Raw genomic sequence first — 72,089 nt, forward strand, 5'->3', positions numbered from 1 at the left:
GGCAGAGGCAGTCTCAAGGCATGGGAATAACTGTCTCACCCAAGTCCCCTAATAGGCAGATCCTTCCTCACCTCCCCAGTCACCACCTCATCAGTTTCCAGCATCCCATTCCTCTTGCTTAGGGGGACCTGGGGAAGTGGGGTAGGCAGGCAGATGGAACACCCTTGATGGTGACTGGCACATTTTTCCTACCCTCCTTATGTGTCAGATCTGTCCGACTGTTACAGAGCAGGGGGTCCACTACTTCTTTGAGGTTATCTCCCCGACACCCCTCCCTGTGTCCCGCCAGTGACTCACTGCAGCAGTCAGTCTTCTACTCACACTCCCTGATGGCTCTCAATCTCTCCACCTCCTCCTTGAGCTCAAACCTCACACAGGTGAAATCCTGGCCACTCTCCCCCAGCAGCAGCAGGCTTACATACTCTCTGCAGCCAAAGGCCTGAACTACCACATTTCTAGGCAGGCCCTCTGTCTGAGACGACACAGCCTTCCTGTAGAAGCCCACTGTCAGGTGGAGACTATGGTTAAACATACAGTCGCAGTCACTACCAAGAGAGCTGGTCACCTGAGCAAAGGGAGGCAGCACTTGTACACCCTGCCACTCATCCCACATCCCACACCTGCTGCTGCAGTACTGTACGGTTATTGTGTGCTATCCTCATACTCTGATTTCCCCACCCTGTTGCCAGTGGGCAGCAACAACCTTTTTTCACTTGATGTGCTATGTAAGTCCCTAAAGCCAAGGGTCAAGGTCAAGAGACAAAGAATGGGCAGTGCCAGCTCCACCTCTGCTAGCTAAGGAGCCTGCCCACAAGCTGCCAGCCTTGGCACAGGAACAGTGCTTTGCTGGCTTTAAAAAAAAAAAAAGCTGTAAAGAGAGGATTTTTTATTTTTATTTTTATTTTAGATCCCTTATCCAGTGCAGTCTTACCTGCCTTGAAGCTGGTCTCTGCAGCAGTGAGGGCAACTGAAGTGGAACAATGCCAGAGTTGCTTTTAGAATCATAGAATCCTTAGAGTTAGAAGGGACATCTGTGGGCCAACTATTCCAACTTCCCTGCAATGAACAGGGACACCACAGCTAAATCAGGTTACCCAGGGCCTTATCCAGCTTCCCCTTGAAAGTCTCCAGGGACAGAGCATCAACAACAACACTAGGTAACCTGTTCCAGTGCCTCACCACCCTCCCTGTAAAAGATTTTTTCCTTATATATAACCTAAATCTACCCTCCCTGAGCTTGAAGCCATTTCCTCTTGTTCTGTTGCCACTGATCTGCTAAAGAGTCTTTCCCCTTCTTTCCTTTAGATACTGAAGGGCCACTATCAAGTCACCTTGCAGCTTTCTATTCTCCAGGTTGAACAGCCCCAGCTCTCTCAGACTGTCCTCATAGGAGAAGTGTTCCATTCCATGGATCATTTTTGTTGCTTTTCTCTGGACACACTCCAACAGGTCTATGTCTCTCCTGTATTGAGGACAACATGTGGACACAATATATGTGATTTTTGGTTTCACTTGCCTGTTTATTTTAAACTGGTAGATAGAGGACAGATATAACTAACAATTTTGAGACTGATCCAAGATTTAAAAGCCAGTATTGCAATTCGATAAAAATCTAAAAAGAAAATTACCTGCCAGCAGATCCTAGGCTGCTTAGTTCAATCTGGAAAGTATAAGAGAGAAAAAATATTTTGGTACTTCGAGCATCACAAAGAATCCAAGATGTTAGAGAAAACAAGGCAGAAACACTGCCAGAGTCCAGTGAAAACAATCACATACCTGCATGCAATATCTAGTAGAGAGACAAATCAAACAAAATCAGAAGTATCAAAGAGTCTGAATGTACACCAAGGAAAAAGATTAAGTGTAATGGGTATCAATACAGGAGCATAAAAGTCTACAAATAATAAGAGCAATTACTGATAGCATCCCTGTCTTATCTTATTTCACCATAAACTAAATAATTAACAAATATTTGGATAATCTTTCAGAAAAACAAACAAGCAAGCAAAACAAAACAAACAAACAAACAAAAACCCACCAAAAAGCACACCAACAAACAACCCAACAGAGCTAAATGTATACACCTGACAAAGGTGCAATACATTGAGACAGAAAAGAAACAGTGTGTGAAAGGGATAAAAGTTGCAAAAACAGTCTGAGTGATAGTGGGAGTATGATATTGGTCTAAAAATCACTTATTCCAGATATTTTGCAATTTATTGTAACATACTTTCTTTTTGTGCTATGATAGAGTCTGGATTGGGTCATTTACTGCTTGGCCTGGTCTATATGAATGTCAGAAAAAAATGATTGAATTCTTTGCTTATAAAGAAACTAGAGTAATCAAACATGTAAAAAGGGAATATCTGGCACTTCGTAACAGAGAAGAATCTTTACAGAAATGTCAAATCGTGTTTCTTAAGTTTAATGATATTTTTATAGGTACTCTTGGAAAAAAACATCTGTGAGCATTCCATATATCTCCAGGGAGACTGTTTCTTCAGACAGACATCTGGGTTTTGTTCAGCCTCCAGAGTATTTAACAGGAAAACAGAAGACCTTTAGAGTGTATAGAGTGCTGCATGCTAAGAATAAGTAGGAAAAGAAAAAAAATGTTGGGGAGGGGAAAGAAAAGAAAGTTTCTAAATGTAAATCAATAAATCTTGTAGCATGGCTCAGTTAAAGCAGAAAAAAAAATAATAGCAAAATCTATGTTATAGGAGTAATATGGTTCAGAGAAAAAAATGACAGAAAATCTTGTGCAGCTTAAGAAGTATTTTGTAAATAGCCCTAAGGAAAAAAAAAGTAATCTTAACAAACTGAAGAAACTAATTCTTGAAGTCCTTATCTTGAGACAATGTGACATTAAACCTAATTGTCTATGGCTGTCTCCAAGGAGCATATTACTCCTGAACTCCTATAAATCTATGTGGGAAAGGTCAGATTCCTATTTTGAACACTGATGGAATTGACAAAAATAAAAAATTAAAAAAAAAGGCTAAAATTCTTATCATTCATTTGCACTGAAGTAAAATAAGGAATTCTGGTATTTTTCTAAATGAATATAGTACTTTAAGTTGAGGTAAATATGCACCTAGAAATGTCTATTGACTACACAGGGTGTCTAAGTTTACTAACTCCAAGCAGACACCTACATTTTAGGAAAAAACAGGCATGTATCAGAGTGACTACATACAGTAGGATAATTTGCTTTATAAAGAATAGATAACATTTTTCCTAATTGTATTAATTTTTAGTAATTTACAGTGATCACATTAACTAAAAAAGCATAGAAAGAAGACCAAACTTTTTAAACATTGAGGATTTATGACAATGATCTAGTATAATTCTGTATCATAAGGGATTTTGGAAAGAAAAGTGAGGATGATGGAGCACTGAAGCAGGCTGCCCAGCATGCTTCAGAGTCTCCTTCGCTGGAGATGTTCAAGACCCACCTGGATGCCTACTTGTGCAACCTGGTCTACGGAGCTGCTTTGGCAGAGGGGTTGGACTAGATGATCTCTAGAGGTCCCTTCCAACTCCTACAATTCTGTGATTCTGTGAGAAAAATAGATGTAGGTATGTCATTTAGATATTTAACAGTATCTATGTTTTGTTATTTCAGCACATTGATAGTCACAAAATTCTTCCAGATTTATGCTTCAGAGTTGTACACAAGTTGCTCTGAAAGTAATGTCTCCTATTTATTTCCATGGAAGCAACAACTGATACAAAGAGCAGAATAACCTTGTTTGAAAGAGCAAATTCTCAGCTACAAAACACTTTGTCCACACAGTCACTACCATTAGCTGTGCGTTTTCACCAGCAATGAACACAAGCCTGCTTTCCACGTTTGTATAAATCTAGACTGGAGGTGACCCACTACTGTCACTGATGAAACAGACCACCCACCACCTCACTATGCTCACACCCACTATTTGGACTCCATAAAAATTCAGCAAGTGTCAGTGAATGTCAATGGGTGCAATTTTTAATTTGTGGAGGAATTCAATGTCACATCTTCTGCTTCACGTAAATTTCCACATCAGATGCCAATTTGTCAGACTGCCTCTTTGCTGCCATCTGTTGCAAAGTAAAATAATTTAACAGAATATTGGCAGGCAGGTTCAGCCTCAACTGCAATACCATGAACATTTATGATGGGCCAGCATAATAAAATAGGAGTCATTACTTTCAGAGCAGCCATCATAATTTTCACATTTTACTATAATGAATGTATTGGAGACTCCAAATTATGGGTTCCTTTATTTAAAATAATATCCTATTTTTTCATATTCTGCAGTTAGCATCAAATAACTTCTGGTATTTTCTTTAACTTGTTTGTTTTTCTTCTGTTCTAACGTGCCTGATAACATTCATATTTCCTTTTAGCAACTGTTACCTTAGAGGGCAATCTTGAAGAATGAGTATGACCACAAATATAACAGATGTCTCATAAAATTAACTTCAATTGTTTCTATATGACCTCTGCTGAGGAAGTAAAACTTAAATTGAAGTCAGGAAGAGCAGCTGTAGATTCTGCTATTAGATAACAGTGACCTGCTTTCCCAAGGGTAGTGCCCATGAATAAGAGAATTGTGGACTTGCAAACAATAAATGTGATTAATGCCAAAATAACTTAGCAAGCACAGCTTCAGACACATAGTGATGTGACATCTTGGGTCAGAAAGAATAGATTCAATAGCAACAATTAAAACATATCCACTAGGTAAGCAAATTTCAGCTCGACTCAGGAGGGAAACATATACTGAGATTAATTCTGTCATGGTTTTACCGATTTTTTTTTTATTTATTTCACTTACACTTCTTACATTCTTTTTTATCTCCTTTTTCTATGTAAATATAGTTTATAAGAATCCATGAGTTTAAATAGCACATATATATCTATAGATGTCTCAGTTTAGGTATCTAAATAATCTAAAATTTTAAAAGTGTGAGAACAGCTCTCACTTTTTTTTTTCTCATTCACAGAGTTGAACTTAGATAACACAGTGGCATATACAATGGAAATCACTACATAGTATGTTAATAAATATAACTTCAGCAAAATAGATCTAATTAGGTTAATTATTTATTCACTTGTTTGGGCAAACTTTGTATCTCTCAAGGTCTTTATTTTTGTCATTACATAACTGAATATACTTGCATATTAGTTAAGGTGACTGAATAGTAGAAATGCTTAACCTTTTGATCTTATAAGATAATTATAAGTATAGAAGGATCATCCTAAGATAACACTCAGATTTATTTGAAGTGATATATCAAGACTGCTACCAGTTGGCTGATCACTATTTTTTGGGATGTGAGGAAGCCAGACACACTTTGCACTTGTCTCAATGACTGTATTGTATCACAACACTAGATTTTGTGCTAAAACATATTTTAGCTGCAGCACAAACCTGAACTGTTTCATCCACACACTGAATTGTGTTTCCTTTTTCATAATGAGTTCAAGTCCTAGAAATATAGATTTCATTAACACCAATACTTTTTATGTAAAATCATCTATTTGTTGTCAGCTATTAAACAGTTTCAAAAACTACACAAAATTCAAATTTCATTAGTAAGTATGGTTGCAGTTAATAACAAAAGCACTGTTGTTTGTATTTTAATTTAGCATTTCATCACATTTTATTGGCGACCTGATTTTTTTTGTCTTTCTTAGGAACAGAAAAGAATATGGGAGGTCTTGAATGTCTCCAGAGAAGGAGAGTCCACAACCTCTCTGGGCAACCTGTTCCAATGCTGTCACCCTCACTGTGAAGAAGCTCCTACGCACATTTGTGCAGAACATCCTATGCTTCAGTTTGTGGCCATTTCTCCTTGTCCTATCACCACACACTGTAGAAAAGAACCCAGCCTTGTCCCTTTGCCTCCCACTCCTCAGATATTTATAGACGTTATTCAGATCCCCTCTGAGTCTTCTTTTTACCAGGATGGACAGACCCAGGTCTCTAAGCCTTTCCTCATAAGGGAGGTGTTCCCCACCCCTTATCAACTTTTAGCCCTCTCCTGGACTCTTATAAAGGAGATCCCTGTCTTTTTTTTTTTGTACCGGGGAGCCCAGAACTGGACAAAATACTCATGGCCAGCCTGTCATTCACCTCTAGGTCCCTCTCCTCAGAGCTCATCAGGTCATGTCCCAGCCTGTAGCAGTGCATGTAGTCATTCATACCTAGGAAGAAGACTACACTTGCTCTTGTTAAACCTCATCTGGTTCCTTTCTGCCCAACTCTCCAGCCTGTCCAAGTCTCACTGAATGGGCAGCACAGCCTTCTGTCATGTCAGCCATTCCTCCCAGCTTTGTGTCATCAGCAAACTTGCTTTGGGGTAACTTTCTCAGTGTGCTCTGAGAGGAAATATCAGATTTGTTCTTCACTGCTCGAGCTTCAGTATTAAACCAGACCTAGTCCACAACCTCCGCTGTATGAGTCTAATGCAGATTCTTCACCAACGTTATGAATTAAAGTATTTGCTCCTATGTATTCATTCAAATAATATTTCCATCTATTTCTTCATATACTGGGCAACTAATTCATTCTTACTGTTGTTGTTGTTTATTCTACCCTATTTCAAGCAAGATTTGAATAAATCATTACAAATTGATGGATAAAAAACATTTTAAAATCATGTCTGGTGTATGTATATGTATGTCTGTGATTTCTACTATGCTGTATTTTGAATGAAACTATCTTACTATACGTTCCATGAATTCTTTCAGAAGAGTTCTGAAGCAAGCTGGAAAAATATTTCTTTTTCAATAAATGAAATAAAATTCTTAGATCAACTTCCAAGATGTTCTATATAATTACCTATTCATTAAGATCTCCTGGAGGAGTTGAGGCTTAACTCAGCATGCAGCCAAACATCACTAAACTGTTTGCTTACTCCTCCCAAGTGGGAAGAATGAGGGAACTGGAAACAAAATAGAAGTTGTGGATCAAGATAAGCATTATTACTAACACAGAAATGGAAATAAAAATACAACTATAGCAATATACAAGACATGCTCCAGAAGTAATGCCTCGTTTTATTATGTTGGTCCATAATGTCAGAAGAGGCTCATGGGGTTTGCAGCAATAGAGGTTGAACCTTCCTGCCAATATTGTTACATTTTTTTGTGTGTGACAGATGGCAGCAGAAGGGCAGTCTCACAAAATGGCATCTGACATGGAAGTGTGTACAAAGAAAAGATGTGTGGAACTGAATTCCTCCAAGCAGAAAAAAAATTGCACCCATTGAAAGTCATTGACAATTGGTGAATATTTATGGAAAACAACAAGTGTGAGCACAGTGAGGCAGTAGTGATGCCATTTATGGAATATTTCCTTGCCGAATTCAGGCCAGCTGTCATGGCTCTGCCTTGACCCGTTTTGTCACACAAATAAGGTAGCATCTCCTCTCCATTACATGGTCTATCCCTGTTCTAGCTTAGCCTGGAGATGGTTCCGTCACTCGACAATAACCAAAGCTGGTGTGTTGTTAGAACTGTCTTGGCTGAATGTGGAACAGAAATGTGCAGATTGCATAAAAATACATCCTCAAATGTGAAGTAGCTAAGAGTGAATCATTTTCAAGTACAGATTTATTGTGAGTAGCTATCGTGAAGTAGGTTTGTGCTTAAACAAGAATATTTATTTTTCCTAACAACTTCAAAAGTCACAGTCTAGGATGTTTGTTCAGAGGAATGTAATGATTACAACACTAAGTATTTTATGTGCTTTAACTTCATAAATTTATGTTAATTTCTGAATAAGATTCCAGTTTTCAATCATTAAACATTCTAGCTTTTGTTTAGACTACTCAAGATCTTGCTGATCTTGATGTTGAAAAGATTTGTTCATTATTCAATTACTAGCAGGAGTGTATCATTTTTGTGGTTTTTAGGAAGTTGATGTGATATGCCTTGCCCCTTTCAATGAAAATATAGAACCATAGAACTGCTTGGAATATTGCTTTGATGAACACTAAATTTCTCTTTGAGTTTGAAAAGCCTGAAAATATGCAGTCTACACTAACAAAACAAACAAACAAACAAAAAAACTCCAACTTTTAAAAACATCTGTTTTAAACTTTAAACCTGATTCTAAAGATATTAAGTTTCCTTTAAGGTTACTAAGGCAATTTGGTATCAGTTTCTTTCCTACCTTACTAATAAATCTGTTAGTGCAATATAGTAAAGCTCTTTCATATAATTTTAAATTAAGTTAGAATATTGTTCTGCAGGCATTAAACCAGGAAAATGTCTTTCTTCTCTATGATCTTAGATCTTTCTTTTTTATACTTTAAACATATCACTCAAGAATAGTTGTTATAAACGTTTGTATAATTTTCATAAATTTTTGTATAATTTTCATCACTGAAATTAAAATATTGGTGTAAGAACAGCTTTTTGTAGTACATGAACTATTTATTTTATTTTATTTTATTTTATTTTATTTTATTTTATTTTATTTTATTTTATTTTATTTTATTTTATTTTATTTTATTTTATTTTATTTTATTTTATTTTATTTTATTTCCTATGGTAGAAGAAAATTGATCTTACTTGACAATGGATTAATATTATTGATTGATGTGATATTAAAAGCAAATTATCACACATAGAAGGATTAATTATAAACATTTTAGATGTTTACCACACTCCTCATTGAGACATGTGAAATGTGTTTGCATGTTAAGAAATAGAACATATAAGTAACATCAGTTATAAGAAATAGAATCATAGAATGGTTTGGGTTGGGAGGGACATTTAAGATCATATAGTTCCAATCCCCCTGTTATAGGCAGGGACATCTCCCTCTGGACCATGTAACTCAAAGCCCCATCCATCCTGTCCTTGGATGCCTCCAGGGCAGGAGCATTCACAGCCTCATTGGGCATATCTATTTTCACTGCTCATCTTACATTTCAGTGTAATGTTAATTGTCTCTCAAGTGTAGAGAGAACTGATCTAAATCTCTGCTCCTTTGGTTTAAAACTATTCCTCTTGTTCTGTCTCCATCTACCCACGCAAAAAAAATTATTTCCCGTATAGATCCTGTTTATGATCTCCTTTTAAATACTGGAAGGATGCAAGTAGATGACAGATAAACACAAATGTTTTATATTGAAATTATGCTATGGCTTTATGCATCCAAAATACTGTGTAAAAAGAATGTCATATTCTGTGAGGACCTGTAAGTGAACATCTGCTGATTTCAGAAATTAAAGCATGCAGTAAATTGTGTCTTCAAAGATATTTGATTTGTATGTATGCTCACTAAACTTAAGAATTTGGGAATAAATATAGTAGAATATATAATTTCAAACACTTTTTCTGTATTAAGTAACATCAATCATAACTGTAGAATATAACCAGTTATTTTAACTGTTATCTCCCCATTGCAAGTGTCTGAGAAGTGGTGGCTGTTTTTTATATTTTATTTTATTTTATTTTATTTTATTTTATTTTATTTTATTTTATTTTATTTTATTCTATTTTATTTTATTTTATTTTATTTTATTTTATTTTATTTTATTTTATTTTATTTTATTTTATTTTATTTTATTTTATTTTATTTTATTCTTTTTACATATTTAAATGTTTTATTTGAGATAAAACTGTAACAATACCAAATGAAAATTGTTGTAATATTGCTTTTCAAAGTCAGTGTGTTTCTATAATTTCTTATAACCTTAAAAAGTATAGTTTATCCTAGCTTACAGAAGATAATAATGGCAATGTAATATTAGGTATGAATTCTGACACCAAATACAATTAAATAAATTTAGTAAATGGTTGAACACTAATATTTTTCAAACTATTATGATGGAAATTGGCTTACAACGGAAGAATCTGTAAAATTATGAATAATCTCTTGCAAAAAAAAAAAAAAAAGGCTTGTTAGCATTCTAGATTATTTGAAATGTAGTCAGTACTATTTTTTTAGTTGGATAATTTACTTGGCAAAAAAATTATTTTAGTCACTTTGATACTCAGGTCAACTTTAGAACGCCATTCTCCCAAATGAATTATCTCCAGTTAGACTCTTGAAGTTAAAAATAAGCAAATATAAAAAGTAATTTTTCAATTTCTTCAATGTCTTCAACAAGATATTTTCATGTGTTCTCGTAAGGTATTTAATTAGTCTTTCCTAGTCATGGAAACAATACAATACTCTGTAAGAATCTTCATGTCAAATTGGGTTACATAGTAATGATACATGATGATCTGGCTTAGCCTTCATCTCCAAAATAACTGAACTCTTTGGTTACTATAATTAGCTTCTGAGATATCAGATCAGGAGGACACTTTGGAATACAAGAATTCTATGCCAAGCATGTTCTTTTCTTCTTTCCTAAATAGAAAGCACATTTGCTACTGTTTGAGAAAGGTAGTGTTGTTAGATGCTTTTTGAAACATTTCATAACCAACAGCTATTAAAATACAATCTTGTCATGGTTTTGGCTGGTATAAAATGACATTTTTATTTATTATTTTTTTTTCGACAGCAGTTTTACTTGTTACAGAGGAATAGTTACACAGAATCGACGACTTTACTGCTTTTTATGCTTCCCTGCAAATAAGGAGACAAGGGATATGCAAGAAACTGGGAGGGGACACAGTCAGAATGGCTAACTCAGACTGACTGAAGGTGTATTCTATACCATATGGCATCATTCTCAGCAAGAAAAGCAGGGCAAAAGAGTGAAGATGGTGAGACATTTGAAGTGATGTGTTTAACTCAAGAAACTTATGCATGACGAGCTCTGCTTTTCTGGGAATGGCTAAACATCTGCCTTCTGATAAGAGTAGCTAATGGATTTCTTGTTTTGTTTTGCTTGCACAAATGGCATTTGCTGTACCTAGTTAGCTGTGTTTATGACAGCCCTTGAGTTCTTGAACTTTTACCTTTCCAGTTTTCTCTTCCATCTCACCTGAGGAGAATGAACAAGTGACTGTGTGCTTCTAAACTGTCTACTGGGGTTAAACCACAATAAATCTGTAGAAAGTATAAAGACATCATTTCTGCAAAATCTAAAAAAGGGCATTAAAATATATTTGAGTACATATTTTATAAATCTCAATATTAGCACAGAAATATAGACGGGGAAGGAAGTTTTAATTCTCCTTACCAGATGTACTCTTTTTAAAACAAAACAAAAACAAAAACAAAAAAAAAGTGTATCATTAAAATTACTATGGAATTCCTATTTTAATTTCCCTTCTGTCTTCAATGAAAAAATACATATTGAGTTAGGAAAAAATACTATTATTAACAAAACTTATTAATTTAATTATAACTTTTGGAATAATAAATTGTTGTTTTTTAGTTAAAAAAAGAAAGTTTAAAATAACTTATAGGTTTTAGTTCAATCATACAGATTTAAAAAGACTTCATTATTTCTCACATTTTCACATTGTCCTAATTTTGCACTTTTCTTTTGAATCTCCTAGCTGTATTACAGTGTTTGGAGAAAATTCCTACAAGGGGATGCAAGATGAGTAAGAGTTTATACTTGTGAATACTAGTGTATAAGTGTGAGTGAGAAAACAAAAATCAATAATTTGCACACTGATATGCTTTTTACAGGTTTTAGTTTCTCTAGAATTGATTATTTGGACAAATAATGGGAGTAGTTTAGTGAGGAAAAATCGAAATATATTCTTTTTCTAATCCTAGTACTCATCAACTAAGGTTGGACAACAAACTTTACATAGAACTGTTAACTCTAAAAATCAAGATCTTTATTTGAAGAATATAAAAAAAATTAAATTAAATTAATGAAATATAACATTCAATACTGTATTTTAATCTTTAAGACTGCTAAACACCACACATCCATTCAGTCACTCCCCACTCACTATGTGCCCTGCAGTGGGATGGCTGACAAATTTGTGATGAAAAGTGCAAGATCTCATGTGTTGTAATAAGTACAACTTAAGAAAGAAGGAAAAAAGAAAGAAGAAAAACAATAACAGTGAAATAAATAGATGTCCTGGTTTCATCTGGAACAGAGTTTATTATTTTTATTTTTTTTTTCCCCTTCAGAGTGCCTGGTATGATTCATGTTTTGGCTAAAGGAGTAAAACAATGTTTATAACACAGATATTTCAGTTGTTACTAAGAAGTGGTTTCACAGTCAGGAACATTTAAACTTCTTGTACTCCTGGTGAGATGAGCAAAGTGAGCACAAGAATCTGTGAGGGAGACAACTGACCTAAACTGGCCAAAGTGAAATTCCACAGCGTTTGACATCATGCAGTGTGTGTGGTGGAGGTGGGGGTGGGAAGAAGTGGGGGAGGTATTTAAATTGTGGGGAGGGGCCAGGGAGCAACTGCTGCTTGGGCATCAGTTGGTGGGTGGTGAGAAATCACTTCTGTGTCACACGCGTTGTAAATATATATTCTCATCGTTACTATTATTATTCACTTTATCTCTTCCTTTTGGTCTCAGGGAATGGTTTTTACCTCAAACCATAATTTATACTTTGTTGTGTTGTTTCTGTTTTTTCTTGCAGTTTTAACCCTCTGCCCCCTTCCCCAAAGCCCACTGAGCTGGAGGAGTGAGAGACTGACTATGTAGTACAGAGCTGCCTGCTGGGTTAAAACACAATAGACAGCATAATTTTTTAAAGTGTTGCATAGCTTGTATGTGAGTTCATAGCCTGATATTTTGAAAATAGCAGTTTTCTCCTTGCTCCTAGAATTGAAGGAGTTAATCAAGAAAGGGCTTTACCAGTAAGGTGTTGTTTTGTGTTTTTTGTTTGTTTAACTGAAGTAGTGAAGATCCAGTTTATCATTTTTCAGTTCTGCTTTCATATTTACAGTGAAAGAAGACCTTCTTTTCTGTTTTCTATCTTTTTTGTCCTCTTCTCAGAAGTGTACCATCAAATTTTCCCAAGGCAAACACTTCACCATTTACCCTGAGCAAATTCAGTAAATGTAATTGCCTGTTATGATAACAATGTTTGAAGAGAATCAGAATCCAAAGATGAATGAGGGCTGGATTTTTCTGGGGTATTCCGTTTCTATCAAAGTTTTTATTTTAAGTAAGTCCTTACACTTTACACTTAACAGTTTTGAAACCTCTCATTCATATGCCAATAATTCACTATGTAGCTGAACCCTTGATAGAAGAGTTTTCTAAAGATTCCCAAATAAATCTATACTTGCTGAATAATATTATCCAAGGCTGTATCTAAGTTATAAGTTATCACACTTAATGCTGTGATATTTAACTTTTGTCTCATGTTTCCTTTCTTCTGTATACATGCTTCCTATGCGGTCATGGGAACAGTTCAGTACGCTAGAAGAAAATCTCACTGAAAAAATTCTAAACTGGGTTACAATTTAGGCAAACAATACTAAGGGAAGTGGCTGTGTGGAGGTACTCAGAATTCTTTTTCTTTGGCAATTACACTTTAATCCAAAACACTGTTCATTATTAAATTTCAGAATCTATAAAGAAAGAAAATAGATATTGCATTTGTTCCATATCGCATATATCACCACTGGATACAAAGGAATGAAATACGAAGTCAGGGAAAGATTAGTATTTATCAAAATTTGTATACATATGTGTGAACCATCCTTTTCTTTCTTTTCTTTTTTTCTTTCTTTTTTTTTTTTTTTTTTTTTGGGTGGGGGGAAGGCACAAAGCGCACTTACTGAGGTATTTCTTGAAATAAAACTCTGACTTGTCTAAGAGGCAAAATATATTTAAATAAATAACATATTTGTCCACTTTTTAATTTGAGTATAGACCCCAAGAAGGAAAGAACTTACATTCTGCAAAGATCCAAAAAGCACTGTATTTGACATTTATAACTGCCTAATCAACTGACTTGTATGCTAACTGTTTATACTTTAAAGGATACCACTTACCTAACAAATAATAAGAATATTGAAATAAAATTAGTGGAAATTTTGCAAATATTTCAGAAGTCAGTAAAATATGGAAAAAAATTATTTCAAACAAACATATTTTAAAGAAATCTTGGAATCTACTCTAAATGTTGAACATCTGAATGAATAATAACAGATACAACTTTAGTTATATTGTAGTTGCGTTTATCTCAAATCTATTAATGTTACTGTAATATCTTAATTTATTTTATAGGATTTAAATTATAAAACTTCCAAAATGTTCCCCTTTAATGTATATTTAGCAGTCCATCATGTATGTTTTTATGGTTTTGTTTTTTTTTCTATCTAGAAGTGAGGTAAAATCAGAGCTCGTAAAACTGAACAAATTCTGACACACTGAGTGTTGCAGCTGTACTTACTAAATGATTACAAATGTATGAAGAAGCAGTGAATCTTGTCACTGGAATAAAAATAAGTTGTGTTAAAGAATCTATTTTAGTGATTCAGAAAGCGATATTGAAACCTGCTGATAAATAGTAATGATCAAAACAGCATTCAGTTATCCTGAAGATCTAAAAGCAATACAATATTTCAAGATAAGATGATGGACTAGATCTGACAAAGGGTTAAATAAAAAGCAAAGTTATAAGTATGGAAAACTTATAACAGTTTGGAAACCAAGTGATGTAGGCATGAATTGTCATAAATTATAAGCCTCCATATCTATAAACAGTTATGCTTGATCAGTATAATTTCCTGAATTCTGTAGAAATGAAGTGGAAAACACCTGGAGATATCTGCAGTCTTATAGAATGTAACTCTAAATGTCCCTCTATCCATTGATACTGCAGAGAATTATCATGGGCAATAGAGGGCGGTTCTTTCAACAAGAGAGGTTAAATGCATTGGAAATTTTTGCATGAAAGAGAGTACCTACATTCATAGATCAGAAAGTCCTTAAGACCCAAGTCCTTCTCTGCAGGGCTTTTTACCATACTGAATTTAAATCAGCAATGTTCACAAGAAACACAGACAATTTGCCAATATGTTAAACACCAAAATTTCAGTTTTTATACTTCAAAATTATTGTATTTTTTTAGAATCCTCAGATGTGTTATATCTTCATATAAAATACAAATGAATCTAGCAAAATATATTTTGCCTCGAGAATAGGTGAAGTTTCACACTACTCAGAGTCTACTCAGGCTTCTGAAAGGCACTTTGAACTAAATGAAACTCAGACAATGTTTCACATGATTAAAGGGATGAGCATAGTCATTAACAAAACTGACTAATGGACTAGAGGGTTCTAAAACTCCCAAATGCCATCATGATGAAATGAAGCAATTTTCTTATTAATTTTCCTGCATAGATCTTAACTGGAGAACCAAAAATCTGTTATTAGTTTGAAACTTCACAGACAATGTAGGTGTCATGGCTGTAGAGTGATAATGATCATCCTTTCACTAAAAGCACTGCCTTCTGCATTCTAGCTATAATATAAAAGATTACCTCTGTTTCTTATTTCACAAGTTAAAATGCAAATATGAAGTTAGATTTATTGATGGTGCTGCAGGATAATCCCACTACTTCCAATTAGGAGTTTCTGAATAGCTTAAGTTCTGTCTCAATCCAAATTCCAATGGACAAAATAGAAAGGATGCAGATGCATACTACCTCGATGAACTTTTCCTCCTTTATGTGTTGAAAGATGCTGCTGTTTAATTAGACTTAATTTATCACTTCTCTATATAATGTTCTTTAGAATATTTCTGTCCATATATTTTCTGGTATGAAAACTCTCCAAAATCTAGGCAAAATAGATTGAAAACTGGGTTAACATTATAAGAAACAGGCTATCATAAAATATTTAATTAAGAGTATGTATGTGTGTTTTAGAATATTTTTATCTATTTTGAGGGCGCATTCTTTTGGTTATTAAAGGAAAAAGTATGAGTTATCAAACCAATAGTTACATAAAACGAGGAGAAAAACTACTTAAATATCATGAGGGTTTTTTTTTTCTTTTTTATCTCTGAACTGAATATTTATTTTCAGGAGTGAAAACTAGGAAGTTTATTCCCATTTACCTAATCTATTTTCCTACTACATAAAATAAAAAAAAAAGGCTGTAGATATAAACTTCTCCTGAATATTGTTCCTAAATCAATGAAGCTAGGTATGATATGATTTGTATTAACAAAGACATTACTACCTCTGCAAACAAGTCACACGATTTTATTTGTAATACTTCATATATAGAGCCACAGAGTTCACAGTGGGGAAAGGTAGACCTTCAAAAACATGGCAACTGTGATAGATTTGTGTTGGTAATCTGATAGAAATTCCATAATTGCCTTGCAGTTTCAACATTATTATCAAATACAGACATTTCATATATAAGCCAAGTAGGCTTACACTGGTCAGACTCTGGAAAGGACTGCCCACAGAGGTATTAGAATTACCTAGGAGATGTTCAAGAAGCACTGAATATTAGGAAAAATTTATTCTATGAAGGAGTGTTCATGCTGCCCAGACTACCCAGGGAAGTGGTAGAATCACCATTACAGGAGTTATACAGGAATTGTGTAGAAATGGCACTTAGGGAATTGGTTTAGAGGACATGGTGGTTTGGGTTGTCTGTTGGATTAGATGATATTAGAAACCTTTTCCAACCTCAGTGATTCTATGGTTCTATGCAGAATATTTTAAGAGGTATGCAATGCAGACTACAGCAGTAATTTGGGTTTGCTATCATTAAATCATTATATATTATTATATATTATGTCTTATATCATTATAAGACAATGTCTTATATGAGGACAGTTTCAGTGCTTTAACTTATAGGTTTTATCACCTATAGTTCCTTTTTGTTGATTTGTTGGACCATTTCAATGCCATTTTTGCCCCAGTCACAAGTAGGTAGCAATCCCGAACACTTTTCTGTTTTCTTTTCACTTTTCTTTTCTATGTGATCTGAAGAGGAAGTTTGATCTGGAAGTGCGTATATCACATGTCCATTACTTAAGCTTTTCAACTCTTGTGTCAAGGAAGAAACAGGCTGGAACTCCAATTTTGGTCATGTTTCCTTAAGAACAACGTTTCCTTAAGAACAACTAAGGTATAGAATAACTTGGAGTATCTGGGGTCATTGATACAGGACTGTATCGAGACTTTGAGTACCACTGGCTGATTAATTTTATACATCTTTTATATCAGTCAATGCATTAAGTCATACAAAAGAGACTCTGTCAACACCTCATTATCTATCTGGAAAACTACTTTTTACAAAACACCACCACTGGCATATCAAATCAGTCTGAAATCAGGGAATTGCATGGGCATTGAATAATAAATGACTTATTTGCCTACAGTTTTCTGAGAAATGGATGCTGCATACTATAAAAATTTGACTTATCACTAGAAAGGAAGATTCACCTTGGCTACTGCTCTCAAGGCAACAAAATTGTTCTGTCCTTTCAAGCAAATGAGCAAACAGCTGGATAAAGCTCTTAAAGTTCAAAATGGGGAGGTAAGGAATAAAACAATAATAATAAGTAACCTATGACAAGAAAATAGTGAGACTAACCCACCGTCAAAACTCAAACAATAATGGAGAGTGACATAGAGATAGAGAGGAGAGGGGAAAGAATAAGAACTCACTTTTACACCAAAAACACATTTACAAGAAACTGTGTGGAGTTTGCCACAACCCAGGAAGTCATGACAAATTTCTGGACTGAAGAAAATGACCTCTCCTGCCAAGACCAGCATGGTGAGTAATAGAGGAATGTCTTCCTGAGCAACGTGTTTTATGATCTTGTACCAAGTTTCTTCATTAGGAAAACTTATATATTTTTTTCTTGCGTTCAAATAAAACTTAGCTTTAAAGATGAAATGTTATTTCAGGATATTTTAAAGTGCTCTCAGCAAGAAAATATTGTGGGCTCATCTACCTCAGGATTTCCTTATAATATACAATAAATAAACATTAAAATCTGTATGAAGATAATGTGAGAAGAGAGAAACACGATATATCTTTTTTCATGAGTTAACTGCAGTGAAATATTGAAGACAGTCTAGTGCTAAGAATCACAGTATATACTTAGCAGATATGAAAAAAAGTTTTAAATAAAATGCAAACCAAGCAAAGTATGCAGGAATGTCATCAGTACTTTAAAAAATGTTTTAACCTGACACTTTTCCATCCATGACAGCTAATTTTTTTTCATTATTCAAATATGTGATTGGTCTATTCAGAAATATGGTGGAATGTAAGTTCAGAAATACAGCTGAAAGGAACTTTGAAATTTTATATAACAATGCACTCGTATATAAATAATGTTTGCTTCAGTAAAAAACAGAAAAAAAAAAGAAACCCACAAAGCAAATTACTTTCTGTGCATCTTTAATTTTAATTAATTAATTAAAATATGTAGAAGAATTTTTTTTTTTCACAGAGAAAGAAACTGTACACACTAATGGTATCTATCCCCACAGAAGAGTAAACATTTCATATTTCACATAGCTTTTTGCTACATTTGGTACAGTAATCTCTATCAAGAGGCAAACTGACTTTCCTTTTACAGATCATTAGCAGCTGTAATCCAGCCAATAGAGTTTGCATGGACTGGTTCTAGATTGTCTCGAAGTTCAGATGAGTTCATTCAGCACTTTAAAGAACACTAAATAAAAATAAATCTTTCTTTGAACTGTGAACAGCTTTTTGCTTGTATCTGTAATAAATTAGTTTCTGTATTATTTCTGCATCATTTAAACACTTCATTTGCAAAGGATTTCTGTTTTCAAATACATAAACCATGTACAGTGAAGCAATATCTCATTAAAATGAGTAGATTCTCAGGACAAACAAGAACATAATCCACTTTATCCACATATCCACATTCTTGTGAGCATCTTCCCAAATATTCACTTGATTTTGAAGAAGCACAAGTCTGACTTTTGAATTAGCTAGACAAGAGACAGTGGACAGTACACTTTTTCTGTCTTAAGACAAAATGATTCAGGTAAGCTCTTGGGAATTCTCTAAAATACTTAATGTGGATAGATGTGGATTTCTAAACACAAATCCTCAGCCAGAATGCAGTCTCTGGTACGATACCGTTTGCCTTGTGTATGACAGCCATTTTGTACTTTCCTTTAAATATTTTTTTCACCTGATAGCAAGTTCTTGAATGCTATTTCTGCCAGCACATAGCCACTGCAGCATAGTTAGCTGGCACTTAACATATGTAAAGTACACTTACCTCACAAATTTGCTGTCTCTTTCTTGAGGACTTGTCTCTAGACGTATAAGCAAAAAAAGAGGAACACAAACACCAGTTGGCTAGCCTCAATAAAAGTTGAGAGGTAGGAAGGGCTTGTGTCATTTTCATCTTCATAAATCATAGAAACATTGAAACTGTAGGGGAGATCATCTGGTCCAACAAAAGCAAATCACACTGCTTATCAAATCAAGGTTTGAAACTATCCATTGTCTCCTTGGACAATCTGTTATACTGCATACACCATGTTTCCTAAAATCTAATTTGGACTCATCTCTCTTCTCATCATTTTCCAAGACATCTGCACTTAGAGAAAAGTTTCAGGAAAGAAGACCAGTGGCAGTAAATGGCGATCACATCAAGGATGACTTCAGGCAGCTCAACTCTCCAGAGATCCAACATGCTGCCCAACATGCAGCCCAACATGCTGCATCCAAGCCTTATGGGAAAAGAAATTCCCAGCGTTATTAGACAGAGATCTTTGAAAAGTTGTTCAGTCTGGGAAAGGGTTATACTAAATAAATAAAAAAAAAAGGTCAACCATACAAGTCAATTAATCTAATTGCGTTTCCCAAACAAGTCATTGACTAAGATCATTTAGAACATGTTTTTGGCACATGAAAAAGAAGATATGTATTACATCTAGCAGTAAAGATTACCATTTTGTTCTGTACTTTGTAAGAGAACTAAACAGAAATAACTTTTAACAAGGAGTAACAATAGAAAGAAACAGATAACATATTGAACAATTTTAACAGAACCTTCTCCTGAGTCTCTAAATCAACATATTTCAGTCATAATCAATTGGAGTTTAAAATGAATGACAATAATTGTGCTTCTGGAAAGTTTTTCTAAAACATTGCTAAAACATTGCATAACTTGATTGTTAATTGTTTTCCTCTGAAATTTTGCATTAAGTAGATTTGAAAAGAAATGTTAGTTTCAAATACTGCATAAAAAAATCTTATTTGTATAGTTATTCAATCCTTCATCACAGTAGAGGAAGATTTTTAACAATGAAGTTTATTTTTGATTATATGAAATAGATTGATTTTCAGGCCTAGCTTAAGGAAAATAAATTTTTTTTAGTACCTTCTGGATATTTAAATATTCTGATGAAGTCAGAATGATTAATCATAAATAGTGTACAAGTGGAAAAGAGTTTAGAATTCAGTGTAGCATAAGCACCTGTACTAGGAAAATAACACAGAGGAAGAATGGAATAAATTACACTTGATAATAAAATTAGTTCAATTGTTTAACATTTTCTTTTAGCTGAAAACTTGTTCTGATTTCATTCCCACATTCTGGGGAGAAAAACATGAATGTATGTCATCATTATGGAACAACAACCACAAAAACTGAGTTATTTTCAAGTGTCTGTCTCCCATACAGAAATACAGAAATAGTAAGGTGGAACTCACAGCAGTCATCTAACTCAACCATAAAGTACTGTATATTATCCTAAGCTTCATCATGACAAGTCATCAACTTTAACATGTTTTTCTTTTGTTTGTTTTTCTTTTTTTAACAGCAAGCATATAGCAGTTCTGTGTCTCTATGTTTCTGTGTTTACCTGTATCACTCACATGAGTCTACCAGTTAACAGATAACAAGTTTTCTTTGGATGGGAAGCTCTGAAATTTGGTTATGGCTGTTTGATTTTAAAACGTTCTAAAAATGCAGGAATGTAGGCATGGTGTACTTAAAAACTGCTGATTCAATGAACATTTTGAAGAAAAGTGTTATTGGTCTTGTAGACTCTAAAATACAATATAAAAAACATCTAATATAAAATCTGTAGAAATGAAATTATTTAACTAGACTAATGAGAATATGCTAATATGGAAGCAAATGAACAAATCAAAACAAACAAATAATCAAAAAAAAAAAAAAAAGAAAAAAAGAAAAAAAGAGGTATTTTAACATTGAGCCTAAAATAATATGATTACAGAATAATAGAATCACCAAGGTTGAAAAAGGCCTACAAGATCATCCAGTTCAACCATCCACATATCAACAATAGTTCTCACTAAACCATGTCCCTCAACACAATGCCTAAATGTTCCTTGAACACCTCTAGTGTCAGTGACTCCACTACTTCCCTGGACAGCCATTCAGTGCCTGACCACTCTTTTGGAAAGTAGTATTTCCTAACATCCAGTCTGAATCTCCCCTGGTGCAATTTGAAGCCATTCCTTCTCATCCTATCACTGGTGACAAGAGGGAAGAGGCTGGCCCCCAGACCACTATGACCACCTTTCAGCTAGTTATAGAGTGATACAAGGCTCCCTTGAGCCTTCTCTTCTCCAGTGGAGCAATCCCAGCTCCCTCAGCCATTCCTCTTCAGGCCTGTGCTCCAGACCCCTCACCAGCTTTGTTGCCCTTCTTTGAACACGATCCACAGCCTCGATGTCTTTCATGCAGTGAGGGGCCCAAAACTGAACACATTACTTGAGGTGCAGCCTCACAAGTGCTGAGTGCAGAGGGACAATTGCTCCTGCTGGCAACACTATATCTGATACAAGCCAAGATACCACTGGCCTCACCTGGACTCACTGTTGGCTCATGTTCAGCCTAGCATCTACCAATACTCCTTGTACATTTTTTCTACACTTTTCCATTTCTTTTACATTTTATAGACAAAATAACTTACATGTTTCAAGATGTTATAATTATTATGAGACTTTTCTGAAACTAATATTTTCTGGAAGTCAGTTCAAGGAGGCTTCACTCATTAAGAGTTTAAAGTAGCTTCAGGCTTTTTTTTCACCCTCGATTGCTGTTTTCACATTAAAAATATGTTACAAGGTCTAGTAATCTCCTGGGAAGTGCAAATCAGTGAGATACACCAAGGACTTGCCTAAGTTCTCAAAGTTCTACAAATCTTCTTCATAGGAGTTATTAAATTGTAAGTGTTCAATAATCTATCACTTTTGAGATCCATGACCTGCACTTCACAATAAGAGTGAACTGTATTATAATTGAACTGTATTATAATTGATCTCAGAGTAACTGTATTATAATTGACTGTTATTGATTAAAAAAAAAAAAAAAAAAGTAAAAGTGTCCCAAGAGTATGCCTCAAACAAAACATTTTTTATGAGTTTTAAACTGAAATATCTGACTGGTCTCATTTCATTATTACTACACAGCTGAAGCTTGGAAAAAGTGATATGAAACATTGCCATGTTCAATCAGTTTGATTTATTATAGTTATGTATCTTTACTAAACAATCACCATTCTCCTTCTATTAATTTACTTAATAATTTGTTAATTTATGTTTTATTATTTGGACTTTTACTGAGCATTTCATGGAGAAAATGAATCATTAGTGAAATATAACAAATATTGAAATAATTTCCTCTCCTCTCCTCTCCTCTCCTCTCCTCTCCTCTCCTCTCCTCTCCTCTCCTCTCCTCTCCTCTCCTCTCCTCTCCTCTCCTCTCCTCTCCTCTCCTCTCCTCTCCTCTCCTCTCCTCTCCTCTCCTCTCCTCTCCTCTCCTCTCCTCTCCTCTCCTCTCCTCTCCTCTCCTCTCCTCTCCTCTCCTCTCCTCTCCTCTCCTCTCCTCTCCTCTCCTGTCCCTCTCCTCTCCTCTCCTCTCCTCTCCTCTCCTCTCCTCTCCTCTCCTCTCCTCTCCTCTCCTCTCCTCTCCTCTCCTCTCCTCTCCTCTCCTCTCCTCTCCTCTCCTCTCCTCTCCTCTCCTCTCCTCTCCTCTCCTCTCCTCTCCTCTCCTCTCCTCTCCTCTCCTCTCCTCTCCTCTCCTCTCCTCTCCTCTCCTCTCCTCTCCTCTCCTCTCCTCTCCTCTCCTCTCCTCTCCTCTCCTCTCCTCTCCTCTCCTCTCCTCTCCTCTCCTCTCCTCTCCTCTCCTCTCCTCTCCTCTCCTCTGATTTTTGTTATTGCATGAGTATAGCACATTCTGGCTTTTTTTTTTTTTTGACCTAACATTTCAACATAATAATATCAACTTTTATAGTATCCATGGGAAAGAATGAATTAATCATTTTAAGAATTATTTTACAGCTTTATATATATATGTGTGTGTGTGTGTATGTATGTATGTATATATAAACTCCCTTCACATTTGTAAAACACGTCTTTTTAAATACAAATGCAGTGCCACAGTTTCCTAAGTCTACTCAAGCAACAGACGTGATTAGATGTTGGCTTTCCCAGTGCCAAACTCTTGACAAGCTGATTATCCCCTCTGAGCTTGCAGCGGTCACAGCCTGTAATAAATAAGAGGCTGTAAATTCTAGGGGCCACTCTTTTCCCATTTCACTGTCTGCAAGAGCTACATCAAACCCTTCTATTCTGCCCTTTTGCGTCTGTTAAAATAATAGCCAAATTTACTTTTTCTCCTAGCAGAATATAATTGAGATGTAGGTGATGGTGCCAGGGAAGTGAGATCATTTAATCAAAGGTCAAATTAGTTTCTCTCTCCATATACCCATCTAATCAAAAACTCTTTTTTGTTACCTACATAGAAAATTCTAAGATTGCCTTGCCTTCTACTAGTGTTGATCAGACATTTCCCTATAGTGTTCTGTCACAAGGAATCCATTTGCAGAAGTGCTCCTATGACATTTCTGTTTTATTTTTCTTTGTTCAAGGGCATAGGCTCTGGGGAGAAAAATCCAAAACACAGTGTTATTTTTCTTGGTGATGTTCAATCACTTCACATTACTGTAGTATTATATAATAACATGTTTTTAAATGATAGAAAAATTGCGATTAAAAAAGCCCTTTTTTTTAGTTGTTGACTTATCATAACAATGTTTCACTTCCTACACATGATAATCAGGCCAAAAGAATAGTTCCTCTGGGATAGAAAGGATATGTTAGTGAAAGTACATTAGAATAGCTATTTGTCAAGGGCAGGCTGTCTGCTTTACAATCTCTGACACACTACCATTCAGCACTCTTTTCAATGCTACTTTTCTTTAGAATTATTCTGTTAAATTGTTTACATCAAACTTCTTCTTGTATAAATACTTTCAATGTCAGTGAGCAATAATAATACACTGTATGACTACCTTGTTGGTAATCACAATTTCTACATATTTGGAGAAATTGTTTAAAATTTTGTACATACCTCTGCTTCTCATGACAGGATTTTGTACTTTCATTCACTGTCCTTTTTTAGGGAACATATTTTTGTAATTAGTTCTTCTCTTTCTAACACATGAATACATGCCCAACATGCTTTAAATACACGATTAATCAATCTTTTTGTGAGATCCTTTGGGGCCAAATGAAAGGATAGTCTGCCAAACAGAACAAATTCACATCAAAAAGTGATTGAAGCTCTCTACATTAAAGATTTTGCATCCACAGACAGACATCCTTTGATGTAGAGGAGATACAAAATAAAAAATCCATAATAACAAGAGAAATTTCGTGAAGAGGACTGAGTCAAAATAGTATAATTGGCTACATATCAAAGTGCCACACCAGCAGAACAAATATTGTAATATTCTAATCAGTTGGCTTAATTTTTTATCGTCTCCAAGGAAGATAAAAAATAGAAAAGCATCTTTTCTGTATGAAATAAAGAATATTTGAATAAAGAACATAGATTGACATAGTGGGAAAACAAAAAAGCACACGTTGTTCTGAGGAATTTAACTTATAACATTTTCACCACAGTCATACTAATATATCTGAAAAGAATAATCACACAGAATTAATAATGCACACACAAGCAGAATTTCTGATTTCATGATTCAAAGCTGTAAGATTGATTTTTAACAGCAGAACTTGAACATCTGAAGGATTTACTCCTCACAGCTTTTTAAAGAATGGAAGTCCTAAGCATAAGCTGCTACTACTGTACTTGTCTGGAGCCCACATATTGAAAGGGGCTCTATAATTGGTGTACAAAATGTTCTGTTTCATAAGTCAAAATCCTCAGACTTACTGCATACACAATTCAGTCACAATAAGACTGATTTTTTACTGTATTAAGACTGTATCTGTTCATTTATACTCACTACACTGTAACCTTGCAAGTATTCTTGCACTGTGCTCCTTCTCAGAACCACTCTGAGACTAAGAACAAAAGCCATGAAACACATTCACTTGCCTAAATATCTCTGTGCAGATGCCATGGAGTAACTAAGACATCTACATGGGGCTGGAATGCACAGCATAAATTCCATGAAAGACAGGGATCCCCCAGAAAGCCAGCTGAAGGCTGAACAAGATGTATTGGAGAATTTAATTCCATTAGATATTGTTCAAATAAATAGAATCAACTGAATCACTCTCAGATAAAATATTATGATAATTATGCTATATTATTTTAATATATTACAAATGAACTCCAAACTAAGTTTACTTGCAGTGTGAAACTTCCTGTTATTCCATAAGATCAATGAAAAACTAAATGGCTTACAATTTAAGTTTTGTTTTCTCTTTCTTTAAACTATGTTGGCCAAGAAATACATTCTATGTACAGCAAAAGGCATAAAATTATTATATATTTAACTGCTAGGTTTCCCTTTGCTTAAGTGACAAATCCAGAACTTATTTGATTGATGAAAAAAATTTTAAGACCAGTCTACAAATATGTTAGATTCTCACTCTTATGAAATAAAAGTCTTTTTTGAGTTTTAAGAAAAAAAAGGATTCCATAAAACAACAACAACAGCAACAACAACAACAAAAGACTATATAGAAAGACTTATGTTTAAATTAAGCTGCATGTTTAAATTTAATTTTTGATATACATAAACTAGGTAAATCATGATTTTTCGGTATTTGTAGATGAAATCTTGGATTTTTACCTTTCTGAATGCTGCATTTTTTTAGTCGCACCATGATAAACTGATTGTAGAAAGAATTCATTTTCTAATGATATTATTTTCAGTGAAATTCTTCCTGTTTCTGTCCTTATCATCTTTTCGAACACATTAGCATAACTATGTTGATTCTTACATATGATACTGATTATAAACTCACTGTAAACTGGTTTAATTTTGTAGAAGTTTAGGGTGTTAAAATATTTTGATTTATTCATTTGAAAATTGGAAAGCCTACATGGGTTCATTTATTTCTGTTTTATAGCTTGTTCACTAGAATAAAAATAGATTAAACAATTGAGATAACACCTTTCTCTCACATTTCTGAATTTATTTCACATACCATTATGTTTCACACCTTCTGTTTAAATATGATTTATGTCTTTGTCCTTTTAAGTCTTATCTCTTTCACATATATTTTTAGTTATTTATCAGGTTTTTTAGGGCATTTTGTATGTACATCATCTGAGTAATTCACTTTGCTTTATTAATATTTTATTAGTAATTAAGTGATATAGGAGGGGAGACATGACAGTCAGATTCTCAATTAGAGGCATTTCACTTGGATTTCCAACCAATGACAGACTTCCAGTTGCAGTCATTTTATCCTCATCTCTTACCAATTCCTATTCCTATTATTTTTTTTCTCATACTTTACCTTTTATTCTTCTCCTCATTGCTGACTTTCAAAAAAATTACAAGGTAGATCAAATAAGAGATATGAATGAGTACAAGAATGTTATCTAAAATTTTAAGGCCTTTAATGTTAGGACACTTGCTTAGTAGAAAAGTGTGACATCTGAGAGCATGAAAACTTCTGGAAAATCAATCTGAACTGCAACTTATAAATTCTGTTTCTCAAATGAAAAACATATGAAAACATCCTTACGATTGATTATTGGCGATCACATATCACCTTCCTCACTAATTCAAATACTGAAAAGGTTCTCTGGGCACTTAATTTGAATTTAAGAAAAATAAAATATCTTTATCCTATTGTAAAACAGCTGAAACTTGTCCACTCATCATTGGAATGTCAGGCTGTATTATGAGATGCCTAGACTTTTGCTGTCAATTTTGAGAGTTCTTCTGTTAAATATTTTAAACTTGACATGCAAAATTGTTGTCTGAATAGAATTCTTTCTGAAGATAATTCTGTTCATGCATGCATGCATTCATCTACCTATTATTTTCTGAAACATTTACCACTAATTTAAGACTGTAATTTTGCTCATCCTATTTTTAGTGCAACTACAGAAACTTCATAAGATTTTTTTTCCTTCTTTTACAAAAAGAAATCTATGCTACACTACACTACATCATGCTACATTACACTGTACTGTACTGTACTATTGCTATACTGCAAAGTTGAATTTAGAATTAATTCTCGATATAAGAATTAATAACAAGATCAATAAGATTCCCTATCTGAGCTCGCTGTGTAATCAGTACAGTCCACTTACTCCAAGTGGCATCAGTAGTATAATGGGTAGAGGGAACATTTCCTTTAAACATCCAGTCCAGCAGTGGCAGTCGAGGTGCCAGAAGGAGCTGTGTTTCAGTACTGATTACTTTGGAAGCAGCCCAAATCCCCTTGTAAGTGGCTAAAATCTCCCTCTCAGTTGGAGTGTACCACTCTTCTGACCCCTGTATGCTCTACTACAAAATCACAGGGTTCAGCCTCGGGTCTCTCCAGAGACTCTTTGCTACAGAGTCCAAGTGGGACCTTTCTCTCCAGCAGCAGTGTAGAGAATGTTCTTTACATCTTGTCCCATCTGTACTGACCCAAGGGTCACAGTACAGGCTATCTCCTTGATTTGCTAAAAAACTTGCTGCTGTTCAAGACCCCACACAAAGTTACTCTTCTTCCATGTCACTTGATAGAGGAGGCTTACTATGAGGCTATAGTTTGGAACATGCATTCTCCAAAAACCTACTACACCCAGTAAACACCTCCCTCTAGACCAGGTTGCTCAAATCCCCGTGCAGCCTGGCCTTGACTGCTTCCAGGGAGAGGGCATTCACAATCTCAGTGAGCAACCTGTTCCAGTGTCACACCACCCTCACAATAAAGACTTTCTTCCTTATATCTAGTCTAAATCTACACTCTTCCAGTTTAAAGACATTTCGTCTTGTCTTTTTCACTACATACCCTTATAAAAAGTCCCTACTCAGCTTTTCTGGAGACTCCATTCAGGTATTGACTGGAAAGATTCTTGGGAGCCTTCTTTTCTCCAGGCTGCAGAGCCCCAGATCTCCCAGCCTGGACTTCAAGAATTTCGACTGATGGTCACTGAATTTATTCAAAAGGTATGCCATACAATATTCATGATAACAATTAGCTTTCTTGTTTGTTTGTTTGCATTCTTTAATTTCTGTTTCTCACATAGGCAGGGACTTCACAACAAATGTAAATATTTGCATTCAGTCTCCATACATGAATGCACACAACTTTTTTCACATTAAAAAAGACATGTAAGTAAATGTGTTAAAGCTCAAATTGGAAAACAAATACATACATAAAATAAAATAAAATAAAATAAAATAAAATAAAATAAAATAAAATAAAATAAAATAAAATAAAATAAAATAAAATAAAATAAAATAAAATAAAATAAAGATACTGTGCAAATAATATTTAATGGAGAGAAAATATATTTTTTGCAAAACATCTGCTCAGTGCATCAAAAACTAGTTTGTGACTCTCTACAGCACTCTCTCAACAGCAGGACATTGTGGATTTGCAATATACAGACAGCACTGAGCAAATATTTCTTTAATTTATTTCCCTTTGTGTATATTTCCTGTAAGTTTCTTAGTTGCCCTAAGAAGGCAGAGTAATAAGGATTTCTCTTGTTTTCAAGAGCACTCATGTTTAGACAGATGCTAAACTTTTAGAGGAATATGAAATGCGTTCCAGTGAAAAGTCTGATAGATCTTAAGCACTTAGCTTGGACCTCCACACAGAAAAACTCTTTCTTCGTCATCACAGAACATCAAAAGAATTCTTAATAGAACTTGTAATTCCATTCAGCAAGGTAGCTTCTGTGGTTAACATCTAAGAGCAGCTGGAATTACTTTGCTTATACTTAACCAAGCTGCCCAGAAAGGTTATGCAGTCTCCTTTTCTTGAGTTATTCAAAACCCTCTTGGATATTTTCATCTGCAATCTACTGTAGGAAATCTGCTTTAGAAGGTGGGGTGGCCTACATGATCTCCAGAGGTCCCTTCCAACCCCTACAATTCTCTGATTCTATAATATTTATGTGAAATATACATTTATTTTGCCTTCTTAATCTCCCATAAGTCAAGTCTAATACATACCTCATTGGAGGACTTGTGGGTCCGATATGAAAATGCACTGGGTCTTGTTGGTATGAAGTTATTCTTCTTTATAGCATCTCATGTGCTGATGTGCTTTAGAGTTGCAACCAAAACAGTGTTGACTGTACACTGATGTCTAATTATTTCTGAGCAATGTTTAGATGCCCTAGCTTTTTCCATTTCTTATTCTGCCCCAAAGAATGTAGATGGGCTAGACAGGAGGCTGGGAGGTAATGCAGCTGGGACACCTGGCTTAAGTTGACCAAAAAGATATTCAATTATTTCATATGACAACACGCTCATCAATTAAACTTGGGAGAAGCTGTTGCTTGGGTAAATAGCTGGGTATTGCTTTATTGCTTTCATGGTGGTGGGGGATTGCTTTTGCATTGCTTGTTTGAATGTGATACTTTTTGTTCTGGTTCTGTGTTGCTTTTTATTATTATTTATCTATTTGTTTGTTTGTTTGTTTGTATCATTGCTTATTTATTTAGTTGGTTGCTTCATTTGTTTTTCATTTTACTTATTAAGCTCAACCTTCTTTTATCCTTTCTTTTCTTCCATTTCTTTCTCCAATTCCACAGAAGAGGAATGACTGAATGGTTTTATGTTGCTCAGATTTCTGCTGGGGTTAATCAACAACAGAGATGCACATTTTTATTCTGAAACAGGGTAGAATGATGATGTACACACAGATCTAGTCTTGCACATGAATAGATTTTTTCTTGGTCAGACATCTCCACACAGGAATTACAAATACTGAAGAAAAGAATACTCATCCAGATATGTTGACATCTTCTGTGTCATCTTTCCCTTAACTTTTGAATACCAGAATGTGTAAACTTCTTCCAGCACTATAACGGCAGGGATAAAATAGCATTTTTTTTTCTTTTTAACCTCCAAACATTCAGGCTGTTTATTCAACATCAAGTAAAAGAATGTCCTTGTATACTCAGCTCTATCATCTAAAAAAATAGACGACTTGTTTCTGACTATTAGAGACAGCAAACACAGAACAAAAAGAAAAAATTGAGAAGGAAAAATGAAGGGCAGACATGCCCTCTGTCTTTGTCAGATAAAAATCAAAATGTTGTTTTGTTGAAACATTACTTTGTTCTGGCATACCAACGAACAATTTTCAGTGAAGTGTAAAAAAAAAAGACAAAACAATATGCATATTTTTTCAACAATAATATGAATATAATACAACATTGTAGTCTTTATTACATATAGCTTTTAAAAAGTAGTCAAAAATTAAAAATTTTAAAAAATAACCCTAAAACCAAAACTGTTTTTATTTATGGCAGATGATTTCTCAAAGATTTTAAGGAAAAAATAAATTAAAATATAAATTCTTATATAAATTCTTCAGCAAAAAAAAAAAATGTATACATCACAGAATCACATAAACACAGAATTTTAGGGGCTGGAAAAGACCTCTAGAGATCATCTAATCCAACGCCCCTGCCAAAGCAGGCTTACTAGACCAAGTTGCATATGTAGGCATCCAGGCAGATCTTGAATGTCTCCAGAGAAGAAGACTCCACAACCTCACTGGGTAATGTTTTAGTGTTCCATCACCCTTACTGTGAAGGGAACATAAATACAGCACATTTGTGCAGAATTTCCTGTGCTTCAGTTTGTGGCCATTTCTGCTTGTCCTATCACTATGCACCACTGAAAAGAGAATGGCCTCATCCCTTTGCTTCCTATCCTTAGATATGTATAGACATGGATCAGATCCCTCTCAGTCTTCCTTTCTCAAGGATTAACAGACCCAGGTCTCTCAGCTCTTCCTCATAAGGGAGGTGTTCCAGGCCCCTTATCATCTTTGTGGCCCTCCACTGGACTCTTTCCAGAAGATCCCTGTCTGTGATTTTTTGTACCAGGAAGCCCAGATCTGGACACAGTACCCAGGTGAGGCATCACCAGGGCAGAGTATAGGGAAGCATTGCCTACCTGGGCCTGCTAGCCATGCTTCCAGGATACCATTGGCCTTCTTGGCCACCAGGACACACTGCTGGCTCATGGCCAGTTATCCACCAGAACCCCAAGGTCCCTCTCCTCAGAGCTCCTCTCCAGCAGGTCATCCCACAACCTGTACCACTGCATGCAGTAATTCATCCCTTGGAATAAGACTCTACACTTGCTCTTGTTAAACTGCATCCTGTTCCTCTCTGCCAAACTCTCCAGCCTGTTCAAGTCTCACTGAATGGCAGCACAGCCTTCTGGTGTGTCAGCCATTCCTCCCAGTTTTGTATCATCAGCAAACTTGCTGAGAATGGACTCTATCTCCTTATCCAGGTCACTGGTGAATACGTTGAACAAGACTGGACTCCAACTGGACTCTGTGCCACTGATCACCACCCTCTGAGCTCTGCCAGTCAACCAGTTCTCAACCCACCTTGCTGTCCACTCATCTATTCCACATCTCCTCAGCTTTGTTATAAGGATGCTGTGGGAGACAGTGTTGTATGTCTTGCTGAAATTAAGGTAGACTGTATCCATTGATGTTTCCTCATCCACCCAGCCAATGATGACATCATAAAAGACCACCAGGTTGGTGGAGCCTGGCTTCCCCCTGATGAACTCATGCTAACTACTCCTGATAACCTTCTTTTCTTCCAACTGCCCGGAGATGGCATGCAGAACAAGCTTTTCTTTAACCTTTCCAGGGATTGAGGGGAAGCTGATTGGACTGTAGTTTCCTGGATCCTCCTTCTTACCCTTTTTGAAGACTGAAGTAATGTTGGCTATCCTCCTGTCTTCAGACACCTCTCCCATTCTCCAAGTCCTCACAAAGATGATAAAGAATTTTTCAGCAATTACCTCTGCCAACTCCCTCAGCACACATGGATGCATCCCATCGGGGCCCGTGGATTTATGTACACTGATGTAGCATAGATGCTCTCAGTTTATCTCTTCACTCACCAAAGGGAAGCCTTCCATTCCCTAGTCTCTCCAGTTCCCTCCAGGGTCCAGGATTCCGAAGTTGTACTCTTAGCAGTGAAGAACGAAGCAAAGAAGTTGTTCAGTATTCTCTGCATCCCTCATTACCAGAATATCCTCCTTATTCATTAATTGACCCACATTTTCCCTAGTCTTTCTTTTACTGTTGACTTTCTAAAAAAGGCCTTTCTTATTTCTCTCCATCTCTTTTGCCGGCTCTAATTACAGTTAGGTTTTAGCCTTCCTTGTCACATCCATGCAGACCCTGACAACATTCCTATATTCTTCACAAGTGGTCTGACCCTTTTTCCATGTTTCATAGACCATTTTCTTCCCTTTGAGTTCATGAGTTCCTTGCTCATCCACACAGGTCTCCTGCCACCCGTGCCTGATTTCTTGCTCACAGGGATGCATCAGTGCTGAGCTTGGAAGAAGTGCTGTTCAAATGAATCGCCCTCACAGACCCCTTTACCTTCAAGCACCCTAGCCCACAGGATAGCTTTGAGTAGGTCCTGGAAGAAATCCTACTTTTTGATTTCAAAAGTTCAAGATCTTGAACTCCATCATGGATTTTATTTATTTATTTATTTTATATTTAGGCTCTTAGTACAAAAAAGCAGAAACTAAATAGGATTAGCTCTAAGACAAAGAGTAAAGATCTTTTTGATCTAGTATTTCCACTTTTTCTAACTAAAAGTTAGAAAGTTACAGGGTAACAGTTGTAGTATGATAAGAAATAAATGTAGTATGAAGAGCAAGATGCATATAAACAAACACTAGAAGGAAGCTTTCTACTGTAGGGAGTACTGTTTTACCTCAGTATTAATGATTTCTCTGAAGAATTTGGAAACTGTTGTCATGAATGACATTGTTACAGTCAGAAATATTTAGTTGTTAGAGAAAAGAGGATTTTCTTTCCTAGTCTGTGCCTGCCCCATTCTCTAAATTATTTTAGACTTCAAGTTATGCTTACAATATCATTATTGATATTGTGTGAGTACAACCCAGCAAACAAGTATCAATCTTCTCAAGTCATTCATAGTTCACTCAACAAAATCAATACAAAATTACAAGACCCTATACACACTAATTTGTGTTCATCTATATATAAAAAACTGCATTTGTTATTAAAAACAAAGGTTTTCATTACAGCTATATGAGGTACAAATACAACATCTGAGTGAGAAAAGATTTTAGCCAATAAAGTTGTAGCATTTTCTAAAGTTGAATTAGTGAGGTACTCTCTATATGTAATTGGGCTAATTCTTACCTTAATCAGCTGGAATTTCCACCTATTTTGACTCACTATGTGTTGATTGTTTCTTATCTGAGCCCTTGGGATTGGAAGATATTTATTCATTATCTAGGAATAAATTATTCAAGATCAGCAATTGAGATAATGAATTAATAGGAAAATGTTAACCTCTATTAACCTGTGTTTTACACTTCCTATTCCTTATTCAGATTGATTTGATCTTTTGGTGATGTTTTATGAAAATCTTTTTTGACAAAAATATTTTTCAAATAGGGAAAATGATAATTATTAGTTTCTTGCTTTCAACATCCTATATAATGAAGGAAGTATAGATGATATTTTACAAGATCAAGCCCCAAAATCTTCTTTTTTAGTCAAACACTATTATTAAACATTATGAATATTAATCACCCATAATGAAAATAAATTAATAAAGTCCATCTGAATTACATTAATGCAGTACAGAATCTATCAGGCAAAAGTAAAATGTGAGTGTTTTCATTCTAAACTTCAGAATTCAAAAAAAAATCATGGAACCTATGATTTTGTGTAATCTTAGAGTAATGGCTTTCTGTCTTTTTTCAGTTTAGTAATGAAACGTTTCACAGTTTCATATGCATACTTGATATTTATTTTTATTTTCAGCAGAATGCTTAACATGGTTGTAAATTCTAGTAACAGAAATTATTATTTGAGTCTACAAATAACATTTTGGGGGGATGGAGGAGTACCCTCTTTTCCTTTTTATTTTTACAGGAAAAATATGATCACTTTCACTAGCTGGATACCTCCACCCTGGCATTTCATTTAATTTAAAGAGATAACAGAGTCATTATGATACAGATAAGAAATTATTTTACTTTATTTGGTAATATAGAGCTGTAGTTGAATATACTTTCCCAAACCTTCTCATTTCTAAACAAATCCATATCTCAGCTATATTGGAAAAAGCAGGAAACAAAATCTGCTTTCAAAGAGCCAAAATAGGAAATTACTGACTATGACAGACAGATGACTTAGTAAAATCATAGCCATAAGTGGCAGAGAAAAGGGTCTTAACACTATATTTGACTTTATGCTCAATCAAAAGAAGTTCAGTAGCAGCAACAAATAGGCTTTTCAAACTCCATTTTCTGTACTTGATGGCAAAAAGCAAGTGCATTTCTTCACTGGGAGAATAAAGTTCATGGAATCCCTGTCCATTTCCTTGCCATCAACTTCAGAAAAGATTGAAGAATATTAACAATTGGTAAGACATTGGGAAGTCTAAAGATGGATAGCTTTCTCTTTGTTTTCCTTTGCCAGATTGAAACCAGGTACCTTCTTCCCTTCATTGTCATAAAAATAGGCACATACTTTTAGGATTTGCAGATTTCTGGGTGTGTGTATATGGGGTACAAAATCCTACAAAAGCATTATTGAGGTTAAAAAGATCATTTCAGAAGAAAATTTGGCAGCTATTGCGTTTGTGACTTGCATAATGAAAAATATTCTAGAGTAAAAGAGATTTGTAGCTGAGAGAAGCATCACACCATTTATTTATTTTTCTTTCACCTTGGTATGTGAACACTCTTTCAGAGAAAATGGAGATCAAAAGTAGTTCTAGATTTAAGAACTTTCTATGAAGTTGTCTGTTCTTTGGCATTAGGAAATGAACATTACAAATTAAATATCCCTTAACAAAATGGTAGATGACAAATCCAGGAATTTAAGTTATTCTGACATCAATTATTGGCATATTAATGGAACATTAATGCACTGTTCAAATGATAAAAGTAATCTTTGTCAACCTGTTTTAACAGAAGTATAATATGCCAAAAATCTTGAATTAATGCTTCAAGCAAATTAAAAGGATGGTTAATACTTACTACCTTAACTGTGATCACTGAACAGTATCCTCTTTCAAAAAACTAAAATTCCAAAGTAGTGATGAGATTATATTCAGATTTTCATTTTAATTTTTAATATTAACATAGTTTGTTCATAATATATTTCATACTATGCTGTTACAGGACATTGGATCTGAGAGACAGGATGTCTCAGGAGCAGAAGCAAGCAAACTATACACTCAGAGCAGCACGGAGGGTTATGAGTTTTTCTCAACATACACACACTCACATACACACTGGCATCCATTTTAGATAATCCCAATAAGTGGCAAGCAGAAATTCTCTAAGCAAGTGGACTGTTACTTACTCTTGAGAGACAGTGAAATGCTGAAAAGGAAAAGGAGAAGGAACATGCAAGTGCTGGATTTGATAGGTAGTGCCAGAAGGGCATCTCCTGCTTCACAGTGTGTTTTTCCCCTTTTGCCCACCAGAGCCTCTCTCCTGCTTTTATTTTCCCTAGGGTCTGAGGGGATTTTTTCCACTTGCATGCTGTACCTGCATAGCCAATGTGTGATACCGAGCCCAAGCGGAATACCTGCCTGCAAAACAAGTCCTTGAAAAAACAAAATAAACTACCAAGGTCAGCTCTCTCTATAAAAGAATATATTTGTGGCTGTAGCTGCAAATATCACTTTTCTTAAAACTGTCAGAATACTTTGTTCCATCCCAGGATCATTCTTCAGTCAGGGGACCTTAAATCCCCAACACATATGTGCATGTGTGCATGTATATATCTATATAGCCACATAAAATACAGACTGTGAACAAAATTTGAGTAATCAGACTGAATATAAATCAAAATCTTTAGTGGTAACGTTTTCAAATGATAGAAAGGTCAGTAAATAATGGTTAGAAGTTGGTAGTTACAGTGGGGATCTGGATCTTACAATAAATTGTATTCTGTCATATAACATACACTATAAACAGTTCTGTTAATGCATAATTAGGCACATTAAAACTTGACGGTGTCCTGGGAAGTAAGTATGTGTGGATTAGTGGCCAGATACATGTATGTCTCTATGTAACATTTTTTTAGAGCAGTTAAGATATAACATTTAAAAAATCACAGAAATATGTTTGAAGACATATTACAGTGGAAATCTCAATGGATATCCACAGGGCTTTTTTAGAGCAATGTTTCAAATTGTCCTGCTTACTCTTCTTACAGATAATAACTCTGGAACCATGACAAAGCAATATTGTTCACATTTGTCATATGGGGTGTTGTATGACTATGCATATCTTGTGGACAGTAAAAACCACATCTTTATCTTCAGAACTGAGAAGAAGCTTCTTTTACAGTGAAATATAGATAAAAAGTCAGCCTATGTAGCATAAAAGAAGAAAACTGTGAAATCACTGGATTACTGTTCATGTATTCATTAGAAGAAAAATACTAATTTATGAAGATCTCTTTAGTTTGGCAGAAAAATCAAGTTAAAATCAATGAAAACTGAAGCCAGACAAATTAAATTTGAACATAAGGCACAAATATCAAAGAGTGAGGGTAATTAACCATTGGAAAAACAATTATTTCAGTGTAGTTAAACACAATACATTTTTAGTCAGAAACGCTTATTGACTTTAATCTAATCTTCACTTTGGAATGACTGCATGACATACAAAAAATTTGTTCTCTGATAAACACCAGGAGACAGAAGCTAATTGGATATCATAGATAGTTTTATATATCATGATTTAATCTTTGAGTAATCTTAACTAATAACTGATTATATACACAGATAAAATGGTAAACTTAGCAAAAGCACAGAAAACTTTCCGTTTGTTTTACTTTTTTTTTTTCCCTTTTGGATCTTATAAAATCTCTGATGGGCATAACAAGAATGTATTCAGAAGGAGTTTGCTACACCACTTGTGGAAAAAAATCCAAAATAATTTTTTTCAGAAAATCAATTTCCCTCTACTCATGAGGGATTTATAATTCAGCTGCTATGAGCATAATAATGATTCTGATTTTAAATAGATTCTATTGCTTTTCCTGGTTTTAACATCAGGGCATTCGACATATTTAGCATCATATTTCAGGTCATTGTTTACCATTTGCTTTTTTAATAATTTAGATTTTATGATATTTATAGAATGATATTCATTGAAAACTTGATTATCAATTCATTCACAGAGGAAGGAAAAAATATACATTTGTCATACAGACACTTCTATACATCCTATTGGAAAATAGGATGGAAAAGGCTGTGGGAGAAATTAAGGAGCTATACTCAGTAGTCAACCTAAAAGTCACTATTGCAAGGACACACACACACACACACACACTCAGTGAATCTGATTTCAGGTGACCACTGTAATAAATTAACTTGTGGTGTCTCATCTTAAACGGTTATCTGAATTAAAGGAAGCAATTATTTATAGACATACATAAGATACATTTCTTAGTAACTCATCCTTTAAAAATCCAAGGAAGTTACAGTAAATTCCAAAGGAAACAAAGAGTATATCTCCCATTCTAAATGAGAAAGGAGAACTTGCTATAACAGATATGAAGAAGGCTGAGGTACTCAGTAAGTTCTTTGCCTCAGTCTTCACTTGTAGCCAGGATTTTCACATCCCTGAACATAAACCTCTAGGTGGGAACTGGGGGAGCAAACTCCCCCCCACCATAAGGGTGGAGCAAGTCCAACATCACCTCACAAGACTGAATGTGCACAAGTCTATGAGGTTAGATGACATGCATCCTAGCTTCCTAAGGGAGCTGGCTGATGTGATTGCCAAGCTGCTCTCCAACATATTTGACATGTTGTGGCTGTCAGTAGAAGTATCTAGTGCTTGGGAAAAGGGAAACATCACTCTCATTTACAAAAAAGAGCAAGAAGAGCCCAGGGAATCACAGACATCAGCTCTGTGAGAGGTGATCATGCAGATGAGGGGAGACTGTGGAATTACGAAGGAGTGGAGAGCTTGCGTGTAAGAATTAAGGGTCAAAGTAATGTGGGTGGCACCATATTGGGTGTGTATTACAGGCCATCTGATCAGGAGGAGGAAATTGATTAGGCCTTCTACAAACACCTGGAAGAAGCTTCACAATTCCAGGCACTTGTTTTGATGAAGGACTTCAATCATCCTGATATTTGTTGGATAAGCAACATGGTCCAGGAGGTTCCTGCAATGAACTGAAGATAAACTTCTGATGTAAGTAGTAGAGCTTGATGAGGAAATATGTGTTTCTGGACCCTGTTCTTACTAACAAGGAATTGGCTGGTCAGGGATGTGACGGTTGGATGCAGTTTGAGGTGCAGAGATAATGAGATGGCAGAGTCCAAGATCTTGTGTGAAAGAAATAAAGCAGTAAGGATTGCAATTCTGGACTTTAGAAAAGCCAGCTTTGACCTCTTCAAGGACATACTTAGAGATATCCTGTGGCAGGTAAAGGGGCCTGAGAGAACTGTTTGGCACTCAAATACCATTTCTTCTGAGCTGAAGAACAGTGCAGCCCTAAGAGTAAGAAATAAGATAAAGGTGACAGTGAAGCAATAGGACAGGGGGCAATGGGCAGAGACTGGAGCGTAGGAAGTTCCAAATTAACACAAGGAAGATCTTCTCTCCCATGAGAGTGGAAACAGGCTGCCCAGAATCTCTTTCTTTGGAAATATTTGATACCTATCAGGATGCTTTCTTGTGCATCTGTGATTCTGTGACAAGTAACAGAAAGAGTAATCAACTAAGCACACACAGATGTATATATGTACACTAATAAATACAGGCAATAGCAAATAGCAGAATTACTAAATCATTAAGTGGCTGCTGAAAGAATCATTCAAGTATAGCTTTGACGAGATTTAACCAGACTTTTGCAATTGATAAGAAGAAGAAGATTCTTATGAATCACATGGGATGATAGGATGTATGGAAAAAGAACAAAGTTGTACCAGGGGAGATTCAGACTTGATATTAAGAAAAGAAATTCTTTAATGTGAGAGTGGTCAAAATACTCAGTCTTCCTGGAGAAGTGGTTGATGACCCATGCCTGTCAGTATTTGTATTATATCTTCTATAAGATGCTTTAACTTTTGATTAGCCTCAGAAGTGTCAGACAGATGGATGACATAATTTTTGAAGGCCCCTTCCAACAGAACTGTTCTACTCTGCTGTGTTCTATTCTGTTCTATTCATAATTTTTAAGGTTCACACTGTATTTTTTTTTTTAGAAAGGCAGATTAGGCATTCTGTCCATACTATTTATTTATGTGAGGATCTGAAGAAATATAGGTTTATTAGCCCTATTTCTCTGATAACTTTAAGTATATTGCTGATATAAAGGTATTTTCCTAAGTCCTTACAGTTCCCCTTGAAAATACTGAAACATACACACGGTATTATAAGGGTACTCTAATGTAAAAATAATTGTAAATAATAATAATAAAATAATGCAATTTGATACATTGGAATCATTTTGAGAATATTAACAAAGTTTTGTGTGTTTGTTTAATACAATGCCTGCAACATTTTGCATTTGGGAACTCTTAGGAGTTTATAAAATGATAGATATCTTAGTGAGAAAAACAAACATCTTATAATGTATTACGTCTCAGTAGATAACCAGTAATACATAGTATTACTCACATGCTGTTTCAGAGCAGATAGTGCTATCCTAGCAACCTTGTCTGTAAATGTTTTATTCATCAGTTTGTTTTTGCTAAAGAACATAGCCTAGACATTTCCAGTATCTTAGTATCAGTTTGTTTGCCAAGTAAGATCAAATCTTCTTGGTTATGTTTATGAGAATGCATTTTCATATTAAACTGGAAACAAATGAATCTGTCAGCATTCTTTCATGGAGCACACATACTCCAGGTGCACAGATTTGACATAGGCTTAAGGGGAGAACAATTTCTAAGAGTCTCTTGTTAAAATATTGGCAGTACATCACAGGGGATTTCCTCCAGCAAACGGAACAGATTATACTTCTGTGTGCTGAATGTGAAACTACATGGGGTTTCATTGTGTTTGCCACCAAAATACATACACAAACAGCATGGAAAACATAAGTAAAAACTGTCAAACAGGTTAATAGCAAAATATGGAGAAGTTCCAAATACAGGGTATTTACTTTGAAGCAAGAAAATATCAGTTAAGCATAATGAAATTACAGAAATAAAGATATATTTGAATATTAAATCCAAAAGAAATATTACATTTTTTATTTAAAATTACATCCAGACAATTGCTAATATTTGTTAGTTTCCAATTAAGTTGCTTATAGTTGAAATACAAGGTCTGTTTCAGACTCTAAGGATTTCAACAGTCTGGATGTCTTTCTAGCAGCAGCAAGGAAGACCTGAGTTTCCTTATACATTGTCCAATATCTGTCTGTCCTAACCAGATGACTCAAAAAATGAATAAAAACTATACATGCAGAAGTAATAGAAATCATATAATAAAGGAAACAAGCAGTTGTACATAATACAAATCTTAATCTTTCCAATGTTTTAATTGTTTGCACCACAGTTTGTTCACAATTACTTTATAATTGCAGGCATACATGACTTCTCAGCTTTGATGTTAAGCCTTAAAACCTGTTAACATCACTAGCCCTTTATTAAATTAACTAAAAATATATATGAAACTCTTTTACTGTGATTTTTCTGACATGAGCCTAAGACCTGAAGGATATGAATATGAATGCTGGCTACAACTGATTTACTTAACAATTAGAAGCAAATAAAATGCTGCTAAAATTTGTCTGCTCAGTGTAACTGTTGTTATCACAAAGTATACGCTCTGTGGGAGCTAGCTGTCTCAAGGGGTTGGAAAATCATAAAAGCACTTTTACCTCTAGGTCACTGCTTCAAGTCTACTCCAAATTAATAAAAGCTGAAATATACTATATCATCTGCTGGCTCTGGAATGATCTGTGCCAAACTATTTGCCAATTCAGAAGAAATCCTAATGAACTTGAAATTCATTAACTTTGTATCATATAAAACATTAATTGCAAGTCTCGCCAGATAGACTGTAGCTTCTGTGGCTAGGGAAACCAGTACTTTTACTTTACTAGCTTGATGGATTTTGGCAAGTTGCTTATTGGTGGTAAAACACAGTATTAGACATTTCAAAAATTCTACAAGTTTAAAACATAACTTGGTGTTTAAAATGAAAATGTTAAACTGATATATCTGTCCCCATATTTTTAAATTTAAAGAGGTAGGACATGTTATTAATTATATCTAATGATAAAGTAGATTTTCAGTTTATTCCGTCCTGATGATGCCTGGACATATAATACATTTTACTTTGGGGAGAAACATCTAAAACATAATCTTACAATGTATTTTGGATTTAACTTTCCTGTAAAACATGCACACTGCATATAGCAAACAGTGTATCAGTATCTGTAAACCAGATTGAAAAACCTCTCACCTGAACACATAAACTCCCACTCCCATAAGAAAATTGCTATATACCGTGGATTGAAATAACATTTCATAGTTTCGTGCACAGTGAAACATACGTACAGAATGGACTTGAGAAAATTATATATTAGAAAACCTTATGAATGGATGGTAGGAACTTGTCCTTAGTGTAATATAAGCCTATTTCAAAAAAACCTTTCACAAACTGAATAAAAGAGGGAGTTTAAATGAATATTACCTCAAGCAAAAATTCACAAAGAAATTCGGAATTTCATATTTATTTATTTATTTATTTATTTATTCATGGTGAATTATCAGGGACTTGGAGTACTTAAGGACTTTTGGAAATTTCGGTCCATTTCTCTAGCCTGCCACTAGCTCTGAGTTTCTCTTTAGTGATTTTTAATAGCTGTGAATGAGACTCCTAGAGTTTAAGCGTTTACTTCATTACACTTCTGGAAAGATCATGGAGTAGATCCTTCTGAAAGCTATGCTAAGGCGTATGAAGAATGTTAGGTGACATAGGATTACCAGCATGGCTTCACCAAGGACAGGTCCTGCCTGACCTATGTTGTTGCTTTTTATGATGGTGTAACTGTGTTGGTGGACAAAAGAAGAGTCACTGATGTCATCCATTTGGGCTTCAGTAAGGCATTTGGCACAATCTCGCATAACATTCTTCTTTCAAATTTGGAAAGATATGGATTTGATGGGTGGACTCTTAGATGGATGAAGAATTGTTTGTGAGACTGTATCCAGGGAACAGTGGTCAGCAGCTTCATGCCTACACAAAGATAAGTGACAGGCAGTATGCCTCAGAGAGCAGTACTGGGACCAGATGTCTTAAACATCTTCATTAAATGACATCAACAGTGGGGTCGAGTGCACACTCAGTAAGTTTGTGGATAACACCACTAAGCTGTGCAGTTGACACACTCAAGGTATGGGAATACCATTCAGAGAGACCAAGAAAAGCTTGAGCACTGGGACAAGGAGAACACCATTAGTCAATCTCCACTATCAGTACAAGCTAGAGAAAGAATGGGTTGAGCTCTGTTGAAAAGTACTTTGCAGTACTGGTGGATGGTAAGCTGGGCATGAACCAGAAATTCACCTTCACAGTCCAGAAAGCCACCCATAACCTGAGCTATATAAAAAGAAGCGAGGCCAGCTGGTCAAGGAGGTGATTCTACCCCTTTACTCTGGTAGTGAGACCTCACCTGAAGTACTGCATCCAGCTGTGGAGTCCCCAGTGCAAGAGAGATGTGGAACTGTTACAGCACATCCAGAAGAGGGCCACAAAAATGATCCAAGTGATGGAACACCTCCCCTTTGAGGACAGGCTGAGAGAGCTGGGGCTGTTCAGCCTGGAGAAGGCTCCAGGGAAACTGAATAGCAGCCCTTCAATATCTAAAGGGGGGCTATAATAAAGAAGGGGACAGAATCCATCAGGGTCTGTAGTGAAAGGACTATGGGAAATGATTTCAGGCTGAAAAAGGAGAGATTTAGATTAGAAATAATGAAGAAGTTTCTTTACAATAAGGATGGTGAAGTATCACATGGCCCAGAGAAGTGATGGAAGCCATATCCTTGGAGACCTTCAAGGTCAGGCTGTATCAGGCTCTGAGCAACATGACCTAACTGTAGATATGCCTGTTCATTGTTGGGGAGTTGGACTAGATGGCCTTTTAGGGTCCGTCCCAAGTCAAAAGATTTTATGATTCTATGATTCTGTACTGTATGATAGATAATCTCCTAAGTTGCTAGTGGTATCTGGAAGACGTTTTTATTTCTGCTGCTCTGATGGTGGAAAATGACTCTACAAGTTGTGCATATGAAATATATGTGATGGTTATTTTATTTCTCAGCTAGAGTGCTATCTGTGCTCATTCACTAAGCATCCCTTTTCAGTTAGTGAAAATATACCTGTAAGGCTCTTTTCAGCACTTATTTCAGATCTAGTTGATGTCTCCTGATTTAAGTAAAACCTTATTTTAAATTAATAGCACCTGGTGGTTCATAATTTAATAGTGTGAATAAAATTACAAATCCTATGAGCCAGAAATGAAACAGAGAAAATGAAAAAAAATTGTTTCTTAAAGAGAAAGATCTTGTTATGTTTGGGGAAATTACACTGTTTTTCACTCTTGATGCAAAAGTTTTTCACTACTGTTGTTATTCAGTAAAAAATAATTTTGCTATTGTTGAACACTGCATGGTTCACACATGACTTCTATCTTCTAGAAGTAGTTAATGAAAATACTATAACATGTGATCTTAATTTTCCTGGTGTGGTTAAAGCCTACTTCAATAAAATAAAATGAGTTCGATTTTTTCCGTAAAAAAATGTATTTCTTAGAGAAATCTCAAAACACAGTATCTTTCTGCTCCAATGAATTTGGTACTTGAATCTATATGATGTTCATCTACATAATGATTGCAGCAAAATTCTAACTCTGGATATTCTTTTTTTTTTTAACTAGTGATGGAAAGGGAAATTGCATCATGGAACAAGATAACGTTCTGGTAATGATGTAGGAAGCTTATATTGAGTGAAATGTTAATGTACACAATATACACTTTTGTTTGTTTGTTTGCTTCAAGCATTCTCACTGTACTTGCAGGAGATCCTGAAGAAATATTAGAAAAATCTCTCATCTGTTTTTTTTCTCTAGCAGAATCAGTCAAAACTTCACTAATACTTTCCTTATTTCATTTTCCATATTTCTTTTAGTAAGGCTGATGAATATTTTTGTATTGATACAATGATTACTGATGTGTTAAGATCAGTCTCATACAAAGCATACCTTATTTACTACTTACTCACTTCCAGCAATCATTACATTAATTTCTAATACTTCTTAGAGTGAGGTATTATATGCAGATCAGTCCATAGCATATTAGCAAGGTGGGACTAAGGATGACAAGCAAGGAATGCTGCTGAATAACTTAGGTGAGAAGAAAGAGCACATTAGTTTGACTTCCCTCATATTCCCAGAACTTAGCAATAGCTAATACACTTTGATATAGATTGATGAATTTCAGGATTTGCAGAAAAATATTGAAAGATTGACAGAGATCATATTCACATTACTTTTTCATTTCTTCCTGATCTTCCTGGAATAACTACAATTATGGCCATAGGCCATAATGTTTTCTGAATAATGCTTTTCATCTACACTGAGATACCAAATTTCAATCTTCTTGCAATTGCAGTGATCAGCTTATGTATATATGTATGTATGTTTGTAATAGAATCATAGAATTATAGAATGGTTTGGGATGAAGGGATCTTTAAAATCATGTAATTCCAACCCCCTAGCTACAGGCACAGACACCACACTCTAGACCAGGTTGCTCAAAGCCCCATCAAGCCTGACCCAGAATGCTTCCAGGGAGGGGACATTCATAACCTGACTGGGCAACCTGTTCCAGTGTCTCACCACCCTCACAGTAAAGACTTTCTTCCTAATATCTAGTCTAAATCTACTCTCTTCCAGTTAAAACCATTTCTCTTTGTATCGTCACTACCTGCCCTTATAAAAAGTCCCTCCTCATCTTTCCTCTATTCCCCCTTCAGATACTGGAAGGCCACTATAAGGTCTCCTTCGACCTCCTCTTTTCCAGGTTGACTATCTCCAGCTCCCTCAGCCTGTCCTCATAGGGGAGGTAATCCAGCCTTCTGATCTTTTTTGTTCCTCCACAATTTCTGTTCCAACAATTCCATGTCCTTATACTGGGGACTCCAGAACAGAAGACATAGGATTATATTATCTGCTTCTCGGAGTTAACTAGCAACAAAACACCATCACAGATAATGTAGACATTTTTGGTTTAGAGAAACAAGAAGCAATAAGGTATATGCTAAAGAAGTAAAAAGTCTTTTTTTTTTTTTTCTATATTTAAGACTTTATACCTATTTACCATATAGGAAATTGGCAGATGAAATCTGCAAATGAATCAACATGTCTAGGATATTGAACATCTTAACTTAGACAAAAAAATTCATTTTCTATTACCAGTATAAAAGTTCATGCTGTTTTTAAGCAGTAGTAGAATTTGCATTATGTCCCCCAAAGTCTAAACTACTCCAACTCCTATTTTCTTTTCTGTTCAGTCAAGGATGCAGTAACTAGTAAATCCTGGAAAACATCTGTATCATACTGTATAATCAATACTTCCCAATGTGTAATTTCTCAACCATTCCATGTATTCAGATCATCCATTGCACCTCATTAGAACAGTCCTGTCAGGGCATGACATCTGGGACACTCATTGCTAGTTTTTCACTTTTCATGCTATTTATATTATAATTTCAATAATAGCTTAACATTATAGAAGTGGTTCTCTGTGTCAAAGTACATGCTAGTAGTATTCACAAATTACAGACTAATACGATTATCATAATAAAGATTTGCTTAGTATTACCTGTCTAATACTGATTGTAACAGATATTGCAATTGTCTCACTTGTAATGCATGTGCTACATATTACAGCAGCTTGAGCTGAGACTTACTGTACTGTGACATATGACTAGTTAACCTAGTACCTTGCTTTAGGAAAGTGTTAAACTACTGTTAATAATTAGATACAGGAAAATTGGTTTTCTATTATCTCCATCTTGTACATACTGAGAAACAAAATTGATGCTAGTAAAACAATGAGAGTACCCACATATTAATACGATTAGAAGTTAAAAAAGAAAAATGGGAAAAAGAACAAATAATGGACAGAGAAAACAGTAGGAAGAGATAGTAAACATATTAAACGATGTCATTACAATAACATAATACTACTGGAAATATGTATAATGGTTCTCACAACTACTACAATTCCAATATATCCAATATATCTAACTGTATATATAGGAAAAGTTAACTGAGTCAGCATTTTTTTAGAACCCAAGTCTGCTGGGTAAATATAATTTACTCTGAATTAGAAGGGAAAAGCATCCAGAAAAAAATAAATGCCTGTTTTCGTAAAGCCATTTGAAAATTATAGTCTTACATATCATTGAACTACACATACTGGTTCAGGTTTTGAGTAAATTTGCAAAGAATTAAAAACAAAACAAAACAAAACAAAACAAACAAATAAACAAAAAACCAAAATAGTACAAATCCATAGACCTGTGGGAATGAAAATTTCCTGGATCATATCTCTATGTACTCAGAATCATTTGTAGAAGGATCATCTAATGGAAACTAAACACATCCAACCATACATCAACTAGAGGAAAAGCTACCCTTGACTTGCCAATAAAGAGGAAAGGATTTAAAATTTGTGAACAGTAGTGAAATATAGAACTAACTAGATTTAGCTAGTGAAATAATACCTGAGCACACACGGCATAATCGTACTAGATTTTAAGGAACAAAATTAGGCTTAAATCCACAGCACTTGATAAACAAGGCAAATTTCTGTACAGATTCTCAGTAAAGCAAGTGTGAAAGAAGCTTCCCAGGATGTTTCACACTTTCAGTGGTGTTGGCAAGAGAGAAACTTCTGTACTTGACCGACATGAGTTTTCTACTGTTCTCAGTGTCTGTGATTGAAATGACCACTGCAGCCTACTGTTCCCTTTACCTCTCAGCTTCTCCCCCTATTCAGTGTGCTTCACATACATCTGTGCAGCAAAACAGAATTAAGAACCAATGCCAAATGTTCATTTGGAATTATATCCAGAGTTAATTCATAAAAATGATAGGAACAAATAGATCTTACCTGTCCAGAAATCATCAAACAAGGAGAAATAGAAAATCCGGATTAAAGGAATTAAAACTTTCTTAAAGAATAGCGTTTTCCACGTCCAATAGCAGTAATAGTAGTAGCAGCAGTAATAATAGTAATACAATTCTGAATTATAATGAAATTAGTTCATAAAGAACTTTGATGAAGTGTATATGGAAGCTAGTAAAATGTTTGACAATAGAACAAATTTTTGGTTATAAAATAGTTCTGAGTGAATGGACTATGAATTTTAATATTTGTACTGTAAAATGAATGGAAGTATAGAGAGATTCCACTGAACTCTGACTCTTTCACAGCAGAAATACTACATTTCAGAAGAGAATTCCAGTTCAGTCACAGTCTTTAACATCTGGTTTCTTGTTTCAAATATATTTTTCAGAATCTAAAACTTCTCAGAACCCTAAGTTTGCACAAGATCTGTAAACTTATTACAATTCCCAACCTCTCTTTTACCATGAATGCTGGGGATTCTGCAACCTACAGAACTGTACAATACTCCTACTTGTAATCCCAAGTCATGAAGCCAATATTAACAATAGACCAACAACACATGTACAGAAACAAACAAACAAACAAACAAAATAACAAAAAAAAAACCTTATTAAAACTCTTTAAAAAAAGATGATTATATTCAAAGACAAATACAGTGTGAATGGGAATGGGGAAATAGATGAAGTTTGACTTCCTTCATTTTAGTTCTGTTCCAAAAGATTCATACTTTTCAGTTCAGCTGAAAAACTGACAAGATATTTGCATAGCTTTCTCAGATGGGATGCCATCCTTAAACAAGACCTTCCCTCAGGCTGGTCTTCTCAGAAGTAGATGCTGATTGGGGGTAGATATATTCTTGTCAGGGACTGCTGAGGTTACGTTCATGCACACTTCTTCCCACAAGGATTCTCTGTAGTCTGTAAACATGATACACAATCAAAATACTAACATCTAAAGCTTTTTTTGAGGACTGTTTAACCTGGTGAAGTTTATTAGGAACAGTGGCATTTTATGGATATTTCTAGAGCTTCTTGTTCACTCCTCAAAAGCAATAAAAATTTTATCTATGAATGGCGAAAGCAACACATAACAAATGTCTGGACTGCAATTATGGCTAAAAATATACAGTTTTCGCAACAAATGAAAGTATTGAGTTTGATAGAGAAATTTTACACATAAGTCTTTCTAACATCTAAGTTGAAATATACATCTCAAAAAAAAAAAATTAAAAATGTGCTCAGAGGGATTTTGAGACAAATTAAACCAATATATTAAAAATACCTAAACCCATTCTCTCAGTCATGTCAACTGACTCCGAACAGCTGGTATCCATAATATTAAATTCTTACACACTCTGGAGAAAGTATGGCCTCTCTTAATTTGACTATTGGGAATAGCCCATAACCCATACTAACTCTCAAGAATTTCTTATAAGTTATTTTGGAAGACTGCTGGCTAGCAAAATGAAACAAAGCAAACAACAAACCAAAAACAACAACAGCAGAGAAACAAATAAAAATAACTAAAGCAATTAAAAGCATTTTAAAATGTGTTTCCATAATAAATATGAGTTACATTTCTCAGGAGTGCTCTTGGTGCCCTTTGATGGAAACTACACAATACACTAACAAACTGTTGTTTAAAAAGGAAAAAAAAAAAAACTAACACTGTAATTGCAATTGTGAATAGAAATTAAAGACAAAAATAATATTATTGGATGCAAAACTGAATAAAACTAAATAGCTAGGCATCCTTCCAACTGTCCTGGACAACGCCTATTATTGATTATATGAATTTATACAAATGCATTTATATACAAGCACATACGTTACCTAGACTACTTTAATCATTTCTAACACAGATGTGAAAACTGTAAATTATGTATTTTGGCTGACACAAAACGGCCAAATAAGGAAACAAGAAAAGTTCTTGCTAGTAGGAAAATGATACATCATCACTCTTTTTGCAAGACTGATACTATGATAGAACAGGATTATTTCCTATTTCCATTTTCTCCTTTAATTTACGTGAATCTATGAAAACTGAAACTATGCTCGAGAAAAATAAGGGATAGATATTTGTCTGCTTGTTTTCAGCTCATTTTGAGTTTAATGGGATTACTAGGATTCTAAATAGAAATCTGCATTCCATTACTTACAGTGAAATGCAACATTTATACTGGCTGGTCTTGCAAATAAGGATAAATTGCCATAACTGTTATTCTCAACTTCACAGAATCATTGAATAGTTTGGTTTAGAAGTAATCTTAAATATCATTTAGTTCCAACTCCTTGGTCATAGACAGGGACACCTTCCATTAGAACACGTTGCCCAAAGCTTCATCTAACCTGGCTTTGGACACTTCCAGGGATGGGATATTTAAAACTTGTCTTGGAAACCAATTTAATTGCCTCATCAACATCATAGCAAATAATTTCTTCTCTATATTTAACCTAAGTCTACCCTCTTTTAACAGTTTAAAGCCATTATCCCTTGTCCTGCCACATCATACTCTTGTAAATAGTTCCTCTCTAGCCTTCTTGTAAATGCCCTTTAGGTACTAGAACGTTTCTATAACGTCTCCCTGAAGCCTTCTCTTCTTCAAACTGAATAGCTCCAACTCTCTCAGCCAGCCTTCAGAGGAAACGTACACCAGACATCTGTGGTCCCCCTCTGGAATCAGCCCAACAGTTCCACGGGCTTCTTACTTAGAAGTGAATGTAGTACTCAAGGTGAGATCTTATAAGAGCAGACAAGAGGGGGAGAATTACCACTCTCAGCTTGCTGGTTGTTCTTTTGTTCCAGCCCAGGATACAACTGTCTTTTGGGGCTAAAAGTGGATACCATGAGACCACGTTGAGATTCACAATGGAAAACAAAACAAAACAAAACAAAACAAAACAAACAACATCAACAAGAACAAATCCTCCTCAGGATTGTTCTTTATTAATTCTCCACCCCAACTGTACTCACATTTGGGATTGGTTCAGTGACATCATGTGGGTCAGTGTCTAATATTTTGTACGTGTCCATCAAGATTGCATTAATTGCTCTTCCCTTATCCACCAGGTTACCAAATTTGTTAGGTATCATTAGACTTTAGCGAAGACATGTTGAATTTCACCTCTTTGTTTTCCATGTGCTTTAGGATGATTTCCAGGAAGGTCTGCACTGTGATCTTGCCAGTCAAACAAGTGAGACTGATTGGCCTGTAGCTCCCTGCATCTTCCTAGTCTTTTCTTCCCCCTGAGTTTTTTTCCCTTTTTTTCATTCAGTAGGAACTTAATTGAACTGCCATGACCTCTCAATTACAATGGTCAGAGTCTTAATAATTTCATCTTATAGTTCTCTCAGGAGCTTCAAATGCATCTCATCAGCTCATGTGGACTTGTGCACCTCTAGATCCCTTAGGTGACCTTAAAACTGATCTTCTACAATGGCCTTATTCAGTGTTCTAATCTCTTCCATTTTCTTCTGCAACTTGAATGGAGTTGCTGGTGAAGACTGAGGTAAAAAAAAAAAAAGGTCTTCTTCAGACTTATCAAAGATGTCTTATCCTCTTTATATTTTATTATAAACACTCTTGTCATTTTCTCTCAGAATTGTAGAAAATAAATAAATCACCCACTGGTACATTTTTCATCCCTCACAAAACCTCTTTAGTTTACTCTGGCTCTGAATATTAATGATTATTAGTTATAGCCAGTGCAGGAACTTTGAAACAGTGTTTGTTTCTTATTGTGTTCATTATTTGGGAAGACTGTTTCTCCGTATTATTTTTGTTGCCCATTTAATGTAACAATTAGTACTAAATAATTTATCCCAGTTTGCCATTTTATTCCAAGTTAATTATATTTCAGTCAAAACAATGGCTTATGGTGATTCTGATGCATACTGATGGTGACATAAACTAGCAATGATAGACAAAATTGAATTTAAATCATCTGAGAACCTGGTCTTGGTTCTGAGGATCAGATTTAGCAGTATACTCCAGATGGTTTTTATTATCCTGAGAACAGAGCACAGCTGTAAACCCAATTTAATACCCATTATTAAACCAAATCATTGCTAGTTTGTACACAAAAGCAACAAAAGCACTTACAGTACAACTGTGAATCTGGCCCTCTGTCACATTGCTCTGTAAGTCAGTATGTTCTCGTGTTTTTTGTTTTTTTTTCATTGATACCATTAAAAGAGAGGGATCGGAGATCCATTCTGTTACCAATCACCATCTGCTGTGATGTTATCATCAGCAGCTTTTTTGATGTAGGCATTTTCTATGTCCTATATACAACTGTTGACTGTGAGTAATGGATAGGCATTAACCTTGATCAGTCAATACATTCCCGCTATCCAAAAGGCAACCTTGTACTCTATGAAAAAAGGGAGAGGTGTTAGCTTTGCTGTTAATGTTTTTATGTTTTTAATGTTAATGTTAATATTCAAGGCCATATCATGGTAATTATCAGACAAAGGTGGTAACAAAGGTAACTTCTAGATTTTACAAAAATTTAATGTGTTAACAATTTATATATACATATATATATGTGTGTATATAATATATAATATGCATAATAAAATATATTTTACCTCACTTTTTGAAACATAAGTCTTCAGCAAAAGTGAAAATTCCAATTATATATGCTTTTTCATTTACATAGGTTGCTGTAAAAGTAATGCCTCTTATTTATTTACATGAAAATTACTACAGACACAGAGAGCACAATAACACTATCTCGGAAAATTCTCAGCTATAAAGCACTACTTTTCAGCATAGCCACCACTATTTGCTACACATTTTCACAAGCAATGGACAACAGCAAGCATGCCACAGTAATGCACCTCTGCAATATTAGAGGTGATCCACTGTCACTATTGTAACTGCTGAAACACACCACCCACCACCTCACTGTCCTTTCATTTACTGTTTGGTCTCCACAAATACTCAGGAAGTCTCAATTGGTGACATTTTTTTCTGCGTGATGGTATTCAGTTACATACCTTTGCTTCATATGGACTTTTTTGTCAGATATAGTTTTGTAAGGCTTCCCCACTGTTGCCATCTGATGCATGACAACCAAATTTAATGGAATATTGTTGGGAAGTTTCAATCTGTACTGACATATCATCAACATTAACTTCTGATGTCACAAACCACATAGTAAAATGAGAGGCACTAATTTTGGAGCAGCCCTACTAAAATGATGAGCGCTTTTAAAACTTATGGTCTTGAGTGAGACTATAGAACAGATTCTAGTAGGTTTCAAAATGTACTTTACCAAATAACACTCTTCACATTACTTCACCACCTACCCAAAGGGGAATGCTGTTATCTTAAACTTGCTAGAGGAAGCACAAGCTTCACTTTATCCTCTTACTTTTCTTGTTTCCCTTCCATACACTAGAGATGAAAACAAATAATTTAAATTAACAAACTGACAATTAAAAACAAAAAAAAGCCCGCGCTGAATGCTTCCTGCAGGTCTTTAAAATGATGAAAGCACTTTGCATTATAAGATTGCTTTAGTCTCTGAACATGAATCCCAGTTTGAAAGATTGAAAATCTCCCTGAAGTCTGAAGCACTTAAATAATTTAGATTAAATTTAAATTGTGCTACACTTTACAAGCACAGAACCAGTCACATTTTTACTGGAAAGCTTATAATAATTTGAAATGCTCCAATAATTTTAAATCATGTAGAAGCCTGGTACCTTCCAAATTAAAGTGCTAATAAAAAAATTAGCAGAGAAATTTAAATCTCCATGTGCAGTGTAGAATGATTTAAAATTATTGAAGCCTTTCAATATTTTATGAGCTCTCTATGTAGAAGTGAATCAAACCACATTTTTAGTACAATGGAAATAAGTTAGAAAGGAAAACAAAATGTCATAAACAGAGCAGTCTAGTACAATAACTTTTCCATGGTTCTATAAGAACTCTGAAAGAACTACTGCATACTGAAAGGTGAAGAAGATACAATCTTCTTTTGAATTATTTCAGCAGACTTGAGAAGATATACTTTTTTCATTCTTATTCTGTATGAAGTATCTCCACTTCTTCTTATCTTGTTTAGTTTATAAATTCATTGGAGCAATAACTCCATTTCTCATAACCGAGAATGATCTGGCTAAATGCTAATATCTACCATCTCCATATCTATATCCAAGCTTGTCATCCCAGTGTTACTTCATAGCCAATGAAGAGAAATATATTCTCTTCAAAGGCTATTGATATGGTTGTAAACTCCTATAAGGTATTGGAATCACAGTCTGAAGAAGCTTATTTGTCTTAATTGACAGTAAGCATAACCTAAATTTAGTAGTTATAGATACAGATTGTGATATCTGAAGTTGAGGGAGATTAAGATTGTCATTCTCTTGTCTATTTATGAAGAATTCCAGGTATACCTGCAACACCTGCTATTAATAAATATAACATTTTTGAACCTATAATTTTGTCAGGCATCATCCTAATACATTTAGTGGGTTAAGCATATGTATTTTAAGAGTGAGTATTGTTAGACTAATAGTGAATGTTTCTGAGAGAAAGCCTGTGAGTCAGCTGTTCATATATTCTCCTGCTGTAAAGAAACAGAAAAAAAAACAAAACAAACAAACAAACAAAACCAAACCAAACAAAAAAAAGCCACGGGTCATCTGTATCTAATTGTTTTAAAAGCATCTAATTAGATAGCTTATTTCTTTCCCTAATTTTAACAGTAAAAGAATTAAAGAAGGAAATGTATTTGTATTTGGTGCACTTCACATGTAAGTATGAATAATTATAGAAGTAATTAGAGGAGAATGAAGAAAACTCAACCAGTTCCAATGGCCTCATTGACTCTAAGTCATAGTGATACACTGAGATTACTTTATTGGTTAATAACATTCTTCTGAGAGCTGAAGAACCACAGATTTTCACTTAACTGGGGCAAGTGTCCAAAACACATGCAGAAATTTTATTACATGAGATCAGCAAAACCATATTCCAAATTCATGTTCCTTCTCTTTATATTTTTCTCCAGAGGTCTTTATACTGTTTTTCTTCTGGTTTACTGATAGAGTCCCCAGCTGCATTATTACAGATTCATCCAAGGACATCTGTAGCATTTTTGGTCATTTATGCTAGGTCTGAAAGTCTTGAGACTGAATTCTCAAGTGGTGATTTTTTTCTTCTCAAACTTAATGATTTGTCATTTCTGTCATTTGTTCTGTAACTTTATTCTCTTTCAAGAGTAAAGATAATTTTAAAAATATTTGCATATTCAAAACTGTTATAATTTACTTGTCTTTATATTGAAAATTAGACATATGTATCTAAAAGTATTTGACTCTAAAACAAACGGACTTATGTTTGGACTTCTAGAAGAAATTTACACTTAACCACATTCTCAGTGACCTTGTACTTGAGAAACAAGAGAGTTAGTAATATATTTTATGTCGAACTAGCAGTAGGAGAAATGCTTTTCTCATAGATACTACAATCCGTTTCTGATGAAGATTAAAACATCTAAGCATAGGAAAAGAAGAAGAAAAAAATAGAATTTTATGAAAATATGTTAAATATTTATTTATTGAAATGATTATTTTTAAGAAGACAAGGTGTGACTTTTTCCACAAGTTAAAAAAGAGGAAGATTCAACATATCAAGAGTCAACAAGACCAAGTGCCACCTCCTGCACTTTGACTATACAGCCCCAGGCAACATTACAGAATTTGAGCAGAGTGTCTGGAAAACAATTTTGTAGAAAGGGATCTGGGGATGTTGGTCGATGCTAAATATGAGCCAGCAGTGTGTCCAGGTGACCAGGAAGGCCAATGACATCCTGTCTCACATTAGAAATAATGTTGCCAACACAAAATCAGAATCAGGAATGTCATCTTCCATGTGTGCTCAGCTCTCATGAGGCTGAACCTTGAGTACTGTGTTCAGTCTTGGGTCTCTAACTATAAGAAAGACATTGAGGCTCTGGAGTGAAAATAGTCAGTGATGCTGGTGATGGGTCTGGAGCACAGGTCTAATGAGGAGCAGCTTAAGAAACTGGAATTGTTCAGTCTGGAGAAGAGGAGGTTCAGGGTTGACCTTATCCCTCTCTACAACTACATGGAAGGAGGTTATGGAGTGGTGGGGGTTGACCTCTTCTCTCATGGAACTAGTGATAGGACAAGAGGGAATGGCCTCAAGTTTGCACAAGGGCAGACTCAGGTTGGAAGTTAGCAAAAATCTCTTCTCTGAAAGGGTGGTCAGGTGCTGGAATGGGCTGGATTGCCCAGGAAGATGGTTAAGTCACTGTTCCTGAAGTTGTTCAATAAACATTTAGACTTTGTTTTAAGGGGCATGGATTATTGGGGAAATATTGATGGTAGGTGAATGGGATGGTTGGACTAGATGATTGTGAAGGTCTTTTTCAGCCTTGGTAGTTCTATTCTATGATTCAATTTCCTGTACACTTGTCATACAATAGAATCATAACATAGAATCATAAAATTAGTGAACCATGGAATCATAGAATGGCTTGTATTGTAAGAGAAATTAAAGATGCTGTAGTTCCAACACCCATAATGATTGGATTGTCAACCACTAAATCACACATTGGATCAGGCTGCCCAAAGTCCCATCCAACCTGGCCTTTATCACTTTCAGGGATGGGGCATCCAACTCTTCTCCTGGGAAACCTATTCCTGTGCCTCACTATACTCTGACTCAAAAACTTCCGCCTAACATTTAATCTGAATCTCCCCTCTTTTAGTTTTAAAGCATTCCTCCTTGTCTTATTACTATCAGACCGTGTTAAAAGTTGCTGTCACTACTGATTATAAGCTCCTTTTAAATACTGCAAAAGTGAAATTCGATATCCCTCAGTGTTTCTTCATTGGAGAGGTACTTCAGCCTTCTAATCATCTCTATGTGTCTTCTCTGGAACAACTCTACATCTTTCTTGACTAATTCAAATTTAGGAAAAATTTTCTGAGAAATTTTGAATCTAGTTTGTAGGTAGTGAAGTGCAAGGTGCTCCATTAAAACAGAAGTATGCCATCTAGGAACCAGATCTAGAGAGCTGATAAGATGTTAATTTTTTCATGTCACAGAATCAGAGAGTCACAGAATTGTAGGGGTTGGAAGGTACTCCAGGGATCTAGTCCAACCCGCTGCCAAAGCAGACTCCCTAGGCCAGGTTTTACATGTAGGCATCCAGGTGTGGTCTTCATCGTTTCTAGAGAAGGTGACTCCAACAACCCTTCCAGGCTGCCTGTTCCAGTGCTCCATCACCTGCACCGTGAAAAAGTTCCCACACACATTTGAAACTTCCTATGCAACAGTCTGTGGCCATTTCCCCTTGTCCTATCGCTGCGCACCACTGAAAAGAGTGTCACCTCATGTCTTTGCCTCCTGCAACTTAGATATTTATAAACGCGGATCAGATCCCCTTTCAGTCTTCTTTTCTCAAGTATTAACAGACCTAGGTCTCTCAGCCTTTCCTCACCAGAGACGTGTTATGTGGAGATACAGTTAGAGATCAGGACTGGAAGTAACGTTCAGCTTGTAACAACCAACATAGATTTATTATCCATTGTAGGCCACAGGCCTTGGCAAGAGAAAGTGGGATCCTGAAGAAAGAATAAGAGAGCATTTGGTACGATGTACACTGTATGCACCTGGTTTGTCTAGAACGAGACATTGATTAAACTATGTTACCTAGTTACAAATTAAACAATATAGCCTAGCTGCACAAATACTATTGTGTAGCTATAGTTGAAAAAAGTATATAAGCTTATTTGTGTGTACTGTTAGTGTGATTTTTAGAGGGTAGAAATAGATTGTAAGAGAATGTAATGGACTGTAATAGACTGCAATAGTTTGTAACATCTTAAAGAATAAAAAAGCTTCATGCTTGCATCAAACTGGAGACCCCAACTATTTATTACCACTGCTGTCAGTGTTTCAGGCCTCTTTTATCATCTTGGTAGCCCTCCACTGGGAGGTGGAGATCCCTGTCTTTTTTGGACCAGAGAGCTCCAGAACTGGACAAAATATTCCAGGTGGGGCCTCACAGGGAAGAGTAGAGGGGACCATTGCCTCCTTTGGCCTGCTAGCCATGATCCTTTTAATGCACCCCAGATGCCATTGGCCTTCTTGGTCCCAGGGCACACTGCTGACTCATGGCCAATCTGTCATTCACCAGGACACCAAGGTCCCTCTCCTCAGAGCTCCTCTCCAGCCAGGCCATCCCCCAACCTGTACTGGTGCATGCATTTATTCTTCCCTAGGAGCAAGATTCTACACTTGCTCTTGTTAAACTGCATCCGGTTCCTCTCTGCCAAACTCTCCAGCCTGTCCATGTCCTGCTGAATGGCAGCACAGCCTTCTGGTGTGTTAGCCATTCCTCCTTGCTCTGTGACATCAGCAAACTTGCTGAGAGTGGACACTATACCCTCCTCATGGTCACTGATGAAGATGTCGAACATGACTGAACCCATAGGTTCATAGGTTCATTAGGTTGGAAAGAACCTACAAGATCTAGTCCAACCATCCTCCTATCACCATCCATACCCACTGAACTACTAAATCAAATCCCTTAGTACCTCACCTAAATGCTTCTTGAACAGCGCTAGGGATGGTGCCTCAACCACCTCCCTAGGCAGGCCATTCCAGTGCCTGACCACTCTTTCAGAAAAAAAATGTTTACTCAGGTCTAATCCAAATCTTCCCCAGCGCAACTTCTGGCCATTTGCTCTCGTCCTGTCATTACTTATCAGGGAGAAGAGGCCCACCCCCTCTTCACCACAACCCCCCTTCAGGAAGTGGTAGAGTGCAATAAGGTCTCCTCTGAGCCTCCTCTTCTCCAGACTAAACAATCCCAGCTCCCTCAGCCGCTCCTCATAAGACTTGTGCTCCAGACCCCTCACCAGTTTTGTTGCCCTTCTCTGAACATGCTCCAGGGCCTCAATGTCCTTCTTGTAGTGAGGGGCCCAAAACTGAACACAGTACTCGAGGTGCGGCCGTACCAGAGCTGAGTACAGGGGGATGATCACCTCCCTGCTCCTGCTGTCTACACTATTTCTAATCCAGGCCAGGATGCCGTTGGCCTTCTTGGCCACCTGGGCACACTGCCGGCTCATGTTGAGCCGAGCATCAACCAACACCCCCAGGTCCTTTTCCTCTCTACATTCTTCAAGCCATTCTGCCCCAAGCCTATAGCATTGCATGGGGTTATTGTGGCCAGCACCAACCCCTGTGGAACATCACTAAGTACAGGCCTCCAGATGGACTCTATGCCACCAATCACCACCCTCTGAACTCTGCCAGTCAACCAGTTCTCAACCCACCTTGCTGTCCACTCATCTATTCCACACTTCCCCAGCTTTGTTATAAGGATGCTGTGGGAGACAGTGTGAAATGCCTCACTGAAATCAAGGTAGACAACATCTACTGCTGTTCCCTCATCCACCCAGTCAGTAATGACATCACAGAAAAGCTGACTGGACCGTAGTTTCCTGGATCCTCTTTCTTACTCTTTTTGAAGACCGAAGTAATGTTGGCTATTCTCCTGTCTTTAGGCAAACACCCCCCCATCATGCCCCCCCCCTTCTCCATGACTTCACAAAGATGATAGAGAGTTTTTCAGCAATCACCAATCACCAACTCCCTCAGCACACATGGATGCATCCCATCGGGGCCCGTGGACCATCTTCTTTCTCACCAAAGGGAAGCCTTCCATTCCCTAGTCTCTTCCGCTTACCTCCAGGGTCCAGAATTCTCAAGTTGTACTCTTTTCAGTAAAGACAGAAGGAAAGAATGTGTTCAGTATCTCAGTTTAATACTTTCTGGCCTCAGAGTTGATTAATGTCTAAGTTGTTTTATTTACTCTTAAAGTTGTATTATATAACTCCGTATTTGTGTGATATAGTTTCTATTTTGCTGTTTATGACCTCAAAGGTCATAAACAGACTTTCCCTCTGCTGCCATCTGTTGCACAGCAACAGCATTTCATGGAATATTATAAGCAATCTACATTTACAGTCGTTCCACCAACATCCACTTCTGTCATCATGGATCTACACAGTAAAGTAGGAGACATTGCTTTCAGATCAGTCTTCATACAAATCTTAACCTATTCGAGCTAGATGTTCTATTATTCTTTTTCCCATCTATTATTATCCAAATATTTCCAGGAAAATACATATATATACATATATATGTATATATATATATACTTAATCTGAAATTGAGGTGGTTCGTTTTTTCTGTTAAATTATGGTGATAATAACTATAAAGTAATTATAAAAGTGTTTTTGTTTTGTTTTGTTTTGTTTTGTTTTGCTTTGTTTTAATGAGATTTGGCTTTTTGGACTATAAGGCTACAGTTTAGACATGTTCATACGTATAATAAATTTACTAAAATACATGAACTGAATATCAGTGAATGTATCAGCACATTCAGAATGTTACAGTGTTATTAACAATGCATAAACAATGATCTTTGCGTGCATTTGAACTGCAGCAAGAAAGACTCATCAGGAAATGAATTAACTTGCTGTCATGGTAAGATCTTACAAACATTTGCTGATAATGACAGTTTATCAGATAAGTTGCACATAGTTTTTAAAAAATGTTATCTTTGTCTTGGCTTAGATAATTCAGGTATTTAAAGAGGGAAAGTGTATAGTTCAGATCTTTTTCCAAATGTTATTTATGAGCTTGCATCCAGGACGATATAAAAATACACATATTGAACTTTTTGGAAGTAAAAATGTAAATGAATTTACTTACTTTACAGATGCAAATCCTTCATACATTAGGAGCATTTTTATGGTGTCATTCCTTCCTTCACTTATTGGCCTTTTAAATCACACCATATTAAAGGAGGATACTTTAGCAGGAGGGGCTGAGAAAATATAACTTTGAGACAACTTTTACTCTCATAGTTGAGATATGTCCTTTGAAACATAAGATTTGGAGTAAGACACAGTACACCAAAATTATGCGCAATTAAAAAAAAAAATAAAAGTACTTAAAACTATCTGCATAATTATGTCTGAGAAGAAAACAAAATTCCTTTGAAGATGTTTAAAGGCAGAATCTGCCAAGTTAAATTTAACTGAAGGGCAGGAAATTACCATCTGGATGTCTTATTTCTATCCTATACAGTGGGATAATGATTTAACTTTGAATTCTGGATTTAAAATGTTTGTTTTGTTTTGTTTTGTTTTTCAGTCACTTGGAGTTTTTTGTATGTTAAATGACTAGTTCACTATAGGAATTTTAGGTAACTTTATCCACATGTAATATCTTTATTCTCAAAGCAGATAGCAGATTTGACTCAAAATCTAGAAAATTATACTATCTGACACATTCTAAATAAAAAAGTTCTGATGTAGGTACTGTCAGAATTGGAAAAATGTAGGAAGAGGGGGAATTTTAAATAGAAAACAAAACAAAACAAACAAACAAAAAAGAAGTATATATCTCTAGCATTTGTATTATATACAATCAGTTAATATGTATTACTTCTACTTTTAGGATCTAAAGCCTAGATTTTAGACACATAAGTCATACGCCATATTTATCACTTATCTCCTGAATCCTGCTGTTGACTTAGTTACAGTATCCTAAATGTTATAATAAACATTGAAACATTTTAAAACAATGTCAAATGAATAAAATTTCACTCGTTCTTACATTATCATACCATGGTAAATTGGGAGGTTTGAAATTTTCAGGTACCTTCATGAATTTTTGCATCTGAATGTCAGGTCATTCTCTGTGAGGAAGTGTGTTTGTCAAATACTGTTTTAATCCTCTCTTTCTCTCTTTCTCTCTCTCACACTTTCTCTTTATCCCAAATGGAAACGTTTGTACTTTGACTCAAGCCACTCTGATTCAGCTGTTCTGTTAATGTTCTTCTGCAATTACTGACTTGTAAGACTAGCTGGACTGTCACTTCGACCTTTTTTCTGTTATTGAAAATAATCTCCTAGAGATTTCTTGTTTACTTTTATTTTTATTTATTTTTATTTTTATTTATTTGTTTGTTTTCTTTTATTTGTTCTAACAATGTCATATGCACAGAGTCATATAGTGCCAGTCTATGATTTTAAAAGTGTTAATCTTAAAAAACTGAGAGATCTGGCTATCACTTTTATCCTAACTAAAAAGAACATTTCCTTTGACATTTAGTTTAGTTTAGATTTTAGCTTTGAGCCTGTGATAGTTTTCAGCCCTGTGCATCTGAACTAAATAAATTCAGGCCCTACTAAGACACCTATCTATATTGTCATTTATTCACAATATTGTTTGATTCCTTCTTATAATTGCAGCAGTTAAAATGCTACTTAAGAAGTTCATTCTTCCCACAGAATGAGAAGGATACCTTTATAACATATTAATCTCGCCTGCAGTCCATTCCTCCCAAAGGATGGCTACTTGCCTTAAAAGATTGTATTGCTATTATTATTATTTTTCCACACATATTCCTTTACTTTGAAACATAAATCTGAGTCCTTACAATCACTTGGCAGAAAACAGGAGAGCAGAGAGGGAGATTCTGTCTGAATTTTCTCTCGCTATAAACATAACTAATACAGATTCCATCTGATTTGTTGTAAAGTTGTGCTGCTTTATCATGAACTTGAAGTTCCTGTATACTCTGACAAACCCCAAATCAAGTGAAAATGTAGGATTTGTTACAAGGTGAACTACATATTTATCACAACAAAACGAATATTAAAAGCTTAATATTTCATCAAACTGTTTTAATTAGCCCCACATTTTTTTTTTTTTTTTTTCTGCTCAGAACTTATTCTTGAGACATAACATGATAAACAAGTTATGGATTACTCACAATTTTTGTAAATACATTTTCCATGGAAACATTTTTGAGGTTTCTCACGAAAATACATAGAACAACTAGCACTGGTTGAGAAGAGATTTCAGAGTATTTCTGTGAAGCAAATGTATTCAATTTGCTCAACTATTATTTATGGCAGTCCCACTTTTCATTCTCCACAAGCATTCAGACATTTAATCAGAAATTTAATAAAAGAACCTTTTCAAGTCTCATGCTGTGAGAATATGTCAGAGCAACGCAATGCCCATAATGCCCACATGCTGATCAGCTCTTTTTCTGAAGTATGCACATTAAATGAAACTAGTTGGCACATTTCAAATAGTATTTTCAAATGTTCATAGGTATCCCGCAGCACAAAGGAAACCATCATATTGCACTTGCTGAGCTACTAAGTTGCCAGTGAATCTCATTTTCTTGTTCCCGTACCCAGTGATTTAAAAACGGATAAATTTTAAAATTACTAGAGGTACATCTGAATGGACTAATTATGTTTAATCCTGAAGATCTACACAGATATCACCAAGGAAACTTTCCTAAGAATTAAAAGTTACTTACAGTGATATAAGTAGGGGCAGGCTTTTTTTTTTCTTGTTTTTCAAATCACTTCAGCTTCAGAAATAACACAAAGTGCAAGCTGAAAACTGAATGAAAAATACAACACAGAAGTTCAAATTTTTGTTGCGTTTCCTAAAATTTGATTTCAGATTTTCAAAAACTGCAATATCTACAGCATCAAGTAATTCAGCCAGTGTTTCCTGAAACTTCCCAGGGGAATCTACAAATCTTGTCCTATCATTTATTTTATTTTAATTTTTAAGTGGAATATTTACTAACATCTACAAAGCTATAAGAGATATAAAGACCATAAAGAAAGGCTTCATTCTATTACTGCTTTGAAACCAGTGCAAGTTTGAGCAGACAAAATACTTTGTGGAATGCTCCAAAAGTAATGCATCCTATTTTATTATGCTAGCCCATAATGTCAGAAATGGATGCTGGTAGCATGGCAGTAGTTACTGATGCTTCCCACCAATGTTCCATTTACTTTATCAAATAGTGTGACTGTGCTTTTCATATCTGTTGTAGTTTCCACAGAAATAAATAGGAGGCATTATTTTCAGAGCAACCCTACATATATACAGATATATCCGTAATCAGAATAAGCTCTTGATCATCAAAAGATGACATTAATTTGTCAACAAATTTGTAGAACAACTGTAGATTTGCAGCAGTGAGAGAAATGAATTCACTTTCTTCGACCCTGACTTGATTTCTAGATGAAATTGAAGTTTACTCTCACATCCAGTTTCTTGACATTGTAAATAATAAAGACATTTCACAACTCAACCTAACTGCAATCTATGCAGAGATATGAATATATGCCAGCTTAAACTCTGTTTACCAGAAAAATGTCTGAAAAATTGTGAACAAATTTCTCAGGAGATTCTGGTCATAATCCAGGGTTAGGATCTGTTTTTCCTTCTGAGACAGGTGAGACCCATCTGCAGACATCAAGCCAGACATTTTGTAAACTGCCCATGATCAAAGAACCAAAAGTTCTGCAGTGGCACCAGACTTTCAGCCATTTATTCAAAGCCTGAGTTTTCCTTGACCACACTGTATCCCTCACAACACTAGAAGGGAGAGAGAAAAATACAACTTGCACTCTCGTTCCCTCAACTGACCACCCTAAATCCCTGAAATCTCTTCTGATAGTTCACAGGCTTTTTTCTCACTGCCTGCCTGAACTAACAATAATCTTCAGAGATCCCCTCCAAACTCTGAAATTCTGTGATTCTGCTGTTCAGTGATTCTTTGATTCCCTTGTTTTTCCTTCCTCTGAAGATCATCTAGTCCAATCCTCCTGCTAAAGCAAGTTCCCTAGATTAGGCTACGTATTAAACCACCCAGGCAAGTTTTGAATATCTCCATAAAAGGAGGCTCCACTAACACTCATCATGATCATCATTTGTGGAAGATTAGGTGGAAAGTTATATAAAGGCAGGTGGAGGACTACATTAGAAGAAGTGACCTTGATCTAGAAAACAAGATCTGATGAAGGTCAAAAGACTTGTTTTGCAGTTGTCTACATGATTGGAGAGATAGCAGATGGGTCCCCAGAGAGCTGAAGAAGAGAAGGACGAATGAGAAGGAACAAGGAAGAGCAAAACAATGAATCAGAAATAGCCACTTGGATGATATGGCCCAATCCGAAGTTGTTTATCACGAGAGTTGTCCATATATAGTGTTCATGTTTGGAATAAAGTGGCTCTGTTCTATGACTCTTACAGAGTTGTTGTGAAATCCATTGTTTTCCTCCCGCAATCATAACTGTGTTTTGGAAAGAAACGACATTATACAAGTGTTTCCCTTCTGGGGACTGATTTGTTACTATTCTATTTGGTGTTAATTGTTTCTATTAACAAAAGCTGTGAAGCATCCAGATGAACTGAATAAAATGAAGGATAGAGAAGTATAGTCAGTGAAAAGCCATGTTGGCAAGGGTACCCAGTCATCTATCTATGGAATTCAAAATATCTCATTCTATTCAATTACTGTCATCTCAAGATTCCTGAATTATTTAAAGCTGTCCTTCTAGGCATTCTGAGAAACACATGTATCTTGGTACTTCTGAATGAGTAGCCCCTAGCTCATCATTAAGCCATATAAAGAATAAAAAATCAGAAATTCCTCAAAATCTCTTCTTTGTAGTTGATCCAAAAATGATTCTTAGAATATTACTACTGGATACAGAAGAGTTTACAATATGGCCTTCCAGTTAGTGGCCTTCCTGTACCTGAAAGGGGCCTACAGAAAAGCTAAGGAGGGACCTTTTTATAAGGGTATGTAGCAACAGGATGAGGCTAAATGGTTTTAAACTGGAAGATGGCAGATTTAGACTAGGTATTTGGAAGAAATTCTTGTAATTCTTACTAATTGTAAGATAAATGTCCCAGACTTTGCTCTATAGATCTATCTCTTTGCTCTTCCTTCTAAACCAAATCAGGAAAAGAAGTTATAATGATGGTGGTGGTAGAGAAGTTAAAATATTGTAGATGAAAAAAGTTGAGATCTCCTACTTCTCTGATGAGTGCCCCAATTACTATTCCTCTGAATTGCTTGCAACCCAAACATTAGTTCAGTGATCTGTCAGGAGATATCTAAGTATAATTTTAAGTATAGCTTTCTTTTCTTTCTGTGTTTTTTTTTTTTGTTGTTGTTTTTGTTTTGTTATATTTTTGTTTTTGTTTTCCCTGTGAAAAGGATAGCAAAGAAGGAAGGAAGGAAGCAAAATTTATGAATTTAAATCCTGGGATTTAATCCACATTACCACATAAGGAAGAGGTAACACCAACAGGTCTTCAACTTTCTTAAATCTTATTTTCCAGTACATAACGTGAAAATGGCTCCTACCATAGTTACTCAATTTGAACACAGAAGATCTGTACATGACAAATAGAGACTAAAACTACTACATTTAATTTTACCTGGTTAAGTGAGATTAAGACCCTGTGCTTCTAGTAGATTTCAAAAGCTTCATCACACTTGCAACACCATATTCTTGTACTGTTGTCTGTATTCAGTTCAATTCCCAGTGACATATTTCACAATATTTGTCTGTATTTATATTCAAAAAAATACAAAAGAGGAATTTTTACCTAATTCCATATAACAAAACAGTATCTCCCACTTGTTTAGCTGTGAATTATACAGTTGATTGAGTTAGAAGGGACCTGTTAAAGATCATGTAGTCCAATTCCACTGCAGTAAACAGACACATACAGCTAAATCATGTCATTCAGGGCCTGGTCCAGTCTGATCTTGAATGTCTCCAAGGTTGAGGCATCCACCAACAAACTCGGCAGCCTCTTCTAGCACTTCCTTACCCTTATAATTGAAAACTTTTCTGTCATATTCAATCTGATTCTCTCATTGTAAATTGAAATCATTTTCCCCTTTTATGCATGTTCACAATGAGAATTAAGATCCATTTTCTGGGTCCTACGGGTGAGTGAACAAAATTGTATTCATAGAGCTAATGCTCTTGGAATAAGGTCACCACTTGGATGTTGCCTACAGGAAATCAATTCATGGTTTGTGTCTTCTTGGACAATTTCTATTTCATTCAGAAATTGTACTTTCCAGAAAAAGAAAAAGAAAAAAATCTAATTGCATGAGCACAGGAAACCAGGATTTTAAGATTACTTCATCTTTCAGTATATTGCTCCAAAAGTAATGCATCCTGTTTAATTTCATGGAAACTATAACAGATACAAAGAGCACAATAACACTATCTAATAGAGCAGATTATCAGCTACAAAACTGTCCTTTTCAACACAGTCACCATCATTCACTGTGCACTTTTAGAAGCAATGAAGAAGAGCCTGCATGCTGTACTCCCTACAAATCTACAATAGCAGAAGTGACTCGCTGTTGCTGTTATCACTTCAAGCTCAATTTAGCAACAGCTAAAGCATAACTTTCTTATGAACATTACTTCCATCCTAAATCCAAAACAGAGCATTATATCAACTGTCATGAAGACAGTTGACTATCCCTGTCAAAACCGGAACAGAATTACTCTTCAGCTATGAAAAATAAATGACTAAGTTGAATTCCAAAGCTCTTTCTTCAATAAAACAAATTTATTACAACATCTAGAATTAAATTTCTTAATGACTTTTACAAAAATTTGCATTTTTTCATGATATTACAATTGATGTGATTTTTTGCTGCATAAAAAGAATGTTTTAAATATATAAATGCAAACATAGTTAGATCAAAGTTCATCTCTGGTAATCATAATTCCTCCTGATATACCTTAGTATTCCAAATTAGAGAATGGAAACAATCATATATTTTTGATTAAAATAAATAACAAAACATTATGTATAAAAATGGTAAATGGTCAAGATGGTTTGTTTATTTTCTTCTTAAGAGTAGTGTGGTTTAAACATAATTTTTTCTCATAATAGTTGTTATTTCCTTATTTATCAATGAGAGAACAGTGATTTGTAATATAATATTTACAAATTTAATAAAGAATAAATTGGAAGACAATTTTCTACGCTGTTCATTCATCGTCTGATTAATTATAAATCAAAAAGGAAGGTCTAGTCGACAGTGATAACAATTGTATTCATTTTGGCAAAATATAGAATGACAAGAAAAGCTTGACCTGCTCAAGTCTCTGAATGATTTATTTATTTTTAATCCCTCCCTGTTTGGAGATCTTCTTGTTGTTCAGTAAGAAAAAAGGTGAAGTGCATTCTCTATTTATATTTTTTTAAGGGTAAAAGAAGCGGGTCACAAAAGACATATCAGTAGCTAAACTGAACTGTCAGATGCTCCTGAGGGTCACTCCAATGAGAATGTCTTAGCTGGAAGTGTTTTGTTTCTATTCACAGTTTGGACACATATGGCGTTCTCTGCTAATCTTTCATGCCTCCATATTATACTGCAAATTGCACTGGGTATCTTGGGCAGACTGCCAGTCTTAGGCATCCATTTCCTTTCCTTCTAGCATTCATCCTGACCCCATCTGAGCCACAAAAACTTCATAATCTTGTCATTACAAGCTTATAAAGGAATTTTCTTGACCCATCCTTTTAGCTGTCTTCTTGCAGAAAAAAGCCTCTGTAAAGGAGAATCTAGAAAAGAATGGCTTTTTTTCTGTGTTTCTCAGGACTTATCCACATTTCCCTCTTAAATCTCATCTGTTTGCATTGCTTCAATTTTCAGACTCATTTCAGATAGTTTCCACTGTCCACTTAGCTTTTCAGTATCTTTCCAGGTGAACAGACTACACCTCTGGGTAACATCATATGGTCAACAACCACCTTCATACTAAAGAAATTCTTCTGTATGTTTAGATGGAATTTCACATTTTTAAGTCTGTACTCTCTGCTCTTTCAATGTGCACCACAGACAACAATTGGACTCCATCTTCCTTATGCATTCCCATGGTAAATGTATAAACATTTGTGCTGAGTTGACCTTGTCCAGTTACCATGCATTCATATATTTGTTCACTCACTCCTACTCTGCAGGATGGGGGAGAAAATTTGAAGAGCAATGCTGAAAACTCATTAAGACAAACACAGTTTATATAGGTGAAGTAAAGCCATGCATGCTCTAGGAAGCAGAGCCTCAGTTTGTGTAACGTTTACTTAGGAAAATAAATGCCTTAATTATGAACTTTCATCCTCCCTCCTCTTTCCCTGAGCTTTTATTGATGAGCTCAATGTTGTATGATAGGCAATATCCCCTAGGTCAATTTGATTGATCAGGAATATGCTTATTTGGCCAATTCAAGCCAGCTGTCCCATCTGTATTTCCCTTTCAATCTCCTGTCTAACTCTAGACTACTCACTAAAAAGCGAGACTGAGAAACAGGGTAAGCACAGATGACAACCAAAACTATCAACTTTTCTTTATCCCCAAATCCAAAGCACAAAACCATACCAGTTACTACAAAGAAAACTAACTCCAAATCAGGCAGACGCAATGCAATGTTGAAGAGATCCTCTTGAGGTTTCTGTTCAGCAGGATAACAGCCCGAGCTCTCTCAGCATCTCCTCATATGACAGAAAGATGTTTCAGTCTCTTAATAATCTTGTTGTTTCTTTTCTGGATCCTGTCCATCCTATTCGTGTCTTTCTGTTACTGGACTCGTGACTCCATAAGGTAAGGATGATCTGCCTCAATATGCTGGCAATGATGCTGGACCATAATCAGTGCCTTGACTTTCTTGTTTTCACCTTCAGCTCCTGGCTTGTATCACTTTGTGGAGTTACCCACTTCTGTTGCTCCTTGACATATACATCATCATGTCTTTCACATTGAGATGTCCTTTTGTCCCTGCCAGATGGAAGTGAGGCTGCTTTGGCTCCGTGTCTCCAGGCATTGCCAGAACACATATTCTTTATACTTGAGATACAAATAAACACAGCTGGTTACACAGATTAAAACAGAGGGCAGTACTTTTTTCAGAACTTGCATAAAGATGAAAAGCACTGCCCACTCCCATTCACCATTCTTCAGCTTATCAGAGTTAAAAACTACATTTATAATATGCACAAGAACAAGATAGACTCTCTGATAGCTTGACACAGTTTCCCTGTGTACAATATGTGCCATTTATTGGTCATATTTAAGGAGTATCCTTACATGAGATCTGTCACTAACATACTTTATCATATTCACTGACTAATTTAGTTTGAAGTTCATTAGAGGATCAACTATATACGCACATAGAATATGCTTCACTTGTGAGAAAGTAGGGTTAATATGTTTATTGACAGATTATAGTATACATAGGATTTCACATGTAGAATTCTATGATTCTATGATTCATTCTATGGATGCTGAATTGGTTGTGACATTGTACACAGAGAGTGATGGTCAATGTCCAGAAGGAGATTAATGATAATTCACATTCCTCTTCTTTAATTTTTACCCAGTATTTGGGATATATAGGAGCAGAAACTATAAAGAACTGCCTTGCTCCAGGAAAAGTGAGAAAGCAAACACAAGTTTGGGCAAATAACCTAGGCATGAGTATTTGTACGACATATAATCCATTGAGTGGCACAGAAGTGGAGCTCTCATCAGTTAATTAATGGCTATTCATATATTTAAAAATCTTTATGCTGAACATTTAAATAAACTAGATTTATTTCCTTTGATTGCCAAGGCGATTGCAGTCTAATTTCAATAACATTTCTGTCATTTTTCCCAGTTCATCTTCCTCCATGGTAGTATCAGTATTATCTGGGGTACATTAATAAGAGTGTGGCCAGCAGGTCAAAGGAGGTGATCCTCCCCCTCTACTCTGTCCTGATGAAGCCTCACCTGGAGTACTGTGTCCAGTTCTGGGCTCCTCAGTACAAAAAAGACAGGGATCTCCTGGAAAGAGTACAGTGGAGCGCTACAGAGAAAATAAAGGGCGTGGAACACCTCTCTTAACGAGGAAAGGCTGAAGACCTGGGTCTGTCCAGCCTTCTAAAAAGAAGAGTCAGAGAGGATCTGATTCACATATATAAATATCTAAGTAGCAGGAGGCAAAGGGACAAGGCCAGACTCTTCTCTGCAGTGTGTGGCGATAGGACAAGGGGAAAGGGTCACAAACTGATGCATAGGAAGTTCTGCACAAATGTGGGTAAGAACTTCTTCACTGTGCAGTGACGGAGCACTGGCACAGCTGCACAGAGAGGTGGTGGAGTCTCTCCTTCTCTGGAGACGTTCAAGACCCACCTGGATGCCTACCTGTACAACGTGGGCTAGGGAGATGCTTTGGTAGGGGGTTTATCCCTTCCAACCCCTACAATTCTGTGATACCCATGTTTACCTATGTTTCCAACCTGGGTGTTGGATTAGCTATATGCACACTAATGTCTAGTCTGTACTGTAGACATGTAACATAGTGTGACAGTAAATCCCTAAAACATTCAATGTACTATTTATATATAGACTTTTAAAATACAGACAAAACAGACAACTACATGTTGTCTGCTTCTGGCTGACACCTTTTCAATGGAGAAATTACAATTTGGGTTTTTCTCCTCCATGTGATAAGTGATTTTTATTAATCTCATTTATTACATCTTAGTTTTTCCTCTCATGTTTCGCAGAAATCAGGTAAAAAATTATGGGAGGTAGAGGAATTCATACCAAAAAAAAAAGAAAAAGAAAGAAGAAATAAGAAATTCCTAACATGTTTCCACAAGAGCACAGTCACAAAGCAGAAAATTTGAGAGAGTTCATAATTCTCATATTTACAAACTTCAAATATTATAAATATGAAAAATTGTGAAATGCTATGAAGTCAATTTATTTCCCTTACAATTTCAGATTGCTTTCTACAATACTGTCTGTATTCCACTTGTAACATAATTCTGGAAATAAATATTTCAGAAGAAAAAAAATCAATAAGACTCTCAGAGAGAACTCTTATTTTCTGTTCACCACACACAGTGCTATCTCATGTTCTAGTTTGCTTTATTGTAGGGATGAATTTGTATGTTGAGAGTCATTTATGGTCACCTACATGACACTTTAACTAGTTTCAGATATTTCAGCTCAGTAAGCATCTTCATTTTCTACTCTGAACCACCCTAAGTCAGAAAAATACTGCAGAAGGACACTGTTCAAACTATCAAACCAGACATGAGGGAGTGTGGTTGTCAGTGACATGACATATGACGCTCTTCATAATGGTAACAGGTGTTGTACAAGGTGAATCACAATACCCAAGATATATTTATGCTCAAATAACCAACAGAAGATGTCTTTCATTTTTTGTGCAAAGAGAGATTGAGCTAAGTAAAATTTCAGATGCAAGATGTTTAAATAAGTTAGTGTTGCAAACCAAGGTGTTTGCCGCGTTTAGCCAAGGTTAACCCAGAGTGACGTGGGGAAGCATACACATACTCAATGTGAGCAAGCTTCAATTTTATTATTAAATTGGTACCTATTATATAGTATTTTCTTACAAAGATCATGCACACCGCTCGTGATGTGTGCTTTCTGATTGGTTAGTTTTAGATTACATAATGCATTCCACACAAAACTTTGATTAGTTACACATTATCACTTAAGTACACTAAGACCTACGCGGTATAACATTTTACTTTTCTTGATCTTGTTCTGGTTGCTAAATCAAGTACATGTTCTTCTTCTCTCTGCACGCACCATTCCCCTGGAGGAATGCTGCAAGCTCAAGCGACCATG

Source organism: Cyrtonyx montezumae, unplaced genomic scaffold (genome assembly GCF_038088225.1).
Source record: "Cyrtonyx montezumae isolate F1298 unplaced genomic scaffold, pur_monq_1.0 scaffold_3, whole genome shotgun sequence".
Lineage (NCBI taxonomy): Eukaryota > Metazoa > Chordata > Aves > Galliformes > Odontophoridae > Cyrtonyx > Cyrtonyx montezumae.